This window comes from Pogona vitticeps, chromosome 5 (assembly GCF_051106095.1).
Source record: "Pogona vitticeps strain Pit_001003342236 chromosome 5, PviZW2.1, whole genome shotgun sequence".
In the NCBI taxonomy this organism is placed as follows: domain Eukaryota; kingdom Metazoa; phylum Chordata; class Lepidosauria; order Squamata; family Agamidae; genus Pogona; species Pogona vitticeps.
In genome coordinates, this window is record NC_135787.1 from 196,247,976 (window position 1) to 196,311,875 (window position 63,900).

General features: G+C 58.4%; 3 protein-coding genes across 9 annotated transcripts; 1 reads left to right on the forward strand and 2 right to left on the reverse strand.

Moving 5' to 3' along the window:
• The first annotated feature begins 2,707 nt into the window (after positions 1–2,707).
• Positions 2,708–47,389, forward strand: IMPDH1 (inosine monophosphate dehydrogenase 1). 7 transcript variants are annotated; one of them, XM_078376781.1, is made up of 16 exons: positions 2,708–2,841; positions 18,859–18,957; positions 27,806–27,854; positions 31,374–31,475; positions 31,966–32,040; positions 32,310–32,516; positions 32,907–32,994; positions 33,742–33,941; positions 34,756–34,844; positions 35,425–35,531; positions 36,405–36,548; positions 37,500–37,644; positions 38,718–38,861; positions 40,614–40,697; positions 44,285–44,301; positions 46,205–47,389. In XM_078376781.1, exons 2-16 carry the CDS (start codon positions 18,860–18,862, stop codon positions 46,342–46,344), a joined length of 1,689 nt encoding a protein of 562 aa, XP_078232907.1. In that variant the 5' UTR covers positions 2,708–2,841; position 18,859; the 3' UTR covers positions 46,345–47,389. The 7 variants fall into 7 exon arrangements, with proteins under 7 accessions (XP_078232907.1, XP_072858448.2, XP_078232908.1 ...); XM_073002347.2 differs by having other exon boundaries at positions 2,710–2,841; positions 34,756–34,846; positions 35,436–35,531; XM_078376783.1 differs by lacking the exon at positions 2,708–2,841 and adding an exon at positions 18,003–18,565.
• A 1,068-nt stretch (positions 47,390–48,457) lies between these two features.
• Positions 48,458–51,365, reverse strand: LOC144583014 (transmembrane protein 53-A-like; the record flags this gene model as incomplete). The annotated part of the gene is made up of 2 exons (XM_073002360.2): positions 48,458–49,206; positions 50,948–51,365. Coding segments are annotated over 2 exons (792 nt in total), but the record flags the coding sequence as incomplete, so codon positions are not given.
• Positions 51,364–57,174, reverse strand: LOC110084401 (uncharacterized). The gene is made up of 3 exons (XM_073002357.2): positions 55,747–57,174; positions 52,927–53,032; positions 51,364–51,542 (listed from the first exon to the last, which is right to left on the reverse strand). The coding sequence occupies exons 1-3, from the start codon at positions 55,938–55,940 to the stop codon at positions 51,366–51,368; spliced, it is 477 nt and encodes a 158-aa protein (XP_072858458.2). The 5' UTR covers positions 55,941–57,174; the 3' UTR covers positions 51,364–51,365.
• Between the last annotated feature and the right edge of the window lie 6,726 nt (positions 57,175–63,900).

Sequence of the window (63,900 nt, forward strand, 5' to 3'; positions counted from 1 at the left end):
GCAGAGAGTAGATCCTAAGAAGAGGGCATGAAGGACATCCATGCGCCCACTCAGCTGGGTGCATCCTTCTCCGGAGGAGCAATGAGGCAAGGTGGTCATGGCAGCAGCTTGAGAGGGAAAAAAAATGCTGGCCAGGCACTTCCAAATTAAGGTAGTGGTGGCGGGCGCAGTGGCGTGCGCAGTGGCGCGTTTCCCAGCCTTAAGGAACCCCAGGCCAGGAGGAGGCCCTTCCATTATTGCCTTGCTTGGTGGGGTTTGGACGTTCGGGTGTTTGCCCCGCCAGTCCTCCGAGCTACCGCCTGCGCCTCCTTCACTAGGAGACTCCAGCGCTCTCGGCTGCTGGTTTGCCTTGTGCTGTTTACTCCGAGCTTTTGAGAATCTGCCCGTTGAAGCTCGGCCTTCAGGCCCTCCTTTTCCTGTCCCTGGGTCACCTTTGGAGGCACCTGGCCCTTCCTGCACCACCCCAGGGACGCCTTATTGTGGGTTTGACTCTGGCCTGTTTCACGTTGCCAGCCAGCGACTGGAGGGAGGGCTTCAACCGTCGCACCCTTCACTTAAACGATGTGCCTTTTTGGCGTGACACCACAGTGCGCCTGGATGACTTGAGAGGCCAAGGCCCTTGTTCAGGAGAAGCCCCCTTCTGACGCTGGGCTGAAGAACGTGGCGTCGCTGCTGGGTGTGTGCCTGCGCGCACCTGCTATGGACCCAAAGGTGAGGCACCCAAGCTCTGATCAGCAGAGTTTTCTGTGTACACAGAAACAGCAGCAACGAGAAAGAGATCGACGCACGAATCCACGGCGGGGACCTCCCCGGAGGCTGCAAGGGAGCTTCTCCATCTGTGGCTTGTGTTCTGCTGTTGCCATCTTCCTCGCTCCTGGGGGAGGGAGAGAGAGAAAGAAAGAGAGGGAGGGAGGGAGGGAGGGAGAGGGGGCTCCTGGGTCCCAAACGCAAGGCTAAGCAGCTGCCTCTGTTGGTGTCAGTTGTCAGCAGGATCAGAGCAAAGAGCCTGGCCTGGCCAGAAAAAGAGAACCCCAGTGGAGTGGGGGGGGGGTCGGGGAGGCTGGCAAGGCACTGGCAGTGGCCGGGAGGGGGGGAGGGAGGAAGGAGAGGGAGGTGCTGGCTGAGGCCACCCTGGCCCACAGTGGAAGGGCGTTCTCTCGCCCTCCGGAGGCGATGGGCTCTCCTTCATGGGAGCAATTTAAACAGAGGTTGGAGGGCCACCTGCTGAGGACCTCAGAGAAGCAGGGCTCCCTGGCATCACCAGGGGTGGGACTCCGTGACCCTTGAGAGAGACCCTTTCCAGCGGCGTTGTTTGCTGAAGCTTCTCAGGCTGGCCTTGGGCTCCTTCGCCCTCCTTCGCCCTCCGAAGCCCTCTGGGCCCTTCGTGGCCCTTCTTCCTTGTGGGCAGCCGCTCCCCCTCTTCGTGGGAGGCTCACTGTGACCGAGATCACGAGGGCAGAGGAGGGACCCTCCTCCCAGATGGGCTCAGGGTCCACTCCAATGCCCTTCACGTCTGGGGCAGCAGGCAAGAGGCTGAGTGAAGGGCATGGGTACTTATGGGGCATAGAGTAGGAGGTGGGTCTAGGAGGTGGGTCTTGGGGCCCAGATTTGGGGCTGGGTGCCGGTTGTGGGGACTTCCAGATGTTGTTCCAGATGACTCAAGGGCCCATCAGTCTTGGTCCGCATGGCTAATGGCCAGGGGTGATGCTAGAGGCACTCTGTCTGCTATTACTACACAGGAGGGAGAGAGAGAGAGAGAGAGAGCGCCTGCCTGTGTGTGCGCGCGAGTCCTACTGGCAAGACTCTCAGGTCAGGTCGACTTTCCCTCTGACCTGGACCGGCGGTCAGAGTCCAGTTTCTCAAGAGAAGCCAGAGCCAGCGCTCCGTCCACCCTCCTTGGCCTAATTCCAGAGCTCTCAGGAGAGACCCTGCACTCTGCATAGGCGCAGAGGCCTCCTGAACTCAGCTGTGGGCCTGAGGTCCCACATTTGGCCTTGGAGTTAAGTGTGGCGTGGTCGTGTGCTTTTTTACAGGTTGGGGGGGGGAGAAAGAGAGGGACAGAGGGCAGCCCCAGGGTACGACGGAGGGCTCCTTGGAAGAGCACCCGGGGGGGGGGGCAGAAGAATCCGTGCAGTTTTGGAGAGGAATGGGGTGAAAGGGGGGACAAAGCGGTACTCTTGGTCACTTCATCCCAAGGGGTACGAGGTGGCGGCGGCGGCCCGGGTGGGAAGCGTTTCTCACGACTGAGTTTGTATTTTAGTTTTACTTCTGTTATTTGCAACTTTCCTTTTAATTAATTAAAGAGAGAGAGAGAGAGAAAGGCGCCCGGGCGCTCCCCCTTTCCCCGTACCTGTCCAGGCGGGGCGTGCTCTGAGCCGCCCGGCCGCGTCTCCGCCACTCCTGCCCGCGGTGGGTGGAGACAGAGCGGGCAGGGCAAGGCAGGGCAAGGCGGGGCAGGAGAGGAGCAGAAGCCCGACAGCCCTGCCGCCGGCCGCGCCTGCCCGCCTCCCGCCGCCCTCCTCCCGCGGTCCGGAGCCAGGCAGCCCGCCCGCCCGCTCGCCCGCCCCCAGGGAGCCGTCGGTCGGCCATGGAGGAGGAGGAGGAGGACGGGCCGGCGGCGGCGGGGGCGCCCTGGGGCGGGGGCGACGGGTCCCCCCTCTACGACTACAGCCGGATCGTGGGGCCCCTGCGGGAGCCCGGGCTGCCCAAGGCCGGCCCGACGGAGCGGCGGCCCCCCGGCGGCGCCCCCGACGGCGGCCCCCAGCCCCACCACGCGGGGCACGAGACGGCGGCGCAGAGGTACAGCGCCCGCCTCCTCCAGGCCGGCTACGAGTCGGAAAGGTGAGCCCGGCCGGCCGGCGGGGCGGTGGACGGGGGGGGGGGGCGGCGGCGGCGGCGGGGCATCGCCCCGGGAGAGATCCGGCCGGTGCGGCGGCCAGGTCTCCCTTGGGCATCGCCCCGACTGAGGTGGGCGGGAGGGCGTCTCCGTGAAGCCAGCGGGGCTTACTCCGAGGAGACCCGGAGCGGACTGCGGCGCCAGCTGTTGCTCTTTGCCAAGTTCCTTTCGGCCAAGGAGTTGCTTGGCATTCGGTTCCACACACAAACACACCCCGGAGGTTTTCTTTCGGGGGGGTCTCTGCAGGAGTGACTCCCGGCGGGATCGGGCCCCGCTTGGCTCCGCATCAGGGGATGAGCTGGGTGGCTCCTCCTCGGGGCTGAGCCCTGCTCGACGGACCCCGCGAGGGACTCCGGTGCCGGGAGCCGCCAGCCCAGGGAGGGAGGGAGGCAGGGAGGCAGGGGAGCAGTGGGGGATGCCGCAGTGGGGGGTGGAGGGTTTGGACGACCCGGTTCCAGAGGGAGGGAGGGAGGGCCGGTGTGTCGTCGTCGTCTTCTTCTTCTTCTTCTTCTTCTTCTTCTTCTTCTTCTTCTTCTTCTTCTTCTTCTTCTTCTTCTTCTTCTTCTTCTTCTTCTTCTTCTTCTTCTTCTTCCCGGGAAGGGCATCGGGTGGGGATGGGGGGTCGACCCAGGCCGGGCCCCGGAGTCCCTCGGGTCCTCGGGGTGGCTTCTCGACCCACCTCTTCCTGCAGGCCCTTGGATGCGCTCCCAGGGCCAAGCGGGCCCTTCCCGAGCAGGTGCCCCCCCAGGGACCCCGGGGTGGTATAATGTAATTTTTAAATTAGAAAACTGGAAAAAGTTTAGAGGTATATAGAGCCCACCGGTATCTCCTTTATCCCAGGTGGTGGATTTAAGCATTTCCTAGATTTTTTTTTTAAAAAAACAAACTCTTAAGAATATATCAAAAAATAAAGGGATAAATAGGGTAAAAAAACTGGATGGAGAAGATGAGAGATAAAGGAACTATAAAAGAGATTTTGGGAGGAGAGGGGATTTCTTGGTTTAATATGATTCAAATAGAAAGGTGGACAAGGGAATGGAATAGTAAGGAAGGGAAAAGTAGAAAAATGACAAAATTTGAAGAGATTATTGAAAAAAGATTGAAATTAGAGCAAAAGACAGAAAGAAAGGGAGCTGTAAGTCAAATATATAAATTATTAATTCAGGACGAACAGGATACACAAGGATTAAAAACACAGTGGCAATATGATTTGGATAAAGAAGTAATAGGAGAAGAATGGGATAAAATGTGGGACCAAAGAATTATGAAGAACATGTAAAAGAAAAATTTTATAAGGTAATATGGAGGTGGTATGTAACTCTCGTAAAACTGAATATATTAAATAGAAATGTATCATCACTATGCTGGAGGTGTAAAAAAGAGAAGGGGATGTATATACATATGTGGTGGTCATGTGAACTAAGAAAGCAAGAATGGAAGCAAATTTTTAAAGAAATAAAGGAAATAACTGGATTAAGAATTCAAATGTCCCCATCAATGGCTTTATTGAATTTGGTTAAGAAGGATCAATTGTTGAAAGGAAATAAGGACTTAATAGTAATAATGATTACGGCAGCAAGGTTAATTTTTGCAAGAAACTGGAAAAATGATAACCAACTCAATTTAGAGGAATCGTATAGAGAACTATGGGATATGGCAATTAATGATAAACTGACATGTGGTGTGAAAATAAGAGGCCTATTGAAAATAATGATTTTAAGAAAATATGGAGTGTATTCTTGGAATAGGTATTTTGGAGAGGGAAGGGGTAGACACCGAGGGAAGAAACAAGGAAGTTTTGGAGAGAGAATAGACTGAATGAAATTTAAAGTATTATTAATGTTAGCCCTGAGGGTGATGGTGGCATTGGTGTATTATGTAATAGTATTTTATTGTGGTGTTAGGTTTATGTAGTTTAGGTTGGATGTTTGTTTAATAAATTTATTTTTAAAAGGGGGGGGACGTCGAGGTGGTGTTTCCAGGCCCTCTCCCTCTGGGCCCCTCACTGCTGGCCCTGCCAGGGAGCCCCCATCGAGCGACCTCTCTCTCACACACACACACACAAACCGGCCTCCCGCATCCACCCCCCCCATTCACCCCCGTTGCCTGTCAGGCCTGCCTTTCCTGGCCAGTTCGTGCAACCCTTCCTGGCTCCTCTCCACCAAAGTGCCCTTGGCTGCCCGTGGTCATCTCTGTTTCTGAATGGGGAGTCAGGGGACCCTGGGGTAGACCAACCCACGGCCCCCCCCACCAACATGGCACAAAAGGAGAGGGGCACCCGGGCTCGTCCTGTGGTCCTCACTGAGGTGGATGCAGCCAAGTTGGCATCGCGTTGGTTTAGCTCCAAACTTGGCATCCGTTTGGGCCCTTCACCCCCCGTGTCCCGACATTCTCTCCTCTTGAAAACTTCCCTCCTGTGTAGACTTACCCAGGTATACAAGCCTCACGAAAAAGCAATAGGGTCCACTTTTCACTGGTTTACTATTTATTATTTATTTGTTACATTATACCCTGGCTTTTCCACTCAAGATGGTACATCTACTTTTAAAAGAATAAAGACAGACAAAATCTTATTTAGATAACAAATAATTAATGAAATCAGATAAATCAACCCTAATGTAAAAACCATTAAAATTAAGCAAATATGGTTAAAGCCATTAAAATTAGCAAGAGATATTGATTAAATACAACATAGCAGGGAAACTTAGCTATTGTATGTCAGTCAAAAACAATGTAGTTTTGCTCTCTTCTTAAATCAGTCAGCAAGCAAACTTCTTCATATTAATAACATGTCAGAACTGCTTCCCCACCAGCACCCTTAAAAAGCAGCTGCTTGGGCTTGCTCACCTCTGGCGTTTTAATGCTGGGATGCGCCTGTTCTGTGGTGCTTCGTCACTTCCAGGCACTTTTTGGAGTCCACGGCCCTCCTTTGATGCGCAAAAGGATCAACCGTCCTCCCGAATCGCCCACCCCTTGATCTTTGACGGGTGACCATCAAAGGTGAGGGGGGAAGTGGGGGGGCAGTTCCCATTGAGCCTGCCTCGGTGAGCCTGTCTCCTGGTGAAAACAGCAGAGACTCTGTGGGGGGGGGGCATCTGGAGCCTGCTTCACCTGCTGGCGCCGACTGTGGGCCATGAGCACTTTGGCCATCCAGCCTGCGGTGTGTCTTCCTTTGTTACAGGCGGGTGGCTGTTCTGCAAAGTCCCTGTGGTTTCTACAGGAGATTTTGACCATCTCCTCTGAGGGCTGGTGTGTGCATGCGTGCTTCCACCCGACTGTCCATCTATCCACAGCCATATTCCTCCCTTCCCGCCTCCCCTCAAGGCCACTTTCGACTTCTGGCCTTTCCCTCCTCTTGTCCCTCATTTTAGGTACCTCCCCCTCTCAATCCCTCTTACACCTCCCTGCCAGTGAGGTGAGCCTGGGTGGGGGGTCAGTAGGATTCATGGACCACATTTGAACGTTTCCTCCCATTTTTAATAAGACAGCCAGCATGAAATCAACTCCCCACCCACCATCTCTGCTGGCTGAAAGGCCTGGGGGATTCCGCCCCCCCCCCCAGCCTCCTTCACTTGAGGTGGACAGATAACCCAGCCACAGAAAGCAAGCCACCGTCGTTCTCAGGCTTCTGGGAGGTTTGCAGGGGCTTGTCTGGGTGCAAAAGGGTGCAACTGGAGGTCAGCCACCCGAGAGGCCTCTTTCAATGCTCTTCCCTGCCAGGGGCTTACTTGAGCCCTGGCACGGCCCAGATGGCATGCTGAGCTGATCCCAGGGAGCACAGGAAGGTCCGTGGCGGTGGTGGTGGTGGGGACGTGGGGTCAGGGTCCCTGTTCCATTGTGCCCATCCTGTGGGAGAGGTGTGGGTGGCTCGGAGTGACCGTCCATTGAGGGGGGGCCTGGGGAGGCTCACGCAAGTGGAGGTGACAAATAAATAGGGCAGAGAAGAGACCACTTGTGGCGGCTGTGGAGTTAATGCACTCTCTCTCTCTCTCTCTGTGTGCGTGTGCGTGTGGCTCTTGCAGTGAATTAAAAGGTGTCTAAGCGGCTGAGCAATGGCTATGATTTAATTTTTCTGTAAGTGGTATCTGACGATTCTCCATCTGCTGGGGTTGAGCTGGGCGGGGGTGGGGTGGGGGAGGGGAGATCCTGCTGTGACCCAGGGTGGATGCGTGCAGCAAGGACCACTGGGGCATTAGTGGGCTGCCTTTCGCTTCAGGGCCTGAGCTCTGACGTCATGACTTTGCAGGGCTTAACGGGAATTGGGGAGACCCCCCCACCCCACCCGATACCTGTGGTGGCCACTGCGGGGGGAGGGGGCATGCCTGTGGGAAATTGGCCAGAAAGGCAGTTTTGTTCCAGCCAAGAGGATTTCGTGAAGCAGCATCAGCAGGAACCCAGATGTGGATGTGCGGAAATTTCACACATCCAGGGGGAAACTGCAAAGCCCTCCCACCCACCCCCATCCTGCTCGCTCCCAGTCTCCAATGTGCAGAGCTGCTGGATTGGGGCCAGGTAAAGCTATGGGCCCTCTAGGGCCAGCTAGATGCTGATGGCGTTTAATCCTGTCCTTACTCTCCAGATGCCTACACACCCCATGGGAAAAAATAGAACTAGAGGAAGTTACTTTTGTCAGCTACTAATGCCGAGTCCCCAGCTGGTCATTTCCCAAGATTTATAGCCAGAAAAGTAACTTCCATGCTCTGGATGAGCATGAAATGGGGGGAGGGAAGCAGGGAAGTTCTGGCTGTAAATGCCCATTATGCTATGTGGTCCTGTTGCCTCTGCCCTCTGCTGACCGTAATGGCATTTTTAAAGGTGTTTGAGGTATGGAAGGGGTCGTTTTCTGATGGTCAGCCCAATTATTTTCTGCAGCCAAGGGGAGGTACAGACTCTGCAGCCCTAGCTGGGATCCTCTGCACACCCCTCGGCCCTTCCTCTGTCTTCACCCCAACGTAGCTGTAGGGGGAAGGACGGCTGTCTTGCCAGTCCCCACATTTTATCTTTGGGACCCGCAAGAGTGGATGGAGGAGTGGGCAGGCTTCAGCCCTTTGCGGACATGAAGGTGGGTGGGGGGAGAGGGGAGGAAAAACTGTAGGGTGAGGCTGGAAGGGTGGCAAAGACAGAGAAGAATGCAGGGTTTCCATGAAGTGCACAAGGAATATGATGAGGGGGGAAGGAGTTTCTCTTCATGAGGTCGAGTGACATGCCCTGCCACTTAAAAGAAAAAGACAGATACCACCGAAGGTTCTTTTTGGAACTTAACTTTTTTTAAAACCCCAGTGTTATGACCCAGTAAATGCATATATACATGACTGAAACAGTGACATCTATGTTGGCTTGGGCATGTTGTGAGAATGGCTGATGGTTGGATGTAAAAGATCTCCTGTATGGAGAAATTAGTGCAGGGAAATCGCTCCAGAAGGAGGACCCCCAGCTGCGATACAAGGAAGCAATCTGCAAGCAGGACCTGAAGGCCTTAGGAATTGGACCCTCAAACCAGATGGGGAAACCCTGACCTTTGAGCATTCAGCCTGGAGGCCCAGCAGGCTGAGGCAAAGAGGAAGTCACAAAAGCAGCAAACCAGGGAGCTGGACGGGGGACAGACTCTAATTGTCTCCAGGGTGGAAGGGATGGTCACTCTCGAATTGGCCTTCTCAACCACACTAGACATTGTTCCAAGTCCTCCATTCAGAGCATGTTACCATTGTCTCTTGAGACTGAAGGATGCCTAATCTACCATATTTTTCGCACCATAAGACACACTTTTCCCCACAAAACGGGGGTGGAAAGTCTGTGCGTCTTATGGAGCGAAGAAAACAGATTATATTTTCCTGTTTTCTTCTCCTAAAAAATTGGTGCGTCTTATGAAAAGGTGTGTTTTATGGAGCGAAAAATACGGCAATCTGCTTCTGATGGGATTGCTAAGGAAGGCTGAAACCAAAGGCCCTGCCCGCCGGCTCCTCCAGGCACCAGCCTCAGCTGAGTGGAAGGTGGGAAAGTGCAAGCCCCCATTTTTACAGGTCAGAGGCTAGTTAGGCCCATATTGGATGTACAACGGAAACCTAGATGCAGGAGAGGGGGGAGCTGAGGCACCATGTAAAGAGAGGTAGACTTTATTCCAGAGGATGCACACAAGAGATATTCTCAGTCTGACTTTCTCTGTCTCTCTCTCTCTTCCTCTCTCTTTCACACACACACACTTTTGCAAAACCAGGACGTGGGTGTTTAGTCGCTCGCACACAAACCGCCGGAAATACTCTGTTGTGCTGTGTACTTTTTGTGGCACAACCTTGCCCAGCAAAGCTGCTGCTTTGCTATTTCTGCTTCGGGATAGAGCCGTGACGTGTGGAGCTCTAATCTCCACAGCCCTGCTCAGGGGCCGAGTCAGCCCAGCCGGGCCTGCCCTGTGGCAGCAGGAGGCAGAAGGCAGGAGGGCGCCTCTGCGGGTGGGCAAAGATGGGGCACCTCCCTCTGTCCCCCACTCCATTCCATGCCCCCAGGCTGTGGGGTTGATTGGAGGGCCTTGGTGGACTGGCTGGAAGCCCAGTCCTATTCCTTTGATGCAGCATTTCCACGTGCCAGAGATTTCAGAACACAGAAGAGAATGGAGTCAAGAGAGGATCCCGTTGCGCCAGAAATCCTGGTCAGTTTTCATCCTGCTGGTCTTGCAAACGCCTCTGAGGCAGAGTGGAGTGGAAGTGAAGGCTACGTCCACACAGGCTGACGTGGGGAGACCTTTGGGGTCAGGGAGGCTTCTGCCTTTCCCTTTCCTCTCTGCGTGAAAGAGGCGGTGGCGTTGGGCACTGGTCACAGTCAAAGGGACTGGCTCCTTCACCCTCTTTTAATCAGAACTTTGCTGCTCGCTGCCCTTTGGCTTTGGTGTTTTTTTGTTTCTGCACACAGGCAGATCAATAGATGGCTAATTCAGAGAATCCTAGAGTAGGAAGGGGCCTGAAAGTCCATTCCTGCTCAAGGCAGGAAGCCAAATCAAATAGTTCACCTCTCTCTCTCTCTCTCTCTCTCTCTCTCTCTCTCTCTCTCTCTCTCTCTCTCTCTCTCTCTCTCTTTCTCTCTCTCTCTCTCTCTCTCTCTCTCTCTGTGTATATGTGTGTGTGTGTGTGTGTGTGTGTGTGTGTGTGTGTGTGTAAAGCCACTTGAGAGAACTGCAGTAAAATTTGAATAAAAACAGACATGGAATTAAAACCTAAAGGCATATTTAAAGCGCACCAATAAAAACAAGGACAGCACACAGAAAAGTCCTACTCTGTCCAGTTGAAACCCCCCAAGCTTTTTTCCTGAATAAAAAACCACCGTTGTCTCTGGCAGGAGGAAGACAGGGGAGCGGGGGGGGGGGGCGTTCCTAAGCTTACGGGTGGCCTGGAGAAGAGCTTGCTGGCTTGCTCTGGCCCCCACCCCAACAGGCCGGTGGAGAAGGTCCTTCAGCAGAAAGCTTTCTTGTTGGGGCTCCAAGGCTGGCCGATCTCATCCGGCCAAAGCCTTCCCGGTCCGTGGCAGCTCCTTTTTCGGGCCACGGGAGCCACGTACGTGGCTCCAGGGGGCTTCGGAGGGGTTGCCGCCGCCGCCGCCGCCGCTTCCCTCAGCCCGGGGCAAGGCTCGGGGAGGCCGGCGTCAGTTCGAGCCCCGGAGGGGGCGAGAGGGGGCCGGTCCTGCGCCTGATCCGGCTCGCACCGACAGGGTTTGCGCCTCGCCGGAAGACTCCGGTGCGGCGGTGGGTGGCCAGCTGGCCGGCCGGGGAAGCACCCGTCGGTGGGACCGTGGGTGGATCGGCCCCATTGCAGGGAGAGAGCGGCGCGATCCGCTCCAGAGGCGCCGGGCGGGGGGGAAACGGTCGGGGACAGGCGGAGGGGAGCGCGAGGAAAGAGGGGCGGTTTTCCACGACAGGCGCCAGCTGAGCGGACCGACTCCGTTTCCTTCGAGTAGACCCATTGGCTTTCCACCTGGTCCGTCTCCTACACGGAAGCAAGAGCCAAACGAGTGAAAAAAGAGAGCGAAACAAAAAAAGGCGAAACAAGACACTTCCTTCCCCCACCCCACCCCAAACACACACGCTCACACACCTCCGCTCCTGGAAGGCAGGAAAACACCTGCCCAGCGCCACGAGAAGGGTGGATGGGGTGCCCCTGAAGGCCGCCCGGCGGCCCCTCCCTCCCTGCCTCCCGCCGCTGGGACGTTGCCTCGCCTGCTCGCCCCGGCAAGCTCCTGCCCACCGGGGCCGCTTCCTCAGACGCCTGGCGGGTCGCCCGAGGTGCCCGAGCCGCGCAGACCCTCCGGCGAAGCGGGTGCCGTCGTCTTGGCCCCTCTTCCCGCCTCTCCGGAGTTCCTGTTTCAGCCCGAGACCCCCCCTCCCACGGCGACCAACTCTCCCCCCCCCCCCTCAAAAGACGTTGTGGAGAAACCAGGGCACCTCCTGGCTTGTCCTGTCCGGAAGCCCTGTGGCCAGCCGGGGGTGTGGGAGGGCCCCAGCCGGAGCCACCAGCCCCCCAAGCACCTTGGAAAGAGCGGCTCTGGTTGGGGGGGGGGAGCCTTTCTCTCCTGCTCCCCACCCCCCACCCCGGCCCCCTCACACCCCGGAACTGGGGAAACCGCTGTGCTGGCTGGAAGGGACCGGCCAGAAGGGACAGCTCCGGGCGCTGGGAACTCCTGCCCCCCTTGGGGGGGGGGGCTCCTCTTCAGCCCGCTCAGCGAATCAGCTGTGCTTTGATTACCCCCCCCCCGTCACGCCCATCCTTTCTGAGAAACCTCCTTTGAGCCACGGAGGCGGCATGCCCATCCGGACCTGATTTGGGGAGCGTTTGTGCTTCTTCTGCAGCCTCCTAGCACTGGGCGACCCAAGCCGGGGAGGGTGGAAAGCTCCCTTATTAGGCTTGTGAGGTTTCCCTCCCAGTGGTCTAAGAAAGTGGTCTTGGAGAATGACATTTAAAATATTATTAATGCTAGCCCTGAGGGCGATGGTGGCACTGGTGTATTATGGAATTGTGTTTTATTGTGGTGTTAGCTTGATGTTGCTTAGATTGGATGTGGGTTAAATAAGAATTTTTTTTTTTTTTAAAAAGTGGTCTGGGAGTGGCCTTACAGCCAGATGCGCAGTATAGAAGTGGAAGGAAGGAAGGAAGGAAGGAAGGAAGGAAGGAAGGAAGGAAGGAAGGAAGGAAGGAAGGAAGGAAGGAAGGAAGGAAGGAAGGAAGGAGATGATGGATAGAAGGAAGGAAGGAAGGAAGGAAGGAAGGAAGGAAGGAAGGAAGGAAGGAAGGAAGGAAGGAAGGAAGGAAGGAAGGAAGGAAGGAAGGAGATGATGGATAGAAGGAAGGAAGGAAGGAAGGAAGGAAGGAAGGAAGGAAGGAAGGAAGGAGATGATGGATAGAAGGAAGGAAGGAAGGAAGGAAGGAAGGAAGGAAGGGAAGAAGGAAGGAAGGAAGGAAGGAAGGAAGGAAGGAAGGAAGGAAGGAAGGAAGGAAGGGATGGCGGGAGGAAGGGAAGAAGGAATCACCCATCCTTGCTTCTGGTTTTCTCCAAGGACCACTCAGGTCCCGCACCCCCATATTTTTTGGCTCAGCTACCTACATAAGTGCTGTTTGCCCATAGGCTGGGCTGGCTCCAGAGGCATCACCCAACTGTCCCCCCCCCCACCCGTGGCTCCTTTCCTACAATCCTTGGGCGGTGGCTGACTTACCCCGCCACAGACAGCAGCAGCACCTGGAGCAAGCAAAGAAAGCAGCGGCTGGTCCTAGCTGCCCTTTTCCCTTCTCACACCACCCCCAGGATAAAGCAACGTTGGGAGCATTAAAAGCAAAAAAAGAGAGAAAAGTGTGCTGCTTATAGACCTCACCCTGGCACTTAAAGCACTCTGGCTCAGAGCATCGCTCAGCTCCCAGCCAAGGCACAGAGTGAGCCCGCGTGGAAGGAAAAGCAGGGCCCTCCCTGGCAGCACTGCCCTGGCTTGTGTGGAGGGGGACCGGCGTTTCCTGGTGGCTTCCCAGTAGGCTGAAAGTTTGGCCCCTCACCCATTTTTTAGAAAGGCCACCCTGTGGGATACCCCATCATGCTTCGGTATCACCGTACGCAGACACCTTCTCTCCTCTTGGGACGGAGCGCTGCTCTATGGGGTTTGCCCCCATTGCCTCTGCCGGCATCTTGGCTTCTTCCTTTCATTCTTGACCCCATTTGGGGGACACAACATGACCGTTTGGTCCCTGGCCAGGAAGGCTCTCGTGCTTTGGGCCTGACTAGCTTTTCTGGGCTGAAAAAGGTTTTGGTCAAGTGCAAAGGAGAGGGCCTCCCGCACCCCTCTTCCTCAAAGAGAGCCATTGTGGTGTGCAGCAGAGAGGTCTCCCGGTAAATTAAAAACAAATGACTTAAGACTAATTTCTCTTCCTCCTGCATCTCAGCTGGAAAAAAAATTAGTGGTGAACTTCAGGAGAAAGCCTGAGGCCTGGGTTTGAGAGAGTCTCTCTCCCTCCCCCCCCCTCCCCCCCCCTGCTCCCAACTCTCCAAACCAGGGTTCCTTCCTTCCTTGGTGGGCACATGCACGCATACTCGCCTGCTCCATAGCTTGAGAGTCAGGAGAAGAGAGAATGGAAAGGGAGGAGGGGGATGGAGGAGGGGGAGTCACGGGGGGGGGGGAAGCACCACAGCATCCCTTGATCTCTCCATCAAAGGGATCTTCTCCATTTGAAGAGAAGTGTTGCTGAGGCAAGGAGGGCCCATGGGGGGGGGATTTGAACATCTCCTAGACCCCCCCCCCCCCGGTGTGGGGTCTCTCAGGTGTTTCTAGAAGAGAAGCCTACATTGGGTGGAGGTGGGAGAGAGCAGAGGCTCTGGAAATTGCTTTGGGTGCCACAGCTGCCCAGGGAGGGCATGGGAAGCAGGGAAGGTGGCGGGGTCCTGAGCAGCCAGCTGTGTGCCCTGTTGCTTGGACAGCCCTTTGCAGTGGGCTTACCTCCTCCCCTTTCCAGGTTGTGGGAAACTATGGCCAGAATCACATAGCCCTTGGTTGTTCACAGACCTGCTTGTTTTTCAAAGACAGCTAAGAGGAAGAGAAGAGGGGCAGAATCTGTTTACCGATCATCCCAAAGTGTAGGACAAGCAACCATGGGCTCAAGTTCAAGGAAGCCAGATTTCAGTTGAATATTGGGAAAAACTTCTCAACTGTTAGAGCCGTATGACAGTGGAACCAGTTACCTTGAGAGGTGGTGAGCGCTCCCAACCGTGGAGTCATCTCTTTCAAATGGAGAGTCATCTTTCTTTATTGTTTTTGTTCAGCCAGCAGTAGCAGCTTTAAATTTGTTCCAATTGGTTGACATTGTTTTTGCCTGCTTTCTGCCCAGTGTGAATGCCTGGTCCAATGCAAAGGGGTTCTTGCAGGAGTGCCAGTCCCCCTCAACCAAACACCTCTTGGCTCCAAACTATTCCTTCCTTCCTTCCTTCCTTCCTTCCTTCCTTCCTTCCTTCCTTCCTTCCTTCCTTCCTTCCTTCCTTCCTTCCTTCCTTCCTTCCTTCCTTCCTTCCTTCCTTCCTTCCTTCCTTCCTTCCTTCCTTCCTTCCTTCAGTTTAAATGAGAGAAAGACACACAAAGAGAAAGACAGAGAGAGAGAAAAAAGAAATTACCAGGTAGCATCTTGTTAGTACTTTTTCAGCATCTACTGCTGGAACTCCCTTCCTCTGCCCCTGCTGAGTCCTACAATTTGTCATCTGGACAGCTAGAGCCATTTCACCTGTGGAATCCCAATTTGATGAACTGGGAATCACAGCACATCAAACCACATTTCCCCCCCCCCCCCGCTGTATAGCTGTGACCTCATGCACCTCATTAGGGTCATCATAGGTCACCATGTGTAACCTGATGGCACAAATCACAGGCACCTTATGTTCTTTGCTCTGGCCACTGTTTTTCTTTTGATAGAATTGCACAGGGCTTTCTACCCCCACCCCGGCTGTATCACACTCAGATACAACTTGTGGTCTGCTTCCCAGCCTTCCTTTCCACGTGCATGGCTGCCAGGCCAGCTGTCACCCATCCCAAACTGGTTCTTGGGAGTGAGTAAAGTTGCAGTGAGGAGGGGAATGGCTCTGCGCATGTGCAGAAGGATACTTCTCATGATGGGAAGGTCTGAGGGCACAGCGCAGACTGGACCACAGCAGGGAGCAGAGATGAGAAGATGGACAAGTCTGATCTCTCCCCCTGCCCCAACAAATTAGGATGCTTGGACCAGTTTATTGCCAGTCAGCGGAGGAGGGGGAGCTGGTGGGGAGAGGCACGAAGGTGCCCCTGCATGGGGGACACAAGCCAGCAATGTGGGGCTGAAAGGTCCAGTGATGTTCCCACCCACCACTGGCAGATTTATATCTTCCTCTCACTCGGAGTTCGGATCTACTGTTCTCTGGCTGGGAGACAGAAATCAATAAACCCACCTGGCCAGAAATCATGCAGGAGCCAAAGGACTGGCCAGTTTAAATATTTCAAATGTTTAATGATTTCTAAGAGAGAGGGGGGAAGTGGTGCATTTGAGGAGGGGTTAGCTTCCCCATAAACTAAGCAGCTTTGGCACATCTCCCTCTGAGAAGTCCCCATTCATTGTAGAAGGGCCTCTCCCTAGGTGAAGAAGTACAGGATGGCAGCCAAAACAATGTCCCCCCCCCCCCCGGTGGACATGAGGCTAGCAGTTGTGGACTGAGATGCAAGAAGCTCAGGTTGAACTCTCTGCAGGCCACCATAGGCTGTGATGACTAAAAGTCCCTCATGTCTCGCCTGTCCTACCTTGTAGGTTTGTTGTGCTGCTGAAATCTTGCTGTGAGCTTCTTGGCACAAAGCGAGTCAGCTGGGACTGCAAGGGCCGACGCCTTCCAGGATTCCTGAGCGTGAAGGCAGGGCAGCAAAGCCTGCTACGGGGAGACTAGATTCTTGCCCCCTTCCTCGGCTTTTTCAGAACTTCTTGCGCCTTTCCCCTAAAGAGAGACATCAGGGCTGTGTGCCCCAGAGACCGCAGACTAAACCGGTTGCCTCCATGTTTCAACACGGGGCCGAGTCTTGCTCCCTCCAGAGTGGGGAGGGCCTGCCCCACATCCCAGGGCAGGCAGGCAGGCAGGCAGGCGCCCCCATCTGTCCCTGGCTGAGCTTCTCAGACTGGCATGGCTCCTTGTGTCCACCTTTTGCTTTCACTAGCCACAAGCCCAAAGGCTGAAGCGCTTTCACGGGGGCAACCCCTACCCACACCTCAGTTTTGCCAGCCGCTGTGAGCCCCCTGGGAGGGCAGCTGGCTCGGCCCGGAAGGCCCCTCTCTCCCACTGGCTTCGTTCTTGCGGAGGGAAGCCCATGGACAGGGCAGCCTTTCCTCCGGGTCCGTCTGCAGCATCGTGTGCTCCGTCCGGCCACTGAAGGTGGGCCAGGAGTGTTCTTGGAGGAGGGCCATGCGTTCCCTTTCTGGTGCTGAGGGGGCTCCAGCGATGTTAGTTGGCAGAGGGGGGGGCTGTGCGCGCATGCCTTCACTCTCAGAAGGGCATCAAGGGTTCTGAGGTCATGTGAGGAGGGAGTTCAATGGGAAAGGAAGAGGGAGAGAGAGAGGAAATTGGGCATGAAGCCGCAGCTCCTCGTGGCCAATTATTGGTCCGGAGATCCTGGCCTCATCACCGGCACATGACCGGAGGGAATGGGAGGGAGCAGAAGCACACTGTCCAGACCCTACTCTCCAGGTAGCTGATCTTTCCTGCTGGCGCACGAACGGGTGGCCCTTCAGGGGCCTCTGGGAGTGCGAGTGCAGAAAGAACTGCCCGTTGCCCTTTGGGGTCATTGGGTCAGCCCTCTTCGTCTGCCGCTGCAAAAAGACCAGGCCCTAGGGGGGCACCAGGAAGAGCAGGGCCCTTGGAGGGGTAGAAACTGGCATGGGTTGCAGCCTTTCTCGTCGGGAGCCTGGTCTTCCGCGGGCAGCTCTGGACATCCAGATGGGGTCCAAGGGGTGGGTGGCGGCGGCGGGGGGCTCTCCCGAGTGGGGCCAAAGGGCCACAGAATGCAGGACCTACAGGCTGCCATCATTAAGCTGAGGTGCAACAAACAGGTGTTAAGATCACCAGGGGAGGCCTTTCTCTCAGCCCCTCCTCCGTCCCAGGTGCGTTGGGTGGGGGCACAGCTTCTGGAACTCCCCCCCCCACTGGAGGCCAGCCTGCCCCCCCTTTTGGTTGTCCTACCGCAAGCGGACAAATACTGTAGGCCTTTTTCTACAGGGAAGCCTTCCCTTTGTAAACCAGCTACCAGTGTGTGTGATGTTTTAAAGGGATTGCAATGCCTTGTTCCTTTGAATGAACATGGGTTTCATCCTCTGTTTTTAATAATATTTGATGGTTGCTAAATATGTGTATACTTAAAAGAGTTAGCTGGGTTGGTCTGTGGTGTTGCTGTTTTTACGCGAGTCTTTTTAACGATGTAAACTCCCTTGAGGGAGAGAGGTGGGCTAAAAATATTTTGAGGAAGGACAAGAGGGGCACCCTTTCCCAAGGGGCAGGGGGTCAGCCACCCTGGTCTGTTGTATCCAACACAGAAGCGGGGGGGGGGGGGGAACACCCAGGAAACCCAGGGAGCGAAGCCCTCAGGCGCCACACCTGATCAAGCCCGGCAAGGGCTCTGTCCTTGCAAGAAACCTGGCCGCTCTTTGGCCTGGGGAAGGGGGGCCGTCCGGCCAAGAGAGGGTCCCCTCGCCTCCGGTTCGGGCTCAGCGCCGGCCCTCCCGGTCCCGCACCAGGTGGGCAGAAAGACAGGCGGCGGCCCCGGCCAGGAGGGAGGGCGGGCGGGCGGGCGGGGGGCCCTCACCGGCCAGCCTTCGCCGCCCCTCCGGGCCCGTCCTCTGGGTCCCCTTTCTCCGAGCCACGGCGCCGCGACCCCACCCCCGCACTGCCGGGGGCGCCGCCCGAATCCGACCGGAGAAAGCCGGCGGAGGATGAAAAGGCAGGGCGGCTCCCGTCAGGCGGGGATGATGCCGCCAAGCGCGGGCGCGCGCGCCCAGGCACGGCCTTGCCAGCAGAGGGGGGGGGGAAGGCAACCTCTTCTCTCCCCCCCCCGCAGCGCGCCCGGCTGAAATGTCGGGGGGGGGGCTCGTAAACGGTGCGCGTGTGAGTGCGCGTATGCGTGTGGCGGCGGCGTGTCTCCAACGGGGTGCGGCTTCTCCCGGCGAGGGGGACCGGGCGACGGCCGAGCGGGGCAGGCGGTGAAGGAAGGAAGGAAGGAAGGACGGACGGACGGAGAGGGCGCCCGGCGGGAGGGTCCGGCTCCCGCGGGCGCACGGGACGCCCCTCCGCAAGCGGGAGGGAGGCCCATCGCGCCTCCCCGGTGGAAGGAGAGCGACGAGCCCCTTCCCTCCGCCCGGTGCCCGGCAGGGAGGGAGGGAGGGAGGCGGAGGGAGGCGGGCCGGGGGAGGAGCCGCCCCGCCCCGGTGCGTGGCGCAGAGAAAGGCCCGGAGGAGGCGGTGGCCGGCGACGCGGCGGCAGCGGGAGCGGGAGCGGCAGCGACGCGCCACGCACACGCCGGGCAGCCCGCAAGCCCGCCCGCCCGGGATCGCGCAGCGAGGGACGGCAAGGGAAGGGAAGGGAAGGGAAGGCGGCCTCGGCCTGGGCGGCGGAGCCAGCTGCCCGGCCCGGCGCCATGGGCGAAGGGGAGCCGCCGAGGTAGGCGAGCGCGATGAGGCGCCCCGGGAAAATCGGGCGGCGCTGGGCTGGGCTGGGCTGGGCTGGACCGGGCCCGGTCGGGTAGCCGCCGCCCCCGGGCCGCGAGGCTGGAGAGTCGGCGGGCGGGCGGGCGCGCTTCGGGGGCCCGGGGGCCGCTCGGGGCTCGGGGCGCTGTGCGGCGGGCGCGCCGGCGGGGCGGGAGCGGGAGCGGGAGCCGGCCGCCGCCCTCGTCCCGCTCGCGATCCCCGCCGTCTCACGGGCTCTCTCTCTCTCCCCCCCCCCCCTCTCGGCAGCATGGCCGACTACTTGATCAGCGGCGGCACCGGCTACGTGCCCGAGGACGGCTTGACGGCGCAGCAGCTCTTCGCCACCGCCGACGGCCTCACCTACAAGTAAGTAAGTCCGGGCCCGAGGCGAGGGAGGACCGGCTCCGGCAGGACCGGGACCCGCCACCGCCCCCGCCGCCGCCGCCGCCGCCACGCTCCCCCAGGTCCCCGGCCGCGGAAGTGGACGGCCGCCCCGGCGCCGGGCGCCCCGCTTCGCCCCTATCTATGCCCGCCCGCCGGCTGACTCGACCGGCTGGGCCGAGCCTGAAGAGGGGGCGTGCCCGGCTGCCTGGCCCCGCGGGCGGCGGAGGGACGGAGCGGTGGGCCGGCGCCTCTGGAGAGCCCGGGGGCCTGGGGGATGGGGCGCAAGGCGAGAGGGGCCCAAGGCGGCCTCGGGCGGACAGGTGGACCGGGTGGGCGCCTGGCGGGAGGCTCGGGCCACCCCAGGCGGGAAAGCCGGGCGGCTGGCAAAGCAGGGGCGCCAAAGGGCCCCCTCCCCGGGGATCCGCGGGGCATCTCTCCGCTGGCCGGCCGGCCGGCCCTCGTGCTGCAGCAGCCCGCCGCCCCCACCGCTGAGGAGGCTGCCCGGAAAGGAGCCCCTTTTGCCCCTTTGAGAAATAGGAGCTGGGGTGGAGATGGGGGGCTGCCCTGTGGCCCAAACCACCCCTCCTTCCCAGCAGTGTCGCCAGGGACCCTGTGACCCAAAAGCAGGCAGAACAGAAAGAAGCATTTCAACAAATCCAGGCATCTTTTTTCGCCCTAGAAAAGTATTTAATATTTTGAAGTAAGAATTGCCCAGATCCTGTTGGGCCTTTACACTCATGTAAGGAAAACCGCCTGAGTCACAGGCAGCCAGGAAGGGAGCCAGCCCCTGGTCAATGTGACTTCTGAGCAAACTGCCAACAGAATTCTGGCCCAAAAAAGGAGAGGCTGGAACTGCCACCCCCCTGGTTGGATGGTGCTAAAGAGAATGAAACATTGGTGTGTTTGTGGGGGGGGGGAGGAAGCCACTCCACCCAGGTGTTGTTTGATGGGCCCATCCTGTTCCTGCTCTCTCTCTCTCTCTCTCTCTCTGCCCTGCCAGTTCTCTCTCTGGACATCCTCCCAGCCATCCCCCCCAGCCCCCTCCTCACACCAAGGGGTTTGGTACATGCAGGGGCAGGTCTACAAGCCTGTTCCTCTGCGGCAGTGTGGGGAGAGGGCTGCACTTGTGGGTCTGTAGAACAGAAGGAGGCTGTGTTTTCTATTGATCTGTTGCCATTGTGGAAAAGCAGCTTCTGCTGGTGTGGAGGTAATGTGGCAGGGAGTTCCACAGACAATAATGTGGTATGCCATGAATGCCTTTGCTTTGCTTCCCCTCACTCTCCCCACTCCAAGAAGGGATTCCAGTAACCTGTGCTTGAGGAGACTGGGTCAAAGGAAACATGCTCGCGCTGCGTCCATCTCTCGAGTTTGCTTCCTCGCTTTCCTCTTCTCCCCCATCTCAAAAGGCTGAGCCGAGCAGAGCGAGCCTGACAGCCGCTCCATTAACCAGATTACTCTCGTCATCCCTCCCCCTCCCCCAGCCAACCTCTGTTCGGCTCTGCTTTTTGCTGCATGCATTTTCAGATTGAATGCATTTTGCTTATTAAAAGGGTAAGCAGGGTTTACGGGTGAAGATCGACCCCAGTGCCTTTTTTACTGAAAGCCGCCGCAGCGCTGATTCTCTAGGGCTGCAGACAGACTGGTGGGGCCGTAGCGAGCCGCAGACGTTTTAAGAACATGAGTCACTGTTCTCATCCTTACTTAGACAGCGGAGGGAGGTGCAGGAGAAGATTGACCCCCCCACCCCACCCCCACCCCTTTCTGCAGCCTCTCTGCACATGGCCAGAGTCTCACCCTGGTCCTTCAAGAATTCGTCCGCTCCTCTGGGAGCCGGACCGCAACTGTCGCCACGTCTTGGGGTGGGGAGTTCCACAGAAATACGTGGATTATGCACAACGCACTGTGTTGCGCCTGTCTGCGGATGGGGCGGCATAGCTTCTGCTTTGGCCTAAGTGACCCAGGAAGACAAGGAAGGAAGAAGGCAAGGAGGCGGCCAAGCCTCTTGGCCGTTGCCAGACCCTCACCGACCCCTCCTCTCAGGCTGGGGAGACGATCCAGGCTTCTGCCCTTGATGTGCGCCCACCCTTGGCTTGATCCCTCGTTAAGATTGAAACGTTGTTTCAAAATGAAGGGTGAGGTCCCTGCCAGGCTGCCCTCAGAAAAAAATGTTTCATGTGCTTTTTGTAATTTAATTTGGTAAATAATGGCACTGATTAAAATGTAAAAACAGAATGTACACACGTGCGGGCATGCATACACACACACACACACAAACTTACCATTTCCCTGGATTCCTGACAGCCACTCCCAAGCAGGCCCTCTGCTCATCACTACCCCGAGTTCAGGACCACTGTGGTCCCCACCAGCATCTGCATGCAGCTGGCATCTCTTGCCTTCGTGGCGTATTTAACCTCCAGTGGCACTGGCCCTCGGAATACGTCCATTCCCATCGTTGGGAGGGACCCACTGGCCACTCCCCCCCTCCCTGTTTAACTAGCCTGAATAACACTGTGGGTTTTCTCCTCACCCACTGGGATTTCCTAGCGAGAGAGAGAGAGAGAGAGAGAGAGAGAGAGAGAGAGAGAGAGGCTCGGAGCACCCTTTCCGGAGCCGATGGGAGGCGGGAGGGCTTACCTACTTCCTCTCTTGCAGGTCAGTTTCTAAACGAAGCACGGGCCCTGCTCCCTGGTTTCTTTCGCACCGCTCACCTACCCTAGGGCTGCTGGTTTTCCCCTCTGCGTTGACAGATAGTTGGAAATCCAAGTCCTCCCCTCCTAAGCACTTTGTTAGGGTCTGTATGCTCCCTGGTGGAACGTCCTTCCAAGAAAACCTGCGCAGGATCCGTCCTGTAGGTATAGAGAGTCACAGGGGTGCTGAGTGGGCCATAGACCTTGCAGCTTTCTGCGGGGCTTACCTCTGTGTATTCATTTATTTGTCTGATTTCGATTTTGCCCAGCTGGCTACAAGGCCACTCTGTAAGTGTATGTAGGACCAGACTGCATGTGGATCGTGACTCGCAAATTGTTTCCTCCTGCAGCTTCTTGGGTTCATCGGGTTTTAAAACTTTGGTGAGACACAACTTTCTGGGCAGAAGCCTTTCTCTGCGGTGGGCGTAAGTGGGCCAAACAGAGCAGGAGGCTTCTGCCTGCTTAATTAGGTGTGGTGTTAGGCTAGTGGGTGGGTGATGTCCTGTTTTGTTTGGGAAGTTTTTAAGCCACCTTCTAGTCCTGCATGGGGGAGGCGGCTGCATTTAGTTACGAGCAGCCTGTTTTGGTGAGCAGGATAGCTTTTTCACGTTTCCCTGAGTCGAAGTCAAAGGTGGTTTTGGTGTCTGCTGCCCTTCGAAAATTAACCGCTCAGGCAGCAGAATGTCGCCGGCTGGCCGTGCCGGTTTCCCTCCCTCAGGTCCCGCCTGTCTCCTCTGCACTCGGCGGGTCTCAAGGCCCCAGCTGTCCTGCTTCAGACAAGCATGAAAAGGAAGGCGATGTGGATTTGTGGGGGGTTGGGAACTACATTTCCCAGAATTCCTCTGCCACCGAGCTCAGGCTGCCTGGGTAATTCTGGGAGTCGTAGACCAGAAGCCGAAAGCTGCCCATCATCCGCTCATCAAAGAGGGGAAAAAAATGTGGTTGGTCTGGCGTGCCTTTTGCTGCAGCGGCTTTTCCCGTCCTCTCGGCATCCTCCAGCGGCTGATGCTCCTTCTGCTCGGCTTCCTTGGGCTCGGCTGCTGACCAGGAGGTGTGGCCTCCCGTGGGGCGCCCCAGGCTTCTGCCGCCAGTGGTTGCGCACGCTCTGGTCGAATGTGGTGAATGTGGCGGCCAAGAGGCTGGGCTTTGCACTGGGAGGTTCCCGGTTCAAGCCCCACCTCTCCAGGAACTGTGCTGAGACATGGGCCCCCCCACCCCCCCACCTACCCGGTTTGCCCCAGTCCTTCCCCCCCTCATTAATCGTATGGGGCATAAGAGCAGTGGGTCAGCTCCGGAAAGAGCAAACGCTCCTGGCTCCTGCTTCCATGCGATGCTTGCCCTCGCCTGCTGGATTTCTAGGCATGCTTTATGTCTAGCCCGCATCCATTAAAGGTAGGGGAAGGCAAACATTTCCAAGAGGGAACCGGCTTCTGTGTCACAGGTTTTCTGACGCGGTCCCTGCCTTTTTGCACCTCTTGGAAGCACGGAGCCAGCCATCTGGAAATCTTTGCATCTCTGTGCAGTTCTTTAGAGAGAGAGGCTGGCACTGGGGGTAAACACCTGATGCTGAGCGTGGCAGGCTTGGTCCCCTGGGTGGCTGCAGAGGGAGGTGTGTCCTATTTAGCACAAAGGGGGGGGAGGGGGGAAGGGCCCCAAGGTTTTGTGATCCGCGTCTCATTTCATTTCCCCTCTGCTTCCTGTTGGATGAAGGTTGTTGCCTAAGGCAAGAGGAATACTCTGGAGGGGAAGAAGATGGGCCCCAAATATCCTTCCGGCTTGGCTGATGATGGGGCTTTTGTTGTTGTTGTTGTTGTTCCAAGACAAGGCCTTCCCTGTGTTGGGAGGAAGAGAAGGGATGAAGGAAGCAGCTAAGCAATGGCATGCGTGCCTTCTGTTGTGAGGTGTGTGGAGAGGCAGGAGGTGGGCAGATCAGAGGACACACATGGATTCTGGAAATGGCCAGGCCTTGAGGCTTGTCACGGAAGCCGTAGCCCTTGGTCTCTGACCCTTTTAGGGGCCTGGCCTCCGTTTTCGACTGCTTGCCTCTGGCTGCTTTGCTTTGCCTCCTGACTTCTGCGGCTCAGAAGAAGCCTCTCTGGCTTCCCCCCCCCCCGCTTGCCTGAGATGTGGGGTGTGTGTGTGTGTGTGTTTTGAACCCTGGCACCACCTGCCATCCAAAGCTGCTCTTCCCTTCCTTTTCTACCAGGCTCTTTCGGTCAAGCCAAGCTGTGACAATTCAGAGGACCGACCCCTCCCGGGTCATTTGTCATTCTGAAGTACTACAGCATTTAAATACCCAATGCTCAGGGAAACACAGTGATCAAAGCCTTTAGGTAAAACATGGCTCATGCAAATGTTGCACAAATTCGACTGGGGTGTTGGTTGGCCTAGGAGAGTCAGGGCAGGGCAGTGAACGGAGATGGTCGGGAAAAGACTCGGCAGAGCTGGGTTCCAATCCCCCACTCGGCCACAGAAACATGCCAGAGGTTGGGATCTGCTGGACATTTCAGATACCTTCAGCCTTCCTTCCTCCCCGCTTCTTTCAACTTATATGCTGCTCTACGAGTGCAGCGCACTCTTTTCAGGTGCTTTATAGCAAAATAAAATGTAGCCCAGCAACAAAATTTATTTATATATTTATTTATTGGATTTTTACCCCGCCCCTCTAGACAATGTCTACTCGCAAAAGGGCTATAAATAGAAGCAAGAGACTATAAATGATGCTACAGGAGGCTTAATATCATTTGTCAGATAAGGCGGAAGGAGAGGCCGAACATCAGATATAAAATCAGGCAGGAACGTCATCGAAGGCTTCTCTGAACCACCATGTGTTTCAAAGCCTCTTCTTAAGTGTTGGGCGGGGGGGGGGGCGCTGGCCGAGCTCTCACCAGGAGCTGGATCCAGGGCGTTGGAACTGCCGTGAAGAAAGTTGATTTCTGTGGCAGCGTATCCGAAAAGGCGAGAGAACTGGCGCCCACTCTTGCAAGCACGCGACCGTCTTAGATGCCTGTGAGCCTTGGGTGAATGAAGGCAAAGGGCTTTGCGTGTTGCCTGCTCACTTGCACAGAGGAGACATTAAAAAATTTGGAGAAGGGGGCAAGAGTTTCTGTTGTTTCAGGGGAGGGGAATAGCTGGTCTTGTCAATGTTCCTTGTCTTTTATCACCTGGTGCCCCCCCTTCTGTTTTACCCTTTGAGCGACCAAGAGGATGGTTGGTGGTAGGTTGTCTCTTTCTACAAAGGCTTGTGTTGGAAGGGAGGCGCTGCTGAGCGGTGACTGCCCCAGGTTGGTTAAAAATTTGAGCCAAAAAAGAGAGAGGCCTTTCCCTTTCCGTGCAAACTCTGCTTCATGCCTTGAATGCAGAAAGGTTGGGGTGTGTGTGTGTTGGTTTGGGTTTTTTTAAAGGGTTTTCCTTCCCTTTTTTTTTTTTTTTTTTGGCTTGTTGTCATTGTGGGTTGCTGACTCAGCACAACTGCTTGGGGAATTCAGGCTCTCTAGACCAGCAGCTGCAGCCTAATAAAAGGCCACCAGCCGATTGGGGGGGGGGGGCTTTACCCATATCCGGTTGTGTTTGAAGGCAGTCCTCTGCAGGTCATCCCTCCATGCTTTTCCAGCTGCCTTCTGCTTTCCCCAGCATCATCATCCTTCCCAGGGAGTCTCATCTGTTCTTGATGCTTCCAAAAGATGATGGTTTCAACTGAGTCATTTTTGCTTCTGGACAGAGTTCAGGTTGGATTCTGTCCGGACACCAGTTGTCTTTCTATTGGTCTGTGGTGTCGAGAGGACGGATCCCTCCAATTCCACATTTCAAATGAGTCCATTTTATTTCCCATCCCACTTTCACATCTTGACAGCGTGGATGGCCCTGGTCTAGCCTTCCTTTTGATCCGGTCTCTTCACTGCTGGCCTTCCAGATCTCAGGCTTCTTCTGACTTCTTGGCTGGCTGTCGCCATCGCGGCAAGAACGTCAGAACAGCCTGAAATAACGTTCTTGAGTCGAGGAATATAATGAAACCAAAACTTGCGAGTTGTCTTGAGAATGAGCACTGGGAGGGGTGGGGTGGGGGGTGTATTTTCGGTTTCGCAGTTCTGCAGTAGGAGGGTGATCCGTGAAGGTAGTAAACTAAAGGGAGTGAGTGGAGACCAGGAAATTTGCAAAACAAGCAAAACCTAGGAAATTGGCAGACGTTGGCCACGTCATAAGAAACGAGAAGAGCAGATGGTTCAAGTTGGTCATTCAAGCCGGAAGGAAATCGGGGGGGGACGGACGACAGGGGGGAGCTGGTTTGGATGAAGCTCATTGTCCAAAGTTAGAATGGCCTTGATGACGTCCTGCCCTGGGAAGAGAGGAACAAGGGGAAGAATTAATTTGTAAAATCGTTAATTAAAGAAAATCCAATACTGGACAGTGCAGATGCTGCCAGTAATGAATAAGAGTAATGAAGAATGCTGATAATTGCTTTAAAACAATGTTATTCAGCAATTAAAGTAATAGATTTTTAAATTGTTGTAGCAGTTTGGTAGGGAGAAGGGGTGAAAACATCAATTTATGACCGTTTCCCCCCTCCCCAAAGGTAAGCATACTATTAAGAGCCGGCCTTTGAAGGGGGGGGGGGGGCTGAAGAGATTTTGCTGCATGGGGAGGGAAGGCAATTCCCCCCCCCCATCCCCGGATACAGAAGGCTGATAGCTGGGCTAGCCTTGACACTCTGGTGCAGATGGCCGGCAGTGGGACAGCATCATCTTCTGTCGCTGCTGGCCAGCCTTGGAGTGGGGTGGGGGTTGTGGGTGGGGAGGGGAGGGGCAGGTCAGAAGTGGAAAGCACCTGCAGCTGTGTTTCCGTTGCCCCCCCCCCTTGCTGCTTCTCCCTGGCATGTCCTGCTGCTGCTGACCTTCCAGCCCCCCCCCCCCCCATGGTAGGACGGGCCCTCTGGGTCCCAGGAGACTGGCTTTGGAGTTGTGGCGTTTCCTCTCTGTTTTTACTTGCACTTCAGCAAGAGCCGACTCACCCTGGCAGACGTGGCTCCAAGGTGGGAATCAGTAGAGCCACCGGGCTTTGAACCCGTGACCTTCTATGGGCAGAGCCTCCCTCTGCGAGCACCTGGTTTCTCCTAGGAAAGGCCACCTCATCAAGGAGCGGTTGGTCCTTCAGAGCTCAGGAGGGCAGCCTCAGGTGGCCCAAGGCGGTGCCGAGCCAGGAGCCCAGGCCCGCCCCTGGCCAGACCCCGGGCGAAACGGTGCCACCCCTGGGCAAGTGGGAGTGCCCTTGGTCCGGCTGAATCGGGAGAGGCTCATCGGCCTCCTTGACTGGGGTGGCAGGACTGCATTTTCCCGCTGCAGCTCTCGCACATCCTCTCTTGAGGTCCCCGATGGAGACGCTGTTTCGGAGCCTCTCTGGAGAGAGTGGCTTGCCAAGGCCAGCTTGTGGAAATGGGGGGGGGGCTGGTCGTGCCCCTCTTCAACAGGCAGGAGCGGCCCTCCTGTTTTGCAAGCAGAAGATGCCACATTGCTGTGGGTCGGCTGCTCCCGCTGTTTGGCGGTTAACACCCCCCCCCCGAGAGGGCCGCCTGCCTGCGACAACCGGGGGGGCCCTTCCCTCGGCTGCTGTCTCCCCTTTTCCCTCAAGCCTGACCGTCCAGGAGACCCTCTGGACTGCTTTAACCCGGCTGGTAGAGATGGATGGAAACGGGACCTGCTTGCAAGCAGGCCGCTGTTGTTACCCCCCCCCCCAGGCTTCCTCAGGTGACCGACCACCTGTGGCTCTTGGGAGAAGGAGGGATGCCCCCGGGCGAAGCCCCCCCCCCGGGCTTGGCGTCTTGGGCTGCAGTAAGAATAACGGGGCTTACCCCCCCCCCCGCCACCACCCTCGGTGGTTTTGATGCTGCGGGTCTGGTTCTCCATCCCGGACTTCAGACGCTGCCTAACCAGTGAACCCGGGGGTGGGGGGGGGCGCAGCCTTTGTCACGCACCAGACACCGTGGGGCCCTCTGTTCTGGATGCACATGAGTTTTGGAAGGGAGGGGGAGGCAAGGTGGACCAGGACCATTTTTGTTGCCCTTTCCTCAGCTCAGAGGGAAGGTGGTGGTTGTTTTTTCCTGGCCTGGGAATGAGGGTGACGAGAGCTTCTTTTTTCTCTTCGCACAGCGACTTCCTGATCCTGCCGGGCTTCATTGACTTCACGGCAGACGAGGTGGTGAGTTCAAGTCCTCAGCTGGCCTTTGTCATCACTTGCCCGTTTGTGGTATTGGGAGGTGTGGGGGGGGCGAGCGGGGGATGGTGGGTGCAGGATGGGCCCAGTTGCCATGTCCAAGTGTTGTCTCCCTGGGAGGTGTGCCATTCAGAGCGCTTGGAGTGGTCAGCTACGCAGGAGGGATCCTGTCCCAGGCATCCTGTTCCCCTGATGGCCAACCCCATGTCGCTGAGATTATAACCCCCCCCCCGCCCCGGGCAGGACACAAGCACCCTGACACCCCTTCCCACACGCTCCCCCACCGCTGGCCTTCCGAGAGGGACCGGCTGGGCCTCCAGAGGATCTGGCCCGGGTGTTGTGCACAGACCTGGTTGAATTGCAGGCCCTGGGTCTCAACCCTTTCGGGTGCAAAGCAGCTGCTGTGCCACTGAGCCCCGTCCCCCCCCCCCCCGATTCCTCTTTTCACCCTGGAGTCCCCTCAGTCGGGGTGTGCCGGGGGGTGTCACTCTTCCCCCCCCCTTTGTTTCTTTGGACTCCCAACTCCCAGGACTTTGGGCAGCAACGACGACAGCAACTGCCGAGGAAGGTTGCCTCTTCAGAGAGAGAGAGAGAGATGCATGGGCAGAATTCTGGGGCTTTCAGCCCCCAGACCCACGCGGTCCTTTTGCTTCCATGGAGAGAGGACCCCCTTCTCCAGGAAAACCCCCACCCCCACCACCACTGCTTCCTGTCTTGGGCAGGGAGCCGGGCATGAGGCAGCCTTGGCAGGAGAGGGATCTTGCTCCGTGTGAGTGACATGTAGGGGGTTTGTCAGTATATGAGCTGGAACTCCCAGGAATCTCTCCCGGGGACTTGGGGGGCCCACCCCACGAACCCCACCCTGCCAAGGGACATCTCTGCCCAGCGCTCCCCTTCTCTTCCCGGGCCAGCTGGGCTGGCGTACGGATCCTGGGGCCGGGGCCGGGGTCTCAATGTTGTGCCCCTGCTGGGGGACCTCCCGGCAGGAGCAAGCCGGGCCTTCCCTCCAGGGCTGGGAGAAAGAGGGTCCCTGCTGGGAGGGGGGAGGTGTCCCCTCGGGGCGGCTGCGTTGCCCAACCCTGCTGGGTTTGCCAGGCTGGGTGCCCGTTCCAGCCTGGCAGAGGTGTGCTAGAGTTTGGGCACCTCCGCACCCTCTAGGGAAGGCTGTAGCCACAGAGAACGACTGGCGTGCCACCTGAGAAGCAGGGGTGAGCCCCCGCCATGGTGTTGGCCCACCCTCGGCTCTCTCCTTGTCTATGGCGCGCGCATGCGCTCCCCATGGAATGTTCCCGGGGGGAGGAGACTGTGCTGTGTGTTGGCCCCCAAGCCTGACTGGGTTAGATGGAGACGGGGCGGGGGGGGGGGGTCATGGATGGGGGTAGATGATGCTCCCTTGGGTGAATCTCTGCTGCCCCCTAGTGCCGCCTTGACGTCATGGCAGGGATACAAAGGAGGTGAGGCGCCCTGGTCCCCCCCAGGATGAGATAGGAACCGCCTCCCACAGGTGGGCCATGCCTCTGTTAGTCCCCCCCCCGCCCCGCTTCTTCCCCCCCCCCCCGCCCCGCTTCTTCCCCCATAGCTCCAGGGTGCAGGGAAGCTTTGGGGTTTTCCAGAACTGCCAAATGAGGCAAAATGTCATTGGAAGAAACACAGGTGGGGAAGAAGCAGAGAGGTTTGTCCAGGTGAATTGAATGCTGTTTGAGGGATCGGGCGGGGCTGGAGCCTGAGTAAGCCTTGCTCCCCCCCCCAAAAAAAAGAACCCCACACACCTTTCTACCTTGCTTTTATTGAAGGCAAGCCCGGGATGGTCTTTGCCCAGGTTGTAACGTGTTGCTTGATCAGGTTGGTCCCTTGGTGGTCTGTGGCAAGGATGAGTTCCTCAAATCCACCCCCCCCCTTTCATCAACCACTCTCCTTCCGCTCCCCCCCCCCCCACTGGGCACCCCCCAGCCTTCATTGTAATCTCAACGGGAGACATGTCTTATCAAAACCTCCACGTAACGGGAACGGGCTTTCTGACTCTCTCTCTCTTCTTATTTCGGAAAAGAAAGTGGGATTTGGATGCTCAGCCGGGCTGACTTTCTCTACAAGGGGAAAGGGCTGTGTGGCAGTGTTTGTGGGCTGCACGCGGGAACCCAAATTACTTGACGGGGTGGAAAGCAGCACGTGTCGGGTGCTTCGGAATCTGGTGCTGAGGGGATAAGCTCGTCAGAGCTAATTAGGCCAAACTGCCTGGTTGACTAATCCGCCAGCTGAGCTGGTGAAGGTCAGGCTGAGGAAGGGAAGGGAAGGGGGTCGGTGGGAGTGAGAAATGCCAGTCGATGGATCATCATCATCATCATCGTTAGGGTGAGGATGGCAGAGGGGGCACACTCTCAAAGGGCCTGGGGGGGGCAAGAGAGCCAATGAGGAGGGGGAGCGACCGGGTCGGCTCCAGGACCTGAGCTGCCGAGGGACTTGCCTGTTGAGGAGTTTGCTTCCAGTTGGGGAAATTTCCTGGTTGTGATACAGACGCCCTCTTGGGCCTTGGGTGCATCCCTTTGCCCCCAGATCGTTCTCCTGCCACATTAGCCGCGCTTTTCCTTTTTATGTCTTCTTGCCACCATTGAGGAAGAGTTTTCCTGCTACGGATTTTAATGTGAAGTATTGGTCAAGAGTCCACCAGGCGAAGCTAACAGTGAAGACTTTGCCTTTAAAAATACACCAGGCAGCATGGAAAGCGGTTGTTATGATAGCTAGCAGAGACGATCAGTATGCAAACACATATAGCAACAGCAACAGGGGTAAGGAAATTCGTAGCTGTGTAGGAAACACAGTTAGGGCAGCAAATGAGTAATTCCAAAGGATGTGTCTTCCAGGTCTCTTTCCCAGCATATATCCAGGGTTCCCATATAGTCTCTGCTTTTCCTCTAATGAGATATAATATTCCCCTTCCAGAGACCAGGCAGGAACCTGAGTAACCTTGTTTTATTGTTTTGTATGTATGTATGTATGTATGTATGTATGTATGTATGTATGTATGTATGTATGTATGTATGTATGTATGTATGTATGTATGTATAAATAAATAAATAAATAAATAAATAAATAAATAAATAAAAATTGTTGTACTATTGGGGGAGGACGAATACATGATTGTGGCCCACTTTCCCGCAATCAATTGGGCTTTTACTATACAGCAGAATGTCGGAAATCCTGGCTGTTCAATATTGTATCCTTGCTCATCCTAACAGAAGCAATTGTGAAGTTATAATAAGGCAGAAACTCTTCTCCAAGCATCATCAGTCAAGGGTCCACCACGGGAGGCTCATTCACTGGTTGTGGGAACTCCCTTTTGTGGCAACGGCTCTCGAGCGGTTACGTTGTGTGGTGTGTCGCCTGCCTCCAAAGTACCGCAGGGTTCTTGGTGGTGGCGCTGGTGGCTTTTTGTGTTTTTCTAAATGGTAGTTTGCGGGGCCGTGCCCTGCACAGCGAACATATCCTCCTCCTCGTCCTTCTCTGCAGGACCTGACCTCCGCCTTGACGCGCAAGATCACCTTGAAGACGCCACTCATTTCCTCCCCGATGGACACGGTCACAGAGTCGGACATGGCCATTGCAATGGCGGTGAGCATTTGCGGGGGGATGGGGGTGGGCGTTCGTGGAATAAGCATTTGGGTGACTCCCTTCATTGCCTGTCTGGGGCAGGAGGGAGGGGGCCTGCATTGAAGGCAAGGAGGATCAGGCTTTAGAGAGGACAGGAGAAAAGTCTGACTGCTGTTCCGCACCTGCGGCCACGCTCAGGCTCGCCGTAGGATGCTCAGAGAAGCTGCTTCCGCTACACCCTTTCCTCATGGTTTTCTCTGCGGGGGGAGGTCTTGCTGGTCGCCCGTGGCTCTACTTGGCAGGGAAGGAAAGACTCAGGTCCAATTGGCTATTGACCGCGTAGGGGATACTCACCGGAGTGGAGCCTTTTGCTGGCCGGGATCTTTCTGGCCCAGCTCCGGACACATTCTGGGCATCAGGGCGGATGGGTTGAGCTGGGCAGTTTCTTGGTACCCTGCTTCTCTTGGCCGGTGACTCTGGCCTGCCTCCTGATTCCTGCTCTCCCTTGCAGCTTATGGGTGGCATTGGCATCATCCACCACAACTGCACCCCTGAATTCCAGGCCAATGAGGTCCGTAAGGTGAAGGTGAGTGTCAGAGGGAGGGGGGGGGTTTGCCTGCCCAGCATTGACGTCCCCGCCCTGAAGGACCTGAGGTGGTGATGGAGGAACGCAGCACAGCCAGCCTGGCGTTTTGGGAGGGGGGCGGTCAGGATCCACTCTTCCTCTTTGCAGAGTGGCCTCCTTGGGGTGGGGCCTACTGGTGGAGGGGGGGGATGAAGGGACCTCCTCTTCTAAGAAAGGACTTGGGAGCTCTCTTGCTTCCCCCCCCCTTCCCTTCCCTCTTCGTGGTGCAGAAATTTGAGCAGGGCTTCATCACGGACCCTGTGGTGCTGAGCCCGACGCACACGGTGGGCGATGTCTTCGAGGCCAAGATCCGGCACGGCTTTTCGGGAATCCCGGTGACCGAGACGGGCAAGATGGGCGGCAGCCTCATGGGCATCGTGACCTCCCGGGACATCGACTTCCTTTCCGAGAAGGATTATGGCACCCCTCTCAGCGAGGTGAGGTGGGGGGCGAGGGTGGGCGGGGGCGCTTGAGCATCCCTCGTTGATTCGGACCCCCTTCCCTTCCCCCCCCCACATCAGAGGGCTTCTGAGGCCACTGTGGAAGGGAGCAGGCGGGCGGGTGTTGCGGGTGGCGCGTCTTCCCAAGGGAGGAGACTCTGTGGGGCTCGTGGCCAGCAGCTGAGGATGTGGCCGGCAGCCGTGGCGCCTTTTGGGTTTCCCTCAGTGTCAGGGCCCCCTTGGGGGGCCCTGAGGGGGCTGGGGTTGTCTGGAGTCTCCTGGTACCCTCTGGATGGTTGGGGGCAGGCAGGATGGGCCCCGAGGGGGGGGGGAGACAGCTTGGGAAAAGCTGGCTGAGGCTCTCTCCCCTCCTCTCCCCGAGTGCAGGTCATGACCAAGCGGAGTGACCTGGTGGTGGCCCCCGCTGGGGTCACTTTGAAGGAAGCCAACGAGATCTTGCAGCGGAGCAAAAAAGGTATCCGTCGTGGGAGGCACCGCTGACGCACGGCAGGCTCCTCCCTGGGGGACACGGTGGGTCTGGCCGCGGCCGGGCTGGGCAGGGCTACCAGTGTGACCTGCCGTTCGCCCCCCGCGTTGCCCATCCCCCCCCCATGGCAAGCGGAGTGTCCTTCTGGGACTCTTGGCAGGCACGCCTCTTCATGCTCTCACCCCCCCCCCCACACACACACCATTTCTCCATGGGTCAGGAAAACCCCACTGGCTGCCCGTCCTTCCCCTGCCCAGGACACTGGACTGTGGGCCACGGGGGTCGTTCTCTGGGTTGGATGCAGGGGGTGGAGTAACGGGTCGACTATAACCTTCCAGGATCCAGCTGTGGTCCCCCGCTTAGTTGCTGGCGTGCGAACGGGCAGGGCAAGAGCGCCTTCTGCCCTCCCTCCTGGGAAAGGAGGTGGTTGGACAGCATGAATGGGATTTGGGTTGCACCCTTCTGGTGTGGGCCCCAGTCGCTGGAGGTGGGGTGGGGTGCAGAGCACTCCTGGCACAGGGCCTCTCCGTTGTGCCTCCCTCCCCCTGTGGCATCCACGTGTGTGTGTGTGTGTGTGTGTGTATGTGTGTGAGAGAGAGAGACTGGGGAGCAGAGCTGGGCTGTGGAGGAATCGTGCTGCTCTCTGGGAGGGCCAGATCCTGCCCGCCTCTTGCCAAGCGGTCCACTTTCTCTCCTCTGCTCGCCCCCCCCCCGCTGCCCGTGCTCTCCCTCCAGGGAAGCTCCCCATAGTGAACGATGAGGATGAGCTGGTGGCCATCATTGCCCGTACGGACCTCAAGAAGAACCGGGACTACCCGCTGGCCTCCAAGGACTCGCGCAAGCAGCTGCTCTGCGGGGCGGCCGTCGGCACCCGCGAGGACGACAAGTACCGCCTGGACCTCCTCATGCAGGCGGGGGTGGACGTGGTGGTGCTGGTGGGTCTCCCCTCCCCTCCCCTCCCCTCCCCTCCCCTCCCCTCCCCTCATGCTGCCCGGGAGGTGTCGGGAGGGGCCGAGCGCACTCCATAGGGCCACAGTAGGGTGTTGCGTTACGGCCTTCTGGGCCCTCCTTTGTGGCCAAATCCTGTGGGGCGCAGAGCGTGTGGGTGGGTGGGGGCAGAGACCTTTCCTGAGCTCCGTGGCAGGCCTCGGGGGCTGCCAGGGGTGAAAGGGAACGTCAGGTCCCAGACACGTCCGTCCCGGTTGCACGGCGTCCGGTTGCTCCCTCTTTAGCTGCTGTGGCTCCTTTCTGGGGCTGGTCTTTCAGACGTCCAGAGCCTCAGGGACCGAGATGGGATCGGGTGCTGGCGGTGGGCGAGGGTCTGGCGACACCCCAAGGCCAGTCTTTATTTTGGGAAAGAGATGGGAGCGCCTGCTTTGAAAAAATAAAGCCGGGGTGGGGCATTCCTTCTCCCCGCCCTTGGCCGACCCCATCCGGTGGTTCCGTTCGGGGGGGGGGACGCTGCCTGGGGATCCCTCTGGCCGAGCCCTTCCTGCTCCTGTTCCCCTCAGTCGCTTGGGGGAAAGATCCTCTCTGGATGGAGTTGCCCTCTTTGCTTCTTTGCCCCCATTTCTTCTTCTTTTGGGGTGGGGAAGGGGAGTCCCGGTGTGATGCACAGGGTAGGGTGGGTGGTGGGGTTGGGGGAAGGGCCTCTTCCACACATTTTTGCTCTAATGGGACCCTTTCTTCCTCTTTCTTCCCCACCCACCCTCCGCCATTTCTGCTTCCCCCCCCCTCGGCCCCCGAAAGGACTCTTCTCAGGGAAATTCCGTGTATCAGATCAACACGATCCACTACATTAAGCAGAAATATCCAGAGCTGCAAGTCATTGGGGGCAATGGTGAGCATCTGGGGAGGTTGGAGAAGTAGTCCCCTGCCGCCACCCCCCACCCTGCTCTCCCACCCAATGATGATGCGGGGGGGGGGGTGAAAGGGAAGCCAACAATCAGTGTCAGAAATGCAAGAGCAGCCGGGGGAGGGGGAGGGGAGAGGGAGGGAAATTGACGGAGAGCCCAGCGCTTTGAAGTCCAAACAGCCGGAAGGGACCATCCCTGATAGCTGCACGGGGGGGGGGCGGATAGCAGGGGGGGCGCTTGCTGGCATGATGTGGGACCCAGAGCTTTGGCACCTGCCCAGGGAGCCTTCCTGGGCCAGGCAGTGGAAGAGGTGCTCTCAACCCACAGCCTGCTGCCCCCCAGGGGGACCCCCACCCCCAGCAAACCCTCCTTTTCTGCTTGGGATCATGTTTTCCAGACAACAGTGCACCACGCCTGTCTGGGGCTTCCTGCCCCTCAGGTGCCAGACCCTCTCTCCCTAGATGGAGCCTTGAGCCGCTTGGTTTCATCCGGGGCGCTCCCACCCAAATGACGCTCCCCCTCCGGCCAGGTATTTCATAAGCTCCTTGGTTTTCTCTCTTGTTGGATGCCCAGTGGTGACAGCGGCCCAGGCCAAGAATCTCATCGACGCTGGCGTGGATGCCTTGCGCGTCGGCATGGGCTGTGGCTCCATCTGCATCACGCAGGAAGGTGAGTCCCCTGGGCGGGAGCTGGGAAGGGCGGCGGCCCCATGGCCAGGACCTCTCATCTGTGGGTCAGCATCCCCTGGCCCAGAGAGGGTCCTTGTCTGGCTTGGAACTTGACGTCGTAAACCCTGGGGCGTCCTGTCTGTCTCTCATAGTAAATGAACTGCTTTGTGGGTTGGGACACAGGATCCAAAATCCTGTTGCACGCTTACGCAAAAGGCGTAACTTTTAGCGTTAGTGTGCTGTAAGATAAGAAATCTCCGTAAGGATGGCTGAGTGACATGACAACAGACAAGACTCACAGGGAACTCCTGAACTGCTGCCAGACTGATGCTAAAAGTTACACTTTTTGTGTAAGCACCTAACAGGATTTCAGCCGTTGCTTCTCCAAGCTTAGAAATAGGTTTTGGCTTTTGTGTACGTCCTTTGATAGTGAATGTGTGTGTGTGTGTGTGTGTGTGTGTGATCTCCCCAAAGTCCCTCCCCCAAGTGAGAGTGGGCAGAGGCATAACTGGTGGTTTTGTGGACGTTCTGGCCTCTGATTGGTCCCTGTGGGTGCTCTTTAAACAGGAATGCTTGGCCAGGGTGGGTGGACGGACTTTGAGGAAGATTCTCTGGGTCTCTTCCTCTCTGGCTATAGCTCACATTGTGCCTCTTACGTTGAAATCTCCTTTGATCATTTTTGTTATGGCAGAACTGGGTAAGGTTGGGGAGGGACAAATTTGGCAGATCTGGAGTTCTGTTTTCTGTCCCTGGGGGTCCTTTGGGGATGACACAGAGGGTGCAGGACTGAAAAAAAATGAACTCATCTCACACACACACACACACACACACACACTCCTTTTTTTTTTTTGCTCACTCTATGTGGCTGTTGCAGTGATGGCGTGTGGCCGGCCCCAAGGCACAGCCGTGTACAAAGTGGCAGAGTACGCCCGCCGGTTTGGCGTGCCCGTGATTGCCGACGGCGGCATCCAAACGGTGGGCCACGTGGTCAAAGCCCTCTCGTTGGGAGCGTCGACAGGTGAGCCGGGCTGGGGAAGAAAGAAGGCGGAAAGGAACCAGCCGGGGGGATTTTTAAAGGTTAGGAGAAGAGAGAAAGCGACCAAAATAGTAAAACCCTGGAAAGTGTTGGTCCTGTAAGAGAGACCACCAGCCAGAAGCCCCGTGGGCTTTTTTTTTTGTGACATCGGTGGGGCTTGTAGAAGACAGCCAGGGCGTTCTGCCCCCTCTTGGCAGCTCCCGCCCCCCCCCCGCCTCCCTGGGTCTTTTCTGCAGGGGATGTCGGCGTTCAGGACTCAGAAGCCAAAGGGTGGGTGTGCTGGTTTCCTTTGAGGGAGGTGCCCGGATGTATGCTTTCTGACGTGTCGCTCCTCGGCCTTCCAAGGCTGGTTCATCTTCATGTATTGGCGGTTCCCTTCTTCTCCCTTTGGGGGAAAGGAGCCGGCTGACCGCACGGGCTTCCCTCGGGCGAGCCCTCTTTCTCTCCTGTCCTTACGCAGGACATTCTCCCTCCTTCCCTGCCCTGGCCTGCAGGTCCTGCTTTTCGAACCCCGTCTGTTTTCATTTCCAAAAAGAGCCTGGGACTGGGTGTCCGGCCACCCTGCAGCCCTTTATCTTCCCGGCCATCCTGTGAGGTCATCTGGGCTGAGAAAGAGGGCCCTTAGTGTCAGGGTGGAGAGGTGGGCTCCCTTGGTTCCAGCCGGGCCTGCTGACCTCAGCCTGGCCCCTCACCCCGGCTGAAGGGTGAGCTAGAATGTAATGCATATATCCCGCAGATTCAGTGGGTGCCCTTGGTTTGGCTCTGCCAGCTGGATCTGCCCACTGATCTACGTGGGGTGCACCCCCGCGGGCTCTGGGAGTTGTGCCCGGCCACTGAAAGCCAGGCTTCTGTCTGGCCGGAGCAGGTCTTCCGGGCCCCCTCGCTCCTCCTTCCCACTCTCTCTCTCTCCTGCCTTCTCCTCTTCCCTCCCAGTTATGATGGGCTCCTTACTGGCCGCCACCACGGAGGCCCCAGGCGAGTACTTCTTCTCGGATGGGGTGCGGCTGAAGAAGTATCGCGGCATGGGCTCGCTGGACGCCATGGAGAAAAGCAGCAGCAGCCAGAAGCGCTACTTCAGGTGCAGTTTGGGGGGGGGGGGCGCACTGAGGAGGCGCGGTCGGGGGGGCAGGGGAGGTGGCTGTACTCCTCCAGGGTGGGTGGGGATTGACAGCGCCAGAGGGGCCGGGTCCCCAGCCCAAGGAGCTTCGCCATCACAGGTTGCCCATCGGGCAAACGGCAACGGTTCATGTCGGCTGCATGGGTGTGGCTGAGTTAATGGGACGGGGGGGGGCGTGTGTGTGGGACTATGGCAGGGGGTGCGGGATCTGCTAGGGCCAGGAGTGGAGGGGCTTCTTTCTGTGCCCCCAGAGTGGACAGGTTGGGGACTGGGCACCTGGGCATGAGGGAGCCAGCCATTTATTTGCAGCACAACGGAAGGAGGGCTGGAAAAAGCTGGGCATTGGATGCTTGGAAGAGGAGAGAATTGTTTGGCGAGGGGCAGGCACTGAGTCTCTCTGCAAAAATCCTTTGCCTGCTCGTGGGATTGTCTTCCCATGGGGTGGAGGGATTTGGGGTGCGGGGCCCCCTGAGTAGAGGGGAAGGCAGGGTGGAAATTGGGTCTGATCACCAGCCCTCCTGCCCCAAACATGGAAGAGGGCATTGTTCGGCCCCTTGCATGGCTTCTACAGACCACACTTGAGGGTGCAGCTTCTTAGAAGGCCATCCATTGCCCGCCTGGCGAGGCAGCTGGGGGGGGGTGTTGTTGGCCTGGCCTGTGGAAGGAGTGGGGGGAGACTCCCCAGGGCGTGTTGGCAGGAAGAGGGTGGGCACTAGGGCTGCTTTGTGTCAGGTGGGGGGTCAGGGAGATTCATCCCTCCCACAGTATTCTCTCGCCTTGTAAGAACCCTCGGGATTTCTGTACGGTGCCCCAAATTTCTCCCTTTGTTTTGCTTTGCCATAATTAAACAGCAGCGGGTACCTTGGATCACTCATGGCAGGCGTGGTGGGGGAGGAAAAACCTGGGGCCTTGCCTAAAGCTGTCTGGCCGGTTTGCGCCGGAGGTGGGATTCGAACCGGGGATTTCTTATTCTGCCACTCTTCGGAGCCGGAAAGGCTCAGTCCCTCCCCTTCTGTCTCCTTCCCGTCTTCCAGCGAGGGGGACAAAGTGAAGGTGGTCCAGGGGGTGTCGGGCTCCATCCAGGACAAGGGCTCCATCCAGAAGTTTGTGCCCTACCTGATTGCTGGCATCCAGCACGGCTGCCAGGACATTGGCGCCAAGAGCCTCTCCATTCTGCGGTGAGTCGGTGCCTGGGCAGCCCTTTGGCCAAGGGGGCAGAGGGGCTCCTCTTCTCTCCCTCCCTCCCTCCCTCCCTCCCTCCTTCCCCCTCTGTCCAAAAAGGTTGATTTGACAGGGCATAGGGGCCAGACGCTTGTGGGAAAGCCCTTTCTCTGCCCAGCGCTGAGAAGCCATGGCCGGCCCGGGCAAGAGCCCCAAAGACCTGCAAGGGGGTGGGGGTGGGGGGCAATGGATGGCCCTGGCTTCCAGACGTCCCGGCTGGCTGTGGTGGAAGGGAGAGCCCTTGCATTGCGGTGGCAGCAGAACCAGGGAGAAGCCGGGGGGGGGGCGCCGGCTGGAGAGTGGGGTCGCATCCCTTCTATGCTGGGGAACAAGAGGGTGGCAGACTCTGCCAGGCAATGTGCTGCTGCCCACCTCATCGCTTGGGCACAGAGAGGGGCCTTCTCCCTCTTGGCCTCCCTTGGGCGTAGAGAATTCTGGGAGATGTAGTCCGCCCCCGCCCCCCGCAATTCGGCCCCCACCCGCCCCAGCACAGACATTGCGGAGACCCTTCCTGTCACTTCCGTCTCCTTGTTTGGAACGCGGAGGGTGGGCGGGTGGGGGGGGCGAGGAAGGGAGATGTGAAAGTAGCATCTTTTTGATTGGCAGCCGCCAAGCGGGCTGTCATTTTGTGACTCAGAGCCGTCAGTGCAAAATAGATGTCCCTTGATGCTGTCATGCACACACACGGGCGGGGGCGGCAGCGGTGAGGGCAGGAGGCGGGCGGGCAAGGGAGATAACGACGAGGCGGCGGGCGGGTGGCATTTAGTTGCCTCTGCGCTTAGAGAGACGTCAGTCAGTTTCTCTGAACGTCTCACTTCCTTCTCCTTCAGAGAGAGAGAGAGAGAGAGAGAGAGAGAGACTGGTTTTGTGGGATGGGGGGGGGCCTGTAGAAAGCCTTGGGAGGGGGGCAGGTGCTTCAGTTCCGAGCACTTGGCCTGCAGGGTTTCTCCCTCTCGCTCTTCCGTTGTGTTGGCACATGCCCGGGGGTGCCCAGGAGGGCATTCCTCACCACGTCAGGGTGCAAGAGGCCCTCCACGTGCTTTGCAGCTTTAGGCTTGGTAGCCGCTCGCCGTCAGCGAGAGCCCCATCCCACTGTGGCCAGAGGTGGCCCTTGGACGGAGGGCCATTTCGGTTTCCCCCGGATCTGACTCCCCCTCCCCCTCTCTGGCTGCCTTAGCCCCTCTCTTTCAAAACGTGGCCGGCCGAGGGTCCCCCTGAAACCCGTGAACTGAGCCTTCCTTGTGTGACCTGGTCTCCCTGGTATGAGACTTGGTGAGTCTCTGCTGCTCTTTGAGGTAGACTGCTCCTGAACAAGGGAGTCCCATGCCTGGGAGTCAAGATTAGTAGCCACACCGGCTGTAGTTTTCTAAAATTGCCAGAATCCTAGACTCTTTTAAACGAGCTGATTTCTAAACGTTCTGATTTCCTTCCCGAAGCACAGAGTCGGAGCGGGTTGGGGCCTTTCTGAAAGGCCGCCTTCACCTTTTGGCCGACCCACCTGAAAGGGCAGCTGGGGCCTTTCCGGAGGAGCGGTTGGAGGGGGAGTGGAGGCAGAGGGGTGGCAGGGGACGGGGCTGCGGCCAAACCCCTGCAAGCAGGCCCTGCCAGCACAGGGGAGGACGGAGGCTCGGCGGGAGGAGGAGGAGGAGGAGGGATGCGGCCGGCAAAGGAGGAGTCCCCCAATCCTGTCTGTTTCTCCCTTTTGCCAGGGCCATGATGTACTCCGGGGAGCTGAAGTTCGAGAAGCGGACCATGTCAGCCCAGATCGAGGGTGGGGTGCACAGTCTCCACTCGTAAGTCTCTCCTTGGCCTCTTCCACCCCTGGATCGTGGCTTCGCCTGACTCCCTCCCTCGCTGCTTCCCGGGCGCTCGGCTGGTGTCCCTCTCCCCTCCTCCGGTCCTCCCCCCTCCCAGGCTACCTTCCTGCCCTCACGCAACCAGGGGACCCACGACGGCTCCTGCCTTTCTGGGGTTTATCTAGGGAGAGGAGAGCCACCGGGCAGCCGTGGGTGTGAGGAGGGGTGGGGTGGAGGGCATGGGAGTGGGGGCCGCCTTTGGAGAGGGAAACCTCCCCCGCCCCCATGCACCTCTGTCCCTTTTCCTGCTTGTAGCGTGACTGGTGTGACCCGGATAGGAAAGGCCTGTGAGGATCGGGGCCTTTTTGGTCTGGAGGAGAGAAGTGGGGTGTGTGTGTGTGTGCGCGCATATAGACCGTGGTATTTGGAGGGCAGCGGTGTAGGAGGTGGAGCGGCCTTGTTTTCTGATGCTCCAGAGCGTAGGAGCCAAAGGGAGGGGTCCAAATTTCTGCAAAGGAGGTGGTGCCTAAAGAAGAGCTGAAACTGCTGGTCGGTCAGAGCTGCTTGACGGGGGGGAAAGGGAAGGGACCGGACTCTCCTTAGGGCCCGAGGGTGACGTCTCCACTGGCGGATTTTCTGCCTGGGCGGAAATGCCCGAGGTGATGCCCGAGCTCGCGTTGAGCCCCGCGCTTCTTCCATGAAGGAGAAAACCGGACACTTGGCTGGTTTGGGGACCCAGGTGGAGGAAGGCAGGAGGAGGGGGCATTCAGCCCTCTTGCCCGGGGTTTGCCTGTTCTGAGGTTCCTGCACAGCCCCGCGGGAGAAGCCGGGCTCTCGCTTCTCAAAGAGGCCTCTTGCGAACCGAGGAAACCAGGGCCCTCAGCTCCTCGGCCCATTTAAGGTGCTGGCCAAGCTGGGGGACAGGTTGGGGGTGGGTGGGCACAGAGGAAGAGAGCCAGTTCTCCCTCTTGGCTTGGCTCATTGCAGTGTCGTGTGTGTGTGTGTGTGGGGGAGCAGAGTCCTGAGCCTCCTGCAGCTTTGGTGACCCCCTTCCAGAAGTGTCTTCTTGGCGGGGGGGGGAACGACCCAGTTTGCTCCTGCCTCTCCTCCTGGTGCTGCGGTGGAGCCTGCTTTCCCTCTAAGGAATTGCCCCCACCCGGAGGGCGCAGGCCGGCCCCAGGGGTGGCTCTGCAGGACCCTCGGCGCAGAACCCGGAGAGGCAGGCATTGCAGCTCAGAAATGCGTCTCCTGTGCTGTGCAGAGAGAGCCCCCCCCCCCAAAAAAATGTCAACAGCTGCTGGGGCGGCCCTTGAACCCGGCCAAGAGCATGTCAGAGGCTGAGGGGTTTGGGGTTGGGTGGGGTGGGGGTGGCAGAGGGTGCCTTTGCTAAGAAGGTGGCCCGGGACGGTGGCGGAGTGGGGGGGCGGGGAGGTCCCCTCGGTCCGGAGCCTCCTGCTGCCTCGTCTCTCCCTTCCATGCCCAGACAGGGCTGGGTGCAGCTTTGAGGGGGGCACCCCGTGCCTTCCCATACTGGCTCTTTGGAATTTCTTTGGGGGGGGTTGTGAGGGCGGAAAGAGAGCCGAACATAAAGATGCTGGGGTGCTCTTCTGAAAACTCCCCACTGCCTTCATTGTAAATAATCCACAGGATGCAGTTTGCGGGGGGGGGGGGGGGAGCGGAAGTGGCAGGAGAGTGCATGGAAGGAGATGAGGAGAGAGAGACTGGAGATGGAGCGCCTTCCACCCAGAAATGTCCCCCCCCCGGGTGAGGCTCCCTCCCCACCGCCAAAGCCTCCTTGCGGAGGCCTGTTCCAGAGGCTCCCCACCCCACCCACCCAGAAGGCCCCCTGACCTTGCCAGAGAACTTCTTTGGTTAAGGCAGCCGGGGTTCCCCTCCCTCCACCTGTGCAGAGTTGAGTAGATGATAGGCTCTTCGTAAAATCCCCCCCCCCCCAGGAAGCAGCGTGAAATGGCACCCATTTTTCTTACGTAGGAAGGACTGGCCTCACGGGTGAAACAGGTGTGGGGGCCGACCTTTGTGTCTGCCGGCTCCCCCTGCTTCTGTGGGGTCTTCTTGATGGGATTGCCTTCCAGCCAGGGAGGGGGCTGGTCTGAGATCCCCCAGGAGAAGAGGAGCAGCCGCCCCTGGTGAGGGAGGCATCAGGAGCCACAGAGCGTGGCCAGGGGCCACTGTGTGGCTGGGGCAGGGGAGGGGAGGTTAGGCACCCCGCCCTGCCTTCTGTCCATCCACCCCCCCCCACCCTGCAGACAGCACTCCCTGTTCCCTAGGTTCTGCCTCCCTCCCTCCCTCCGCTGACCTCCGCCTCCTTTCCTCATTCCACCCCCCCCCCCCACAAAGACGTTGTCAAAAATTCCATGGAAACAGGGGTCTCTCCTGCAGAAGGAATGCCAAATAGGTAGTCTTTGCGTAAGATTTCCCTTCTGTTCCTGAACGGGTGTCACGGAACGGAGCAACGCGTGGAGGGGGTCCCTGCGGTGGCTGGGGGGACCCCAGAAAAGATCCCCCACCCGGTCCCGGAATTGACAGGAGAGTCCAAAGCTGGCAGAGGCGGCGGCTGTCCCGGTTACCCGGGGGCTTAACTCTCTCTCCGTCTTTTGTTTTTGGTTTGTTCTGATTTTTAAAATTTCCTCTCTCTCTTTCATCTGCGTCCATAGTTTTAAATAAAGAGCGAAAGGCTGAAGGGTCCAGCCGCCCTTTCCGCCACCCTCCTTCCTCCTGGCAGCCGGCCTCCAAGCGTCGGGGCCTCGTCCCCGTGGCTGCGGGCTGGATCCGTCCAGGGGTTCTCTTCAGAGCCTTGGGCAAGCTTTTCCAGCTCCCTGGGACTGGCCGGCCGGCCCCGGGCAGAGTCCCGGTGGAGTCCCCCTCTTGAACGCCATCTCTCCCAGCGGCAGCGTCCAGCAGCAAAGGTTTACGATGCCGGGCGCTTTGCTTTTTGCTTTGCTCGGATGAAACTGGGTTTGCCACGAGGTGCCCTCCTTGGGAGGCCATTTCTGAAAGCAAAGCCTTCTCAGAGCTGCCGAAACTCTGGCCTTGGGGGCAGAGAGGTGGCCTGCTGTCGGGAGGGGAAGGCTGCCTGGGGAGAGGGGGCACTTCTAAGTGGGGCTCTCGGTGGAGGGACCTGGGGGCCAGTGACTACCTGGGGGGGTGGCTGGGCTATGGGGAGGGGGGGTTCCCTTTGTTTCCCCTGCCATTTGCCCCATGCAGGGCAGCGGCTTTCTTTGCCAGTGGGTGGAGTGGACATTTGGGGCAGGGGTGGTGGTGGTGGTGGTGCTGGGGCCGTAGTAGTCGTGGTAGGCGCTTCTCGAGCAGGCTTCGTAGTGCGGCGTGGCTGGGACTGAGCGCCCTGTAGGCTGTTGCGCTTTGAGGTGGTGGGGGCTCACAGGCACTGCCGGGGGGGGGGAGGGGGAGCACGCAAGGCCATAGTGATGCTGATTCAGCCGGAGGGCTTGCTCCCCTCCGTCCACCGTGGGGATTGGGTTTCTCTGTCCTGGCCAGGAGCACGTTGACCTTGTCGCCTCTTCTCTCTCTCTCCCACCCACGCCGCCTTCTCGGCCTTCCTGTAGCTTTACGTTTCTGCCATGTAAGTAACGGGAACCGGCAGGTCCATTCCCCTCCCACACACCTCTGCCCCCCTGCCTGTCTGGGTTGTGGGTCAGTCGCTGCTGCCTTCTTTCCTCTCCCTCTTCCCCACATCAGGGCAGGCGTTTACAGTGGGGGGGGCAGACAGGAGGCTCTGGGCAGGCTCCCTTTGCACAGCCCCCCCACTCTCCCCTCCGCTTTGCAAGCTCCCCCCACCCAAAACCTTCACAGCCTCCAAAGGTCCACAAGGTCCTTGCAGTGAGCAAAGTTTGTAGGGGGGTGCGAGGGCCGGATGGTGCAGATGCCCCACAGAGTGTGTGTTTGTGTGTGTGTGTGTGAGAGAGAGAGAGAGAGATGGAGAGCTGCTTATTGATTGGTTTGTTTATTTTAGTGACCTTTTCCTCCTGCCCCACTAGTAGTGAAGCTGATCCTCCGGGTGGCAAACACAGCAAAACGTGGCGATGATAGAAAACTGTAAAAACGTTGGAACGGGAAAATTCCAGTTCCTCCTCAAGAGTAGTCGTGCCACCCGCTTCCTAAAGAGCTGCCTGGAAGGAGAGGATGGGGCACCAGCGAGAGGAGAGCCTTGGGGGGGGGGGTGATGCTTCACCAGTCCCAGGAGGCCTCGCTGGGGCTCCTCTCTTCCGTGGCTTAAGCCACCGTGGCCAGGGCTGGACCTCCTGGGGGACTGAGGTGCCCCTCCTGGGAGAGAGAAGAAGAGCGCCGGGAGGAGGGGGCCCAAGGGCGGTGGCTCTCGTGGCTTTGCAGTGGAGGGGGGTGGGTCAAAGGCAGCCCCCTCCCCAGAGATTTGTAGGGTGGGGGCCACCACGGCTGAGACCCCGACGGGGGCTGATCCTTCACAGGTGACCCCGCACCTTCCACAGCCAGCGCCAACTCCAGTCCACGACCAGCGCCACGCGTGACTCCCTTCGCCCACTTGCCCAATGCCTGGCATGGTCTGTCACACGCCCAGCCTTGCTCACCCCCCCTCTGCCCTCCTGCCTCCTTGGAGGGGGCAGCCTGGATTCTCCAGCGCTGACCGTGGGGCACCTTCGGCCGAAACAGCGTGCGTGTCCCGTGGCCTGCAGTGGGGGCTTCGGGAGGGTGAGCTCAGGGCTTCCGCCTCCTTGGTTGGAGTGGAGTGTGTGTGTGTGTGTGTGTGTGTGTGTGGTTGGAGTGGAGTGTGTGTGTGTGTGTGTGTGTGTGTGTGTGTGTATGCGCAGGGCAAGCGACTCCTGTGTTTTTGGGGGCCTCTGCTCGGAGGGCGGGGGCCCCTCGGCCACATGCCCAATTCGAAGGAGAGGGATCTGGCCTGCCGAGCTTTGACGGTTCCTGCCAAGCTGCAGGGTTCACGCGCTGCCTCTCCTCTGGGTAGCTTAAGCAGCGGATGCCCCCCCCCCCATAAGACAGTTCAGGCTGAGAAAGGGTGCTTAACCTGGAGATCTCCCCCCCCCAAGTGAGCTTCAAGGTCAGGTAGGGTTTCAAACTAGGGCTGCCCGTGGGTCCCGCGACCTGCTTTGGTCACCCATTCGGGGCTTTGGAGCCCCCCCCCCCAAAATCGGTTCGCCAGCTCAGAACTGGTCTGAAGATGTCCCAAGGTGACTTCGCAGAGATAAACCAGGCGTGGCCTTTCCGCTGGCGTCCAGATCTCTCACAAACCCATCCAAACCAGGCCAGTTTAGGTTGGGATTTCTCTTGTGGCAAGGCACAGTCAGAATTCGAACCCACTTCTCTCACGCTTGAGCTCAGCGCTGTGCCACGTGGGCTTCTGGGATTAGAGAAGGCAGGACCTACATGCACATGCGCACACACACACACACACTGTGTGTGGAGGTGGGGAGGCAAGGTGACCCACCCTTTTGTTCTCTCTCCCCCTCCCACTGCGCCCCCCACCCCTTCTGCAGTTATGAGAAGCGGCTGTACTGAGGACTCTTTCCGGAGCAGCAACAGAGGCAACGGATCAGGTCCCAGGCGCGCCCTCCGCCCCACCCCCAACAGCCCCACCCCGGTCGCTGCCACCAGCTGCCGCCGCCACTGCACCTGAGCTGCCCGCTGGCCCACACCTGGCACCTTTGGGGGGGGCACCAGCGCGGACACAGACTGAGGTCACCCCGCTGTGGTGCCGCCTGGGCGCACAGGGGGGGCTCTCCCTCCGGCCGGCCCCTGGGGCAGGGTGGGGCGTTCCTTGAGGGAGGGGCTCTCCCTTTGGGCTGCCCCACAGAAGCCTCTCCAGGGCACCCCTTCGGCTGGTGGGGGTGGGCGCCTCGCCCCTGCCCTCTGGCTTTTCCTTGGGGAGGGCTGGAGGGATTGGGGGCCGCTGCCGGGTGGCCCCTTACCGGCAACAGCAGGTCCTCCCCCCCCCCCCCCGGCAGCAGCTTCCCCTGCTGCTAAGGAGCCCTGAGTAGGCTCCTTCCTGAAGTCTGCTGGGACCGGAGGGGGGATGGTCCCTAGGGTGGTAGAAAGCGACACCCCACGGCCCTCCGTGGCCACCCCTGCAGCCCCACTCTTTTTTTAAAAAAAACACCAGACCCATTCCAGACAGGGGTCTGGCCTCTCTCTCTCTCTCTCCCTCTCAGGCCATTGGGGGGGGGGGCGTCTTCCAGCAGACTTGAGCCTTCTGGGTTGGGGGGACGGAGAGACCTTCACTTGGCACCATCCCAAGAGTTTCTGGGCGCCTCCAGAGTTGGGGGTGTGGTGGGCACCGGGCAGCTGCTGCAGACGGCACACAGGGAGTGTGTGTATGGGGGGGGGCGCAGGGAGTCTCCCTGGCCTAGAGGCCTGACCTTCTTCCTCCTGGGTCCTTGCCATGTCAACGTGGTGCTCACCGTCTCTGGCCCAGGGGGTCCTGAGTGCCACCCCCTTTCGCAGTGGGATCAGCCACAGGAAGCACCCCCACCCCCGTGAAGTTGGGGTTGGAGAAGGGGGTCCACCCCTCCTCGCGTGGAGGGCCACCATCTTACGGACTTCAAAGTTGCATTCCCTCCCTCCCCACCGCTTGAAGGCTGTGACTTCTGCGCATGTTAGGGTCCAACATTTTGTCACTGTGTATTGATTAAATAATAAAGCTACAGAGCATCCTTTATCAGGTGGATGTGGCTGGTCTGAGGCTGTTCTCGCTCTGGGAGAGAATATTCGGGATTATAAGAAAAGTGGTTTAAGTAGGCTAAGGAAATGCCGGGCGAGATCCCAGAGGAAGGAGCACATGAACCACGAGGCTTTCTTAAAGGTGAAAAACTGAGCACAGAGCAGCAGGCCATTCTTACAAGAAACACGGGAAGAACCAGGCAGTTTATAAACTTTTGGAAGGTCTGTTTTCTCTCACTGCAAAGAGGCGAAAGCGAGCAATGGAGCAGAAGAAATTTTAAAAAGAAAGGAGATTTTGACTATATGGGGATGGGAGAGTTCCTGACCGTAGGAGCTGCTCAGTAACAGAATGTGCTGCTATAGAAGGTGGTGGTCTTTTAAAACAGAGAGTGATTCTCTCCCCCCCCCTCCGGTAAGGGACCCTTGACCACCTGCTTGAGAGTTTGCACTCAATGGTCCTGGGAGCCCCTTCCAGCTCAGGGTGTCTCTTAACCGAAGAACTCCCAGGGCGTGAGTGCGTGCGTGTGTGTGTGTGGGGGGTTTCCCCCCACCCCTGGGCCCTGTCTGCTTGGCCAGGGCGCATGGGTGTGCAGAGGGGCCTCTTTGTAATCTGGCGTTGGAAGGGGACAGGATGGCTTTTGCACAAAGTCCAAGCTGCCGCCACCCCCACCCACCCTTTCCTCCCCTGGAAAAGAAGTGAAGCTGAGCTGACCGGACCTGGGAGTGAACTCTTAGGCAAACCTCTTCTGCTGTAGCAGGGAATCATGCCCAGCAAATTGGAGGCAAGCGTAGCTGCTCACTATTGCCCCCTTTGGGTAGAGCCAGGAGCCCGCTCAACACCATGGCATGTGTGCTGGGGGGTGGGGGGAGGAGGGGGCACAGGTTTTTAATCCATGGTGGGGGCTGGAGAGAAGAGCGGGACCAATTATTCAAGGGCGGAGCCCTTCCTCCTCCCTCAGAGCCGGAGAAGCAGCATCCTCCCCTTGTGGCATGTTCAGACTTGCCTCCCTGGAGGTACCAAGGCGGCTCCTCGCTCTCAAGACGGGTGCGCACACACACATACAGGCAACCTGCAATTGGAGGAAGGGCTTTATTGTGGAAGGGAGAGGGGGGTCGTCGGGGGGACCGTGATCCTGCCTCTGATTATGGCACCATGAGTGAAAATGCCACGGGAGAGCCACGTTCCAGGGGGTTTCCTTGTCTCCCTTGAGACCCTGTACCGAATGGGGCTGGGAAGGGTGCCCGTCTGTGGCTTGTGTGCCCTTGCTCTCCCTTGGTTGGGGAGAGACCCTCCTTCCGACCCAGGAATCCTCCTCCTCTCGCCAGCACCCTTCTTTCCTTTCCAGGGCGCGGCCTGGCTGGCGGGGTGGGGGGTGGGGGTGGGCTCTTGTGCCACCCATCTCCTCCGGTTGGTCATTCCTGAGGGTGAGAGCCGGCCGGTTCCCCTCCTACAGTTTTGCTAGGGGTTTGCCAGGGGCCAGGTCCAGCTGCTGCAAGAACGCGTCCAGGGCTCGGGTGTACTCCTGGGGATAGAGGCGCAGGTGGGCCGCATGGCGGGACACCTGCCACTCCTGCACGTGGACGGGGATGCGGGCCGCCCGCCAGGTGTCCAGCAGCTGCTCCATCACCCGGATGTCGCTCAGCGGGTCATTGTGGCAGTAGAAGACCAGGACGGGGCAGCGGAGGGGCGGGTGGTGGAAGACGTCGAGGGCGGCCTCATAATACGGCACCGTGCATCGCCGGAAGAGGCTGAAGTACAACAGGGTCCCTCGTCGGATGAGCGGGCGCAAGGCTGCTGAGCTGCTGCTCATCTTGGCCACCCCTGAGTGGAAGGAAGAAAGGCAACTGAAAGCCAGCACCCTCGAGCGACAGCACCGGCTGCAAGGATGAAGGGAAGCGGGGGGCCCCCTCCGGTTTGGAACCACTGTGCCCCCCCCGGTCCCATCCCCCGCTGCCCGGCTTTGCTGCCACCTGGTTCTGCTGGTGTTTGGTGTGGCAGGCGGTGCCCGGTGCCTGAAAGGGGGGGGAAGTTATGCTGGGCCAGCACCACGGAAAAGGTGGCCCCCATCGCTTCAGTGGCTTTGCCTGCACAGGACAGGCCGTCTCAGCTTGCATTGCAAACGGCCCACTTCCAACCACTGCCTCGCTTTCTCGGCTGTGCAGGGTTGGTCCAGGAGGTCGGAAATCTGCCTCCCACCTCCCTCCCCAGGAATATCGGCTGGCAAGGCTTTCGGGGGGGTGGGTGGGCTGCCGCTTTTATTTGAGAACCTCTGGCACAGACTGAGAAACCTGCTCTGCTAAAAGGCAGCTTCCGGGTCCTACCCTGGCTACCTCGGTCTGTGCTTCTCCATGGCGAGGCAGGGGTGGAGCAGAAGAGACGCCCCGCCTGTGACGTCCGTGCAGGGAGGACCGTCAGGGGCCCGAGGGGTAAATTCCGGGTCTGGAGCGGCCTGGAGAGCTTCGTTCTTCCAGCCGAGGACGTTGAAGGCAAAGTGGAGCACCAACCTGGGGAGTTCTTCTCCCAAGGGAGAGCCAAGGCCCTGCGCTGCTGCTGCTGCTGCTGCGGCCCCTCGTTCCCCAGCATCCTCTCTCAGGGGCTGCCCTCAACCTCAGGGGCCTGACAGGCAGGAGTCATCACGCGAAGGCCACTGCCCTGCTCGGGACCAGAAAGGCAGGTCCAGGTGCGTCTCCTTCGGAGGAGGCCACAGGGGCACCGAGTGCAAAAGGCAGCGGTGTGTCGGTTTCGGCGCCAACGGAGGGCTACGCCCAGGCATTCGGAAGTGAGCCCGTACCGAGCATGAAGGCCTCCCCTCCTGGGCTCAAAGGCACATTAAGCCAGGAAAACATTGCTCCGTCTTGGGAGCCCACCTGTCTCCTGGACTCAGCCGTACCCGATGGTTTTATCTGTGGGTTAAGACGTCTGCCCTGTATTTCCTCAGAAGGTCTCAGAGGACCCATGTCTTCTGAGGCAGAGATGGCCCAGGGCCTCTGTCCAGTCCTGTGTGGGGAGCCAGGCTGACCAAGACAGAGAATGGCTGGCCCAAGGTCATTCCGGGAGCTCCGTCAGAACTTGAACCCAGACCTTTGATGTCCCAGCTGGGCAGGTTAAACCTTATTGCCCCCCCACTTGCCCCAAGAGAGGGCAAAGTCCAGTGTGATCCAGAAAGCAGGACCTGGCATGGCAGGAATTCTGAGCACGGGCTGAGAGTCAAAACTGCAAGGGCGTCGCTGGGGCTGAACTCCAGGGCCCCCAAGGCCTGCCTTCCCCTCTCAGGCCCATCGTAAGAAAGCAGGTTTCACGTCAGCTGTAGGAACAGCTTCCTGAGGGTGAGAACTGACCGTGGCCGCCTGTCAGGGATGGTCCCGCTGTGGTTTGCCTGCAAGGGAAGGAGGCTGGACTAGATGGCCTTTGGGTTCCCTCCCAGCTCTCCAAATTCTGCCCATCTCCTCTTGACAGGAGGAGGTGCTCTTTGGGGCCAGGATCCTAGAGGGTGCTCACCTGTTTCCTGCTACCCCTTCCCCTCCCCCCTTCCGGCTGACCCAGGGCCGGACGGCACACTCACCTTGGGCCATGTCTGCCAGGCTTCCTGCCACCAGGCTGTCGTAGATCAAGCCATGGATCCGCTCCCGAAGGCCAGCGTGCTGCTCCGGGTGGCTGGCCAGATGCACCATCATCTGGGCGAAGGTGTACCCGCCGATGGAGAAGGCGTGGATGAGGAGGGGCCGGGTGCCCAGGGCCGTCCCCTCCCCGAGCAGCCCAAGCACACGGGCGGCGTATGCCACTCCCCAGCGCGGCCACAGGAAGTGCTCCAGGGCGCTGTCCGCCACCAGCACAGGCCAGCGGCGCCCCAGGTAGAGGGAGAGGTACCTGGCCAAGGCCCGGGGCTGAGCCCCAAACCAGGGCAGCAGCAAGACGAGGGGCTGGGAGCCCGAGAGGGGGCCAGCCGGGGCGGTATAGGCGGATGGTGCGAGAGAGGGCCGTCACGTCCACCCCGGGGGCCAGGAAGGCCGGGCCTGGGGGGAGCCTGGGAGGAGGCTCCGGGCTGGGGGGCCGTTGATCTGGCAAGGCAGCGTCCTGGATGCCGGGGACAACCCCCGCGGGCAGGGGCTCGGTGGACTCCGTGGGGGCCATTCTGGAGGGTGACGCCGACGTCTCTCCTGGGAAACAGAACGACCGAGTAATAAGTGCAGAGAGGGATCTTAAGGGCCCTCATCTACCCTGCCTGCTCCCAAGGACAACAGGTGGCTGTGGGCAGAGAGGGACACGCTCCAAACGCTGCGCAGACTTCCTGTACGGGAGCCCTTCCAGCAGCCCTTGCCCAGCCGGCTGGCCCTCTCCCCCCCTCCAAGGTGAACCCCTCCAGTCTCTTGGGTCGGGACTCACCGGGAGCCCCATCCTAATCCTCTCCATTCACGCAAAAAAAATAAAAAATAAAAAATAAACCACCAACCAAACACACACACACACACACACACACACACACACACAAACAACAAAAAACAAAACCCACATCCCACTCAAGAGGGAGATCAGGCTTCCTCCTAGGTTGGGATCCGCGCAGGGATTGCCACCTAAAAAGGGTCTTGCCGTCTGAAGCTCCCCTCCCTCTGGCCGCCAACCTGAGGGCTCCAGGCCATCGGCCAAGGCTTCTGCCGCACGGATCCTGTGCCTTGCAGGGGTTCTCCCCACTGAACCGTGAGCTTCCCTCAAATGAGGGCGATCCTTAGCCAAACAGCTTGTGCGGTGGTAGAGGGTAGAGGGCCAAATCCAGCCGCACCGCAGCACCCGGCCTTACAGGGAGACCGACCGAGCAGCCTCTCTCTGCCTTCTGCTCGGCCAGCGGGGATCCCCGACAAAGCCCCTCCGCCTGCCTCTCCCCCCCCCCCCCACCTCGGGCCTCTCCTCGCCTTCCTTTCCTCCAGGCAGCCAGCACGGCCCCCGCCGGCTGGAGGAAAGGGTTAGGCTTAGGGAAAAGAAGAGAAAGCCAGCTCTCCGGGCTGGTTGGGAGGGAAACAGGGCGCTGCCTGCACTGCCTCTGCCTGTGCCAGCCCACCCCCCACCCCCCGCCCCCACCCCGGACAGGGCAGGCGGTCTCTATTTGCCTTGTGTTCCCATCTCTCTCTCTCTCACACACACACACACACACACACACACACACACACACACACACACACACACACACACACACACACACACATATGCCCCTCATCCTCCGGCCCATTTGATCACAGCCAACCTGTGGCTTGCACTTGGGAAGCCGGCTGGTCTCGTGAGGGCGGGGGTCCCATCTACACCCCAAAAGACACTCCAGCCCCCCCCCCCCGGTCCAGGGGGGGAACTCCTGACACACGGGGCTGAGCTGGTACCCAACAGAACGAAAGTGACCCAGGGAGGAAAGGGAGGAGGAGGGCATGAGGAGGAGTGGGGCCAGGGCAGGCCGGCCAGAGGGCTTTCCCCCTTCCTGATGGCTCTGACGCCCTCTGGGCACACCCTTCCCCTTCCCCTTCCCCTCCCGGCAGGATCCCTGGAGAAACAACCTACCAAGCCTTCCTGGCACACCAGGTGGTAGGAACAGCCCTTAGCAGCTCTCCGGGTTCTCCAAGGACTTCCAAGGCCCCATCCCTGGAGAGCAATCTTCATAGCAGCCCTGCAAGGCAAGGAGGACATTACATAAGGGGTCCCTAAGGGAGAAGACGAATTTCTCTGTTCTCGCGGTGGCCGAGGGGATGCATCCACTGCAAGCCCCACGTGAGCACCGCCACGGACGGGTTCTCCTGCTCTCCCCACCCCCAGCAGGTGGTCTTCAGAGGAAGCCTCGCCTCTGGCCCTACCAAGAGTGCCCGGGGTGGGGTGGGGTGGGGGGGAGAGAGAGAGGTAGGGAAGCCATGGGTCTTTATTTAGCAGAAGCTTTCATGGAATTTAGAACCACAGAGTCCCAGGACAATGGAGCTGGAAGGTGAGCCTAAGGCCATTGAGCCCACCCCCCACCCCCCCACCCCCCCGCTCAAGGTAGGAATCCAAGCTGAAGTCTATCGGACAAAGAAGGTGCTTCCATCTTCTCTTAAATGCCTCCCTTCCAGCTTCTTCAGGGGCACTCGCGGTCCAACAGTGGCCAGATCCAAAAGCACACGTTGCCTTTGTTTACTCGGCCGTTGAGGTCTCTGGCTGGGGAGTTCAGTTCCCCTCGGTCCCTCCCGAGAGAAGAGCGGCCCTGGGCAGACCCCAGGAAGGAGGGAAGGGCAGACCACTTCTAAAGGGCTGGTTACTTTCTTCATGGACAATTTGATTTTGCAGTCTTTTTAAAGTAAACCTTACACGAGGCTGGAAAGGTGTCAAGGGCATCTTGTGGGAAGAACCACAGCCACGCCACCTGCTTCTCAATCTCAGGTTGTGACTGAATGCCAAGTGGTCCTTGCTTAGCAAAGCTGCCGATGGGCTTTGCGAAGACCAGCCCGCTTATTGCCTCTGAACTCATTCTGACTCTCCCCTGCTGATCCTTGGGGTCTCTTCAGTTCATCTTCCAGCGAATGCACATCTCATGAGCTCTAACTGACTAGGATTATACCATTTTCCTCCACTGTTTAGCACATTTATCACGAGATCTTTAAAACGACCTTCCACAGAAGAGAGTTTTTAAAAAAAATCAAACCCAGTGGTAGTTGTGGGTTTTTCGGGCTCTTTGGCCGTGTTCTGAAGGTTGTTCTTCCTAACGTTTTGCCAGTCTCTGTGGCTGGCATCTTTAGAGGGCAACACTCTGTGCTCTGGGGGCACGGAGTGGAAGGGAAAAGAGTGCTGTCCTCTGAAGATGCCCATGGCCACAGAGACTGGCAAAAAGTTAGGAAGAACAACCTTCAGAAGACGGCCAAAGAGCCCGAAAAACCCACAACAACCATTAGATCCCGGGCGTGAAAGCCTTCGCGAATACATTAAATCAAACCCAGGTTCAAACATCTCTACCTATAAATATAAGGCTCCTTGGGAGACATTCTGCCAGTCACACTTTTGTCAACCTAACCTATGTTAAAAGATTGGTTATGAGATGGAAGAACTGTGCAGGGATGAGCCTGGGTTATTCTGGGAGCTGTCATGCAAGCAGGCAGGCAGTGAAGGAAGGAAGGAAGGAAGGAAGGAAGGAAGGAAGGAAGGAAGGAAGGAAGGAAGGAAGGAAGGAAGGAAGGGAGGGGATGGATGGATGGATGGATGGATGGATGGATGGATGGATGGATGGATGGAAGGAAGGAAGGAAGGAAGGAAGGAAGGAAGGAAGGAAGGAAGGAAGGAAGGAAGGAAGGAAGGAAGGAAGGAAGGAAGGAAGGAAGGAAGGAAGGGGATGGATGGATGGATGGATGGATGGATGGATGGATGGATGGATGGATGGATGGAAGGAAGGAAGGAAGGAAGGAAGGAAGGAAGGAAGGAAGGAAGGAAGGAAGGAAGGAAGGAAGGAAGGAAGGAAGGAAGGAAGGAAGGAAGGAAGGAAGGTTTTGCCATCTCTGGAACTTAGGTACATACTTAGCCTCTAGAGGAGAACCAGGATATACATGTAAAAAAACATTGTTCCACTTGAGATCGTTGTTTTTTTTTCAGAGGCTCCACACGATGGAGCTGGAATTCCTGTTCCCTTTCCACATTTTTATTATACATATCATTAAAACCCTCCAGCCTTGGAACTCAGGGGAGATTAATGTACACAGATTGTATACTATATTTCCACTTTTAACTCAAAGGCCAGAACTCACATCGCTCTCAGGTAATATAAAGCTATGGAGGCGAAACCTTTTTGCCGGGCGTTCTGCTCAGCCCATGCAGACTGCACAACTCAGCGGCGCATTGGGTCACAGGGTTCCCACTGCAACCAGGGGGGGGGGAATACAGTGCGACATGCTTTGTGGGGGGGCACATCTGCCTTGGCACTACTGCCACTACCATGGGGGTAGCTTGAGTTACATCTCTGTAGCGACCGAACCAGTCCTCCGTTGCACCTCCAGGAGTCTTGAGAACAAGAGTAAGGAGAGAAGCAAAAGGGATCTCTCTGCCTCTCAGCTTCCAGTCGTGACATCTGGACTCCCAACATGTGAGGAAACTGGACGGCGCTCCAGATCTGTTCTCCGTGGACGCTTACGGGACGGACGTGTCTGTTTCACTTCTGTTCTTGCCTGCCCCCAGTGAGTCAGAGGAGAACGCCAAACCTCTCATCAGTGGTCAGTGGTGTCTCAATCCACCGGATGGCGAGGGATGGGGGGGGAAAGGTGTGGGGGTCAGTATGCACTCACGAGACCCTGCACATGGTTTCATGTCCTTCTTTCCTGTCCTGGACTTACCCACCTCCTTCCTACATGAAAGAGTCCCACAGCTGGTTACCTTTGTCCACTGGGGGTGGTGGGTGGTGGTGGGTTCACTCCACACACATACAGACCATGGTGTCTGTTGCCCCTTCTGCCTTTTACCGCCTGGAGAATGTTGGCTCTAACCTGCTGCACTGACTCTGAGGCCACCCCAGAGAGTGGCAGCTCGGTTGCCGATGCTTCCCGCCCCGTGGACTTTACCTCCTCCATAGCAGTTGCACAAGGGGGTCAACGCTCCCCCCTCCTTTGAGCTCACCTCCTTTGGTGACTCCAGGATTCCTTTCCCCACCAGTCACAAACAGCTCAGGCCTGAATCGATGTCAGCTGAGAATTTTTGGCCCCAACGCCCATCACTCTAGGCTTGCTGATATAAACCCATCTTCACCATTTTGACGCCACAAACTCTTCACACTCGCACACACACCTCTTCCAGCATGCTGAATTATTGGTCCAGTTCATATCCTGAACCCTGAGGGAACTCTCTCTCTCTCTCTCTCTCTCTCTCTCTCCCTGCCTCCTGTTCTTTCAGAAACGAAGTCTGGATCACAGCAGGGGCTCCCATGGAGTCCAATCCCCTCGTGATGCACAAAATCCACAGCCCAAGCCTCTGTCTTTAAAAACACGCAGCCCAGGAAGGCTCAGCTTTGCCCAAAACAAGCCACTCCAGCCTCAGACGACTCTCACCCCCAAGAAGTAAAAAAAAATGTGTGTTTTTTTTTTTGGCAGTTTGTACCCATGGTTTGGCTCCTGCCCTCTGGAGCCACAGGAAACGAGTGGCTGCTCCATCTTCCACAAGAGAGGGGAACCCTAGGTGTGTGCGAGAGCTTCCATTGAGGAAAGTCCAAGCTATTTCCAAATCCACCATCCTTCCTTCGCCCTCTGGTGTCCCCACACTGGGGCTCCGGTTCAACGAAAGAGCAGCTCTTGCTGAATCTGCCCTGGCGAAGGCATATAGCCCAGGAGACGTCATCCCCTGGCCACTCAGGAGAGGCGGATGCTCAGCCCCCCCCTCTGCCAAGAAGCCTCGCGGGGTATCCTTGATCCAAATATACAGTTATTTGACTAATTCAAGCACTTGTGTTCTGTCTGTGGGTCTACAGGACACCCCCTTGCAATGTGAATTCACATAAAGTACAGAAACATGCAATCAATGGACCTCGTCCCGCAACCCCAGGCTAAGAGAACAAACCGCCCAGCCTAAGAAATCCCCCTACAGAATTCCAAGAAGGAGATGCCGGCTCTGGATGGCCTGCAGAGAAAATCATGGCATTCCAACAGTACCTCTCATGGGTCTTCGCTTGGGAGGCTTGACTGGGAGAAGCTGCCGACCGACCCAGCCGACAAGGAGGAGGAAGTGGGAAGGGGCAGGCTGCCTGGGGAATCAGGACCCTGAGTCCCCTTGATCCCTGGGGTTTCCATGGGGATCAGGACAGGCAGCCCGGCCACCCCTCCTCCTCCTCCTCCTCCTCCTGCTGCTGCCCCCTGGCTGACCTCGGTGTTGCAATCCCCAGAAAGTAGGTGGGCAAAGAAGTCACGTCCAGCTGGCACAGTGCAGGCGAGGGACCCTCCGACTGCAGGAGGGACCCTCCGAATGCCGCAACTCGAAGGCAGGCGGGAAGTCCTGGCAGCCAGTGGTTCTTCCTTGCCCACGTGTGAAGTACGGTTCACTCGGTGGGCCATCCAAGACATGCCAGGTGGATAGTTTTAGGGGCCTGCAGGTGCACCCCTTGGAAGAGACAGCTCTGAGTTGGGGGTGGCAGGGGGGAGCAGAACCTGCAGGCAACGGCTTGATTTTCAAAACCAGGAACCCAAGCCTGTTGCTTGTGACCACCTTTCTCACTCGCAGCAAGCTCAGGGGGTCCAGAAGGGTGGCACCAAAGGGGGCCAGCGAGCCTCAGGGCACCGTCAGCGTCAGCGCTGTCAATGACACCTCCAGATCACAGGACCTGACTTGGCGCCCCTTCCCGGGCCTGCCTGTTGGGAGCTCTTTCCCAAGGAAGGGAAGGGAAGGGGGGGGGGGTCCTGCAGGCGTTGCCCTGGGTTTTTTTATTTTTTATTTTTTGGCAAACGACAACATGGACCCTGGAAGAGCCCACCTGATGCCTAGCTGGGGGCAGGGGAGAGGGACGCCAACCGGCATCCAAGGCTTTAGCTGAGTAGCGACACCAATTAAACCAGCAAAGAATGCAGCCTTAAAGGGGACCTTTGTTCCCACACATGCACGCGCATATGCACACAGATCATGGCAAGGACCCCACTTAAGTCGCAACTTAGTTCCCCCCCCTCTCTCCCTCTCTCTAGCCCCGAACCACCAGCGCACAGGCAGCGGAGAAGCACGACTCTCTGTCCTGGGGGGGGGGCAAGAAAAGCCACCCATTAGTCCCGCGAACGAGCTCGAGGGGATTAACAGCCAAGCTCAAGATGCTGATCTGGCCTTGGCCGGGTCGTCTCCTGCCTGGGGCCCAGGCTTTCCCTCCGAGGAGGCGGCCGCCCGTCCCTGCGGTGGAAACCGAGGCCACCCGCCCCGGCGGTTGGCGAGCGCTGGCTGCCTGGAGGAAAGGAAGGGCCCCCGGAGGGGATCAGGGCCGAGAGGTGGCCTCCGCCCTGCTCTCCAGGTGCTGCTGCTGCTGCTGCTGCTGCCCTGTGGTCTTGGGCAAGCCGCCGCCCCCCGGCCCCGATCCTGTATTGCAGGTAGCCGTCACAACCGCACCAGCCACTGGAACCGTGTCCCGCTCTGCCTGCCATCCGCTCCGGGTCGCGTTCCTGGCTTTCGTTCCTCCCTCAGCCCCGGAGCGTGTGGGGGCCCCCAAGGTTCCCCGTGCCAGCCATCGCTCCCCACCCCACCCCCCGCTCCAGGGCCCTCCGTCCTTCCCTTTCTGCCCTGGGCGACACCTGCCATGCCGACGCCCGGGGGGAGGCAGAAGGGGGGGCGCGGAGCCGCCCCCATCCTTGCCTTTGCATGTTCGGGGCGCCCCTCCTTGGTTTCTGTGTCGCCCCCTCCCGCGCCTCTCTTCCGCGGGGAGGGGGCAGGCAAACGGAGGCCTTCCAGATGTTGGTGGGGGACTACACTACCCATCGGCCCCAGCCCCCGGGAGGGTCACATGTCCACCCCACCTCTGCCTTACAGAGCCGCCCCTCCTCCTCCTCCTCCTCCTCGGCCCCGGGCTCGGCCCTGGAGCTGCGGACAGGGAGGCGCGGCGGGCTCCCCCCCTTCCCCCGAGACCAGCGGCTCCTCCTGCCGCCCCCGAGCGCCTCGCCCTCCCTTCTTTCCCCTTCCCTTTCCTCCTGCGCGCTCACCCGGACCGGGGCTCCCGCGGTGGCCGCGACGGGGCGGCCGCTGGGCTTCCATCTTCCTTCCTTCCTCCCTCCTTCCCTGCCTCCCTCCGCCTCGCTTTCTCCGGGCAGGGCTGTTGATCCGAGGGCGAGGGCGGCGCGCCCCTCCCGCCGCCCGTGCGCCTCCGATCTGGGCTCGGGCAGGGCGGGGCGGCCGCTGGGAGCCGGCAGCGGCGCTTACTGGCTGGACGGACCTTTCCCCACCTCCGAGAGACGGCTTCTTCCCTCCTTCCTCCTTCCTCCTAACCCCTCCCCCTCCTGCTGCAGGCCGGAATTCAACAGGGGAGGGAGGGAGGGAATAGGAAGGCCCGGTCTCTTGGTCCGGAGGACGCTTCTCCGCGGGAGATGCTCAGAGAGGGAGGGTTCGCCGAGCATCAGCCTCGCTCGGGGGAGGCCCGGCCGCAGCCTTTCCTTTTGCTGCCCGGTTGATGCCACCTGGTCAAAGTTCAAGGTGAGAAGTCAGCATAAAGAGTGGCGCCCGCGGGTGGGGTGGGGTGGGGTGGGGGGCGCAGCAGGAGGGAAGGGAACTGTGGGCCCAGGAGAGAGAGATGGTCAGCCCCAGGACCTGAGGTCCCTTCAAGAAGGGCAGAGCAGAAGCCGCCGCCCCCCACTCCTGTTTCCCCCTGCAGGTCTTCCTTCAGACCCCTCCCAACCCTGGTCAAGTGTGCCCGTGGGAACCCCCAGCTGCGCTGGGCCTGTCCTGGCCCGGGGTGCCAGGTTGTGAGGCTGAGCTGGAGACCCTCTTGGCTTCTGGGCATTCTGGGTTGCCCACTGCCACAGCCCAAATGCCCTCTGAACACGGGAAAACCCAGGACATGTCAGGACCCTCTTGAACGAAGCTACCCTCCCTTTAGGAAAAGGATGGAACGTGGCACTTCTTTCTTTCTTTATTACATTTCATCCCTTCACTACCCACCTCACCCTCCAAAAAGAAGGAAGGAAGGAAGGAAGGAAGGAAGGAAGGAAGGAAGGAAGGAAGGAAGGAAGGAAGGAAGGAAGGAAGGAAGGAAGGAAGGAAGGAAGGAGGGAGGGAGGGGAGGGAGGGAGGGAGGGGAGGGAGGGAGGGAGGGAGGGAGGGAGGGAGGGAAAGAAAGAAAGAAAGAAAGAAAGAAAGAAAGAAAGAAAGAAAGAAAGAAAGAAAAGAAAAGAAAAGAAAAGAAAAGAAAAGAAAAGAAAAGAAAAGAAAAGAAAATGAAATGAAATGAAATGAAATGAAATGAAATCCCTGCCTAAGGCGAAGGCTGGCCTGGCCGGTGGGGCCTCACAGGCTTCGTTGGACGATTCCGGTTTCACAAGTTTCTTGAAAGCCTGGAGGGAAGGGACCTGCAGGATCTCACCACGTGGAAGACCACGCCAGATGGCCGGAGCCACCACGGAGCACACCTGATTCCCGGAGGAAGCCCACCTGGCATTTCTTGGCGTGGCCACCCTTAACAACAAGGCCCCTCAGGAGGTTCAGGTGGAATAGGTGGCCGGCTTTTTGGCAGAGACCGCTCCGGCAGCTATCGAGGTCCCAAAGGCAGGTATCCTTTCTGGCTCTGGCGATTTCCTGATGTATACTCACAGGAGGATCCCGAGAACCATTGGCACCATTCTGGACCAGACCAAAGGAGGCCACTCTCGTCCCCTTGAGTGTGACTCTCACTCCTCCACAGGCTGCCCTTCTGGGTGTTTGCCCCCCCCCGGATTCCAGGTAGGGCAAAGAGAGAGAAGCCAAAATGTCAGGCTAGCCTAGATGGCGCTCGTGTGAAAACAACGGGATGTGTGTGGTTTGGCGTGTGGGCTGGTCTCAGACCAGGCACAGAGCGTGGCTGGCCTCCTGCTATTTCAGCCACGGTGGCCACCCCTCCTGCCTGGGAGTTGGGAACCACTTTGGGGGAAATCAGCTCATGCAGTTCCTACTCAAAGAGACAACGGGGCATGCTTTTGCATGTAAACGGGCCCGTCCCCGGGGGGGGCAGGCCTGGGAGGGGACATTTCAGCCCCTCGGACTCACACCTGGCGGCTGGTGCCTGAAGCAGCATTCCTGCAGGAGGGAGAGAGAGATGCTGGTCCCGAGTGCCCAGGTCGCTCCCAGGCACCTTTGCCGATTCCAGTGCAGGGCTGTCTCATCTCAGACGCCTGTCCTTGTTGGTGGTGTCTTCTGTGGCCATCCCTTCCCCTCCTCCCCACCCACCCACGTGACAGAAACTGAGGCAGCCGGTGCTTGAACCCAGGATGGGGCCCTGACAGTGCTCTATGCAGCTGGACCAAAACCAAACGGGACCCTTGATGCTTCACAGGCTCCCTGAGTGAGGATGATGCTTGTTCTGTGCCTTCCAAGTCACAGAACTGACCTCTAGCACTCTAATCCGCCCGAGTAGACATGGTCTAGAGGGGCGGGGTATACATTTGATAAATAAATAAATAAATAATCAAGTTTCAAAGGTCAGCAAAGTATTTAAGGAGTGGTTTTGCCCGTTTCACTTGTCCCCTAATTTTGCACCCCTTTTCCTATTTAGCCATTTCAGAAGTGAGAAGAGACGTCCCTCTGCCTCCCAACCCCACAAGTATCTCTGGTTGGAAGGACCGGTGAGGAGTGTAGGGGCTTTGCAAGAAAGACGTCACCGCTGGAGGTCCTGCTGGCTGATGCCCAGCAAGAACAATGGCTTGATTCACACATGATTCAACCTTCCATGGGGGAGGGGGCTGCAGGATCCATGCCCCTCCACCTTGAAAGGAACCACCACGAGGGGCTGGATACTGAGGGCAGCTGGGCACCCAGCTGAGTTTGTTCTGCCACTCCTTTCAGAGTTGCTCCTTGTGTGGCTCCTTTCTCAGCAGCCACTTAGGAATTGCCAGTATGGCCTCTGTGTGTGTGTGTGTGTGTGTGTGTGTGTGTGTGTGTGTGTGTGTGTGTGTGTGTGTGTGTGTGTGTGTGTGTGTGTGTGTGTGTGTGTGTGTGTGTGTGTGTTCATTCTGGGCCTGCCCTCATCCGAGCTCTTGGCCAGCCACCGAGGCCCTGCTGATTGTGCCAGGCTAACCCCTTGGCGCCAGATCCAGCCCCCTCACTTTCAGAGGCAACCAGGCGCATAAATCCCAGCAGCCAAGAGGAGCGGAAAGCCCTGTTTCGGCAGCGACCTCATACTGGGTGTGTGAATGAATGCATGGGGAGAGGCAGTGTCCAGGGGCATGCCAGTATGCCCGGCCCCATCCTGGGCAAAACCACATCAAAGCACAGAAACCCTTCCTTCCTCGCATTCATCATGAGTTTCCTTCCTTCCTTCCTTCCTTCCTTCCTTCCTTCCTTCCTTCCTTCCTTCCTTCCTTCCTTTTATTCATCATCAGCTCCTTCCTTCCTTCTTTATTCATAATCAGCTCCTTCCTTCTGTCATCAATTCCTTCCTTCCTTCTTTTTATTCATCATCAGCTCCTTCCTTCCTTCCTTCCTTCCTTCCTTCCTTCCTTCCTTCCTTCCTTCCTTCCTTCCTTCCTTCCTTCCTTCCTTCCTTCCTTCCTTCCTTCCTTTTATTCATCATTAGCTCCTTCCTTCTATCATCAATTCCTTCCTTCCTTCCTTCCTTCCTTCCTTCCTTCCTTCCTTCCTTCCTTCCTTCCTTCCTTGTGTCCCCATAAACACCGAAAAGCCAAATCACAGGGCCACACCGAGGGAGGGGTCGTGGTGGGCGGTGGGGCAAGTTCTGGAAGGGAGGCGCTTGTCACGAACCTCACCAACACCCACCCGCCTCCCCTTTCCTTTCCTTTCTCAGCGCGGATGGGGGCTGGCTGGACCCTCACGCGCACCCCTCCGTCAGGTCCTCCAGCCCAGGGAGACCTCCGCCTGCGGCCGGCGGGTCGTTCTGGCCCTCACCCACGCCAGGCGCAGGCTCTCGGTTCCTCAGCAGGAGAGCCCTTGGTCTAGCCTCCAGAAGGCTTCCCCTGCGCCTGGGAGCGGCCTTCCGCCCGGTCTCCCCTGCTTCCTCCCCTCCATCTCTCCCCCCCCCCGCCCCCCCAATCCTGCCCTGCTAGTTCAGGCGGCGGCGCGGCTCGCTGAGCCTCAGCACCACGCGGGCAGCGGCGAGGCTGTCGGAGCAGCCGAATGAATGCTCGGCCACCGCCTGGAGGGAGGAAGAGCCCCTCCTGCCGGACCCCCGAGTGGAAAACTGGGTGAACACGGGCCGATCGATGGCCATCCGTCACTGGCTGGCCGGGGAGGGGAGGGGAGGGGAGGGGGCGAGGACCAGGGCTCTCCCGAGGAAGCAGCCCAGCCGCCGCCAACGGGGCCCCGTGCCCTGGAATAGCTGGGCTGAAAGGCGGTGGGGTGTGTGCGCGCGCGCCGCGTGTGTGTGTGTGTGCGCGCGCGCGTGTCCTGTCCCTGGAAGTACTTGGGGGGGGGGGAGGGGGGAAGGTTTTCTGGGACCTTTTCAGAATCTCACAGAAGAAGGAGTTCTCCCTTCCGGATAATCCCCCAAGGGGCAGAAATTCATTAGTAGAGGAGGTAAAGGTTAAGAACGGGCTAAGGTAAAGGGACGGTCATGGCTGTCATTTCTTCCAGGGTCTACAGTATATGTTCAGAAGACTCCGCTGAGCTTGATTCTAAATGGGCATGTTTTGGTTTCCACCCACACAGATACATTCTGTCTTTTTTTTTCCTTTCCTTTTTTTTTTGCATTGTTGTTTGGGAATGCTCTGAGAAGCAACTCTCCAGAACGGCCAAACAACAACAACAACAACAAAAGTAAAGTTTGATCAATATCCTGTAGAGCAAATGAAAGTCGAAACAGCACAAAGCGACCCCTTTCCCCTCCGCCCGCCCAATACACACAGTTCTTGACAGGGAGGGTGTGCGGCGGGGGGG

Excerpts from the sequence above, each read along its gene's own strand:
- IMPDH1 (XM_078376783.1), top strand. The coding sequence starts at position 18,543 with ATGGGCGAAGGGGAGCCGCCGAG. Across the intron at positions 34,845-35,424 it reads CTGCAAGTCATTGGGGGCAA|TGGATGCCCAGTGGTGACAG; the intron begins TGGTGAGCATCT and ends TTTCTCTCTTGT. Across the intron at positions 36,549-37,499 it reads CTCGTTGGGAGCGTCGACAG|TTATGATGGGCTCCTTACTG; the intron begins GTGAGCCGGGCT and ends CTTCCCTCCCAG.
- LOC110084401 (XM_073002357.2), bottom strand. The coding sequence starts at position 55,940 with ATGGAGGAGGTAAAGTCCACGGGGCGGGAAGCATCGGCAACCGAGCTG. Across the intron at positions 53,033-55,746 it reads ACCACCCCCAGTGGACAAAG|GGCTGCTATGAAGATTGCTC; the intron begins GTAACCAGCTGT and ends CTTGCCTTGCAG. Across the intron at positions 51,543-52,926 it reads TGGTGTGCCAGGAAGGCTTG|GAGAGACGTCGGCGTCACCC; the intron begins GTAGGTTGTTTC and ends TCTGTTTCCCAG.